The sequence below is a fragment of the Lathyrus oleraceus genome, chromosome 5, assembly GCF_024323335.1.
Source record: "Lathyrus oleraceus cultivar Zhongwan6 chromosome 5, CAAS_Psat_ZW6_1.0, whole genome shotgun sequence".
Taxonomy (NCBI): domain Eukaryota; kingdom Viridiplantae; phylum Streptophyta; class Magnoliopsida; order Fabales; family Fabaceae; genus Lathyrus; species Lathyrus oleraceus.
In genome coordinates, this window is record NC_066583.1 from 20,007,631 (window position 1) to 20,079,719 (window position 72,089).

Consider the following 72,089-nt stretch of genomic DNA (forward strand, 5'->3'; position numbering starts at 1 on the left):
AACCAGCCAGTAATGAATAATGAATATGAAATGCAAACATCAATGCACACAATCAATGCAAACAATAAATGTACATATATACAATGAAAGCAATAAAATACAACAAGCAGAAAGCAACCAAAACCCTAATCCTAGAGAGCGCTAGGAGAGACTCGCTCAGGGAAGATGGACCAGCACAGGTCAACTTCTCCGTATCCCCAGTGGAGTCGCCAGCTGTCGCATCGCGCGAAAAACCGGCGGGAAAAGAAAGAAACAACAGAGCCGCCACCGTGCGTTATTTATCCCAAAAGAGGGAAAGGAAACGCTCGAAGTAAACCTAGGAAAGAACATGGTCTCGCGACCAAAGAGGATGGGTTCGGGAGTCGGTTATGCGAAGGGAAGGTGTTAGGCACCCTACGCATCCGTAGTACTCTACGGGATCCACGCACAAAAGGAAGGAATATGGTTGCTAAAACACTGCTCAAACACACACACACTGGCTGAAGGAGACAAAAGAAACTGACTGAAACTGACTCGGCAGGATGTCGCATCCTGGGCCTACTTAGTCTATCAGGCATAGACATCAGAGTCGAAGTAGTTCGGACTGGGGAAACGACACATGCTCGCTAGGATGTCGCATCCTATGCATACGTATCTTCTCGGACGAGAGAAGAATCAGAGCATTCGTAGCTCGGCTGACACGCACACAAACAAACACAAACACAGGAAAACGTGGAGCCCGAATGCCAATCGCTGGACTTACATCAGCATCCGAACCAAAACACACGCACACTGGAACCCAAATGCCACTCGATGGACTTACATCGGCTTCCAAGCACACAACAACACAACAAGTTAATAGGGAGTCGGGGACTCGAGCCTATAACTGTCAAGCACACACAAAAAGAAAAGAAAAGGCGCCCGGAGAGATCAGCTCAATCTCCTGCCTACATACTTCATCTGGTCTGAAGATCAGGGCGATGTAGTTCCCCTACGCAGGGACAAGGATCTAGCCTAACCAGATAACAGAGGGAGACACAACTCTAGGGAGACTACGACTCGAGCCTAGATGTTGTCATGCAAAGTCAACCCTAAGTTAAGGTTTCTAGCTAGATGGCACAAGGGCCAACCTATCCTAGACAAGGCTTGCACAGGAAGCAAGGGTCTCGATTGCAACTAGGGCAAGAGAAAGGGGAGGTCTCGATCGCAACGAGGGCGAGAGAAATGAGAGATCTCAATCACACAGGGGTGAGAGAAAAGAGTTAGTGTTAGTGGTTAGTCAAACTCGGCAAGACATCGCGTCTCGTGCCTACGTATCTCATCTGAACATGAGAATCAGAGTTGTCGTAGTTCGGCCGGCTGGGAAAAAGGACTCGATCGCAACGAGGGCGAGAGAAAGGGAAAGGCTCGATCGCAACGAGGGCGAGAGAAAGGATCGCAACGAGGGCGAAAACAAGCACGGATTAGTTGTTAGTCAAACTCGACAAGACATCGCATCTCGTGCCTACGTATCTCATCTGAACATGAGAATCAGAGTTGCCGTAGTTCGGCCGAACAACCCTAAGTATGGCTCACATAGGAAGCAAGCCACACAGACTTGACTTGCACAGGAAGCAAGTCAAGCGCAACCTACCTTGCACAAGGGCAAGTCTAAGCTAAACCTAAAGAGGCAAAGCAAACAGGAAATCACACAAAGCACACTCTATATGCATACAAGAGGCTCAAGCAAAAGGTTAGGCACTAGGGCCAACTGTAATAGGGTAAGTGTTGCTCTTAACCTTGCCATTGAGAGGCTAAGGTGAAGCAGATGAATAGGAGATGAGGGGTGTGCCTCATTGCTTCTATCCCTAATCAGGGAGAGCATCAAATAGACAAATGAGCATGGGTCCAGAAAGTGGGAACCCTTCTATACTCGAAGACTCTGACACTGTACACTTTGTACAAGATCTTGGGTTTGTATCCCAATGCGTCAACACACAGCAGTGTGAGCAGAGGGATGACACAACAAGAGTAGTGGGGGATAGATTGCATATCCCTACCTTCCACCAATTGCCTTACTTGAAGGACTTTTCCTGCTTGGGACAATTTTAAACATACACAAGCATGGCCTCTTAAGGAGGACTTCAGACAGTTTGCCCGGTCAAATAACAGACCGGGTCTCCAGACTACATGAAGAAAAAGAGATTATACCTCAAGCAAGTTGCTAAAAAGCAAAGCAAAGCAAGTTCAGAGAACTTAAGCAACTAAAGTACCTGAAAAAGTCAAAACAATCAGCAAACAGTTCAAAAGTTTAAATCAAAAGGAATTGGTAAACAGTCAACACATATGGTCAACTGTGCAAGGCATAAGACTCAAACACATGAGTCAAACCATCTACAAAACAAAGGTTAGTTCACATGTAAACAAAATCCAATCACATTTGCATGATCTCAATGGCAATGGTGCTTAACCTGAAACAGAAACTCAATAGTAAGCACAAAAGACCACTAGGACTAGCCTAGGGTCAAGGATGAAAGAAAAAAGTCAAGGCAGCAAGGAAAAGTCAACCAAAACCAAAGTCAAACATTTGAGAAGCAAACACAATTGGTCCCACATCCAAATCATGCATTATTATCATTTCATGAACATTTGAAGTCAAAGTAAGGCAAATGAAAGCACAAAGAAGTCAACAGAATGACTTGCATCAAAAGTCAACTTAAACAATTTCAAAAATCATCAAATAAATCACACTCAATCCTAACATCTAGCATGGCAAGCATGTCAAATTTCATGGCATTTGGATGAGAGGAAGGCAGTTAATGAAAATCAAGAAGTCAACATAATTTCAAGTAAGCACAATGAAAGTCAACAAACATGGGTCAACTTCAAAAAATCATATCAAATTGAAAACAGATGAGAAATGAATGAGATTAACACCAATGCAAAACTCAAGGGGTCTAGTTATCACATATGAAATTTCATGATCATACAATATGGTATGAGAATTTCCCAAATGATTTGGCAACATGTAGCACAAAAAGTCAACCATTGACTAGGAAGGGAATAAAATTCTCAAATAAATGGAAAACAGCACAATTAATTCCAAGAAAATTCACTCATGAACTAGACATGTAAAGGATCATTCATGCAAAATTTCAAGTTATTTGAAGGCCAGGAGACATGTGAACAAAAATCAAGAAGTGGCATAACAATGGTGTGACACAAATTGTCACACCCTAGTTCAAAAATTCATATCTAGCAAACCACAAATGATAAATGCACAATCTTTACATGGAAATGAAGATGAATGAGTCTAGTTTCACCACAAAAAGTTTCAGGAGCAATGGATACATCATGAGTATTTCACAATTGAAATGGCAAAGGGTGTCAATTTTTGGTCACATGACAAGAAGCCTAAGGCCATTTAAAAACCAATGATCAAAAAAAAATATTAAAAATAATGATAAAAAACTAGACAACCTCACGATTATAATGCAAAAAACCCCACTGGATTTGAAATTGAAATGAACAAATTGTGATTTTTCAAAGATGTGATAATCAAATGGAATATTCATTGAAATAAAATGAAATTGTTTTGAAATAATAGGCTGAAAAATGGCACATGTCGCACAGTGGGTTGTTATCAATCCAAACATATGGGATTTCAATATCCCAGCCGGTGGGACCCGCAGCCACCTGCATAATTGCCTGGCCAACTGTCACGTCTGAAAATGTTGTCTCTTTTGGAAACACACGCAGGGCACAAAAAGAGAAAAAAAGAAAGGCAATTAAGGCCAAAAGCAGCAATGACAGCCTGCGCCTGTCATTCAAACCTGCTGGGATTTTCGGGATTGTAGCCGCTGAGCCCACTATCGCCGTCCCAAATAATGCACCGCTCAGACAATGCCAATCATAAGTGCGCATGAAGACGAGGAATTAAAACCAAAAAGTAAAAAAACAAAAAGCAATTATTCCCTAAAAAAAAACTACAGTACCGCGGCATAAACAGCATGGCTACAGTAAAGAAAATCCAAATTTCTTGGAATAAAAACCCAGTACTCGCATACAGCAACAAAAACTTCAATAACACATGCTCATTACAGTAAATTCTAGCAACACCATTTTTGCACCAAAAATGACAACCAACATATCAAAATGCTCATCTAAGCAAGCCCAAACCTAATCCAAACTCCATTTATCCCAAATCACACTAAAATGGACAAATCATGCAAAAATATAAATGAACATCAATCTTAAATTTCAAATTTCTCACAGCATAATTAATCATTTTCGATGGTTTAAGTGGCATTGGCTTCAGCATAACAAGATCTTTCATAAACACAACATGATTTTGAAAAATGGGTGAGTCAAAATCTTACTTGGATTTGAAGTGAATGGAGCAGCAGTGATTATTTGAAGGTTGCAAGCTTAAACAGATGCTTCAGATGCTTTGGAATGATGAGTGATGAAGCTCTTTCAGCTCAAGAACGCTTGAAGATACACAAATCACAATCTGCCATTGTTGGTGGTTTGAAAATGCAGAGCTCAAGAGGGAGTTCCAGTCATGGTTTAAGGATTCAAAATGCTTCACAAGGTTGGTTAAATGATGAAAGAACCAAGAATGCTCCAAGGTCTTTGAAGATTCGAGCAGAAAATTCAATGGTGTGAAAAATGGAAAAAATGAGAGAGTGAGTGTTTCTGTCCAAATGAGGCTGTCTAGGGTTAGAAAGTCCAGAAAATTCACTTTATATTGTCTGTTTAAGGTCCACTAATGAAATGCTAAACTTGTTTTGTCTTAATGAAGTGATTTGCCTTTTTACTAATGTGCACACAAGTGGATATGGAGGGTGTAGCATTGCACGAAAATGGGCCTTGGCCAGCTGCAAAATGACCTATAATTCACCTGTTTTTGGTCTGCCCAAAGAATGGTTAACTTGTGTTGCTTATGTGAAGCCATTTGCCAAAATTTCATGTTATGCATCTTGGTCCAAAATGATGGTATGATGATGGAATGAACATGATTTTAAGCTCTAGACAAATCACAAATGATGTTTCCAAGCATTTCCAATTGGCCAAAGTGTAAAAAAATCAAAGAATCAAAAAGTCAACTTTGGGTCAAACTTTGATTTTTAATGGAATAGGTCAAAAAATGCCATTTTGATTGGCAAGGTTTTGGAGGGTGAAATTTATATTTTTGGAAAGAGGAGGAGAAATGTGGTTTGTAGGAAAAAAACCCCACCAAATTTGGCCTTATGGTTTGAGAGATATGCCTCTTTGAAGTTCACAAATTTATGAAAATGAATTGATCATATCTTGACAACCACACATGGGATTTGAGAGTTCTTGGACTTTTTGAAAATGGGAGAACAAGACCTTCAACTTTCATGTTGGGCAAAAATTCATTTGAAGCTTGTATCATGATGCAAGTTGAGGATCAAGAAGTTTCCATTTTTGGCAGTTAAAATTACAGGTCCACTTTCTATTTTGGGAAATTTTCTGATTGGCTTCAAATTTTTCCATGATATTGATTGCCATGACACATGAGGCCTATTAGGACATGGATAAACTCTCTCAAATCATTTCCATCCATCAAATCCACAAAATCAACCACAGTTGACCAAGTTTGACTTGTCTAGGGTTTTTGACTGTCTGTACATGAACTGATGGCTTCTGAACATCCACCCCTTGACTTAAACACTTCAAATGGGCCTCCAAGTCATGTGACCTTGTTGGACAAACCTTAGGGCCTTTGCTCCTTGAGAAATACCTTTGCTTGATTGGTTGACTGACCTCCTGATCAGTTTGACCTAATTCTTGCTTGCTTGCTCTTGAGGCAACTGAAGACAATGCAAATGTTATGCAATAGACTATGATATGCTATGACCTAAAATGAAATGGTATGTATAATGATAGGTGCAAATTTGAGGTGCTACAGCTGCCCCTATTCAATCATCTGGGAACCCGAACGGATGATAGCAGTGGCTGTCAGACTTTCAGGGTAAACAGGGATTGAATACAAAAGAACCGTAGAAATTTGCACCGACTGGATATAATACAAGAATGCCTGTCAGGATCGGCAAAGAAACAGTCTTGAAAGGACAATCCGTCTGGAACGGAAAAGAAATCGGCCTGAATACCGAAACAGAAACGTCGACCTGGATACCAAAATAAATGGCAACACAGGGATAACCAATGCCTGAGTGTCGCAAGTCAGTTTGAGTACTAAGCATCGGTGTGTGAGAGATTTGATGTCAATCTGAAACGTCGGAGATTGGCCTGATCGCCACCTCGGTATGAATACCGGAAAATTGGCCTGAGTGCCAAAGCGTGAATTGATTGGTGTTCCAAAACACTCAACATCCTGAAGAGGGCTAGAAAAGCAGTCTTGTTAAAGGATGGACATTCGATTTCACCAGAAATACGAATCTTACTCGGCTGGGGAGGACGACTTCGACCCAAGAGCGCATGAGACATATTATCTATAGCCGTCAGAACGTAGATAATGCAAATGTTACGAATCTTACTCGGCTGGGGAGGACGACTTTGACCTAATTCTTGCTTGCTTGCTCTTGAGGCAACTGAAGACAATGCAAATGTTATGCAATAGACTATGATATGCTATGACCTAAAATGAAATGGTATGTATAATGATAGGTGCAAATTTGAGGTGCTACAAAGGGAAAAGAAAATAAAACCACATTAGGAGTTCCCCTCTTGAGATCATATTGATGATCCAAGTAGCTCCCATCCTTTGGAATAAGCAGTCACAAACAAATATCTCAAGCCATTAAGCACAGGTAATCGGAATAAACCTCCAGGGGGTATCCCACAAATAAAGTGGAACACCAGGCCATCTCTGCAAGAGTCATGTGAGCCCTCACAAAAAAACTCAACAAACAGGTTAGAGAAACAAGATAGGGTAATCAAGAGTTGCCCCCAAATCAAAATGTAACCACATGAATCATGCCATTAAAATTCACAAAAAAAGCTCACAAAAAAGCAACCAAGGGCAGGAGGCCTAAACCTCTTTTCAAACACATACATTAAAAGGGTATCAAAAAATTTCAGGTTGAAAGTATAAAGTAGTGGAAATAGGGCATACCTGATTGGGGAGGATCGATTGAAATTGAGTTGCACCCGTGAGGTTTGCAGAGCAATCTGAGGGTTTATACGAGAGGGAATTGGTTCTTTGCCGATGAGTTCCCTTCAGTGTAACACCCCGATAATAATAAAATAATTATTTAAATTGAGTTAATAATTTATTTATTAATTTAATTAAATAATTGGAAATTTTATTATTATTATTTTTGGATTATTATTATTATTTGGAAAATATATATATGTTGGAAATAAGAGAAAGAATCCCATTTGGTAAAAAGAAAGTTTCACGTGAAAACAGAGAAAGGATCGTGAAAAAGGAAAAGGGCAGAGAAGAGGAGAAAGGAGCTGAAGAGCAAAGGTTGAAGAACGGAAAGGCTTGAAGCTCAAAGATTCGCCGGATTGTTAAGGTAAGGGGGGTTTATCGTCGATTAATGGGTATTATGGGATAATATGTAATGGGTAGTGAGAAACCGTTGAATCGACCCTAATTGGGATTTGGAATGCTGAAAATTTGTGATGAATAGGTTGAGTGAAAACCGTAATCAAATTGATAATTGTGTGTGTAATCAAACCGATAGATTGGTGATGAATGGCGACGAGTAAGTTTGAGTGGGAAGGGTCTGGAATGGGCACATGAGATCCCTGCCCAAAGAAAACGCGTCTGGTGAACTGTCATGTTCGCCTAGCGAACATAACCTTCGCCTAGCGAAGGAACGCGCCTCAACCTCGCCCCAGCGAGATTGAGAGGTTTTGCTACTGTAATGTTCGCTGTGGACTCGCTGGAGCTTCGCCTAGCGAGTGAGTGCTAGCTGTGTTTTTCACCAAAACAGAATGAGTTCGCTATTACCTTCGCTTTGAGCTCGCCTAGCGAATTAATTTACCAATTTCCTGGAGTTGTTCGCCTTGAGCTCGCCTAGCGAACCAGAGCTTCGCCACTGCCTCGCCTAGCGAGCAAGGCAGAAGAAGTGTTTATACATGTGTTGCTGAGGTGTTTCATACATGTGTTGAGGAAGTGTTTTATACATGTGTTGATGATGTGTTGATACATGTATTGATGATGTATGATGATATGCAAAATGTTGTGAATGTATATATTATGCATGTATTTGTGAATGGACTGTTGTATGGCTTAGAGTGTGAGCATATGTCCATTGTGAGTTGTTGTTGATGCTGCATTGCTAGATGATTAGTGTGCATGGCATAGCCTGTGGGGCTGTAGCTAATTCCCATTGTGAGGAATTGGTGAGTGAATCGTTGTGAATTGTTGTTGATGTTTGCATGCTAGATGATTAGCTTGCATAGTCTAGCCTTTGGGGCTGTAGCTAATTCCCATGGTGAGGAATTAGTGAGTGAGTCATTAGGTCTCAATGAGTGGGACTAGTGAGCTTAGTAGCCGTATCCGGAGGGATCGGTGAGCTTGAACTATATGTTCAAGGATAGTCGGTACCGCATGTGTAGAGTCTCATGGCATAAAAATATGTAAGGCGTATAATATGAATGGATGTGTTCCAATATTATACGTGTGTTGTGTTGTTGTTAAGTATGATTTGAGATTATACTGGTATTGTATATTGATGTTGAGTATGATGTTTAAGCCAATGAGCTATTACTGAATGTGTATTGCAATTAGGGTGATTGATGTGTTAATTACTTGGCATTACATGTTGTTTTATAATGCTTATTATATTGATTGAGGAACTCACCCTTACAACTATTTTTCAGGTAACGAGAAATGAGTTGAGTAGAAGCAAATGCTTGGAGTCTAGTGTAGTCTCCCTAGTGGGTCATGCTCTGATAGATGTAACATCGGGCGGGAACACTTTGATTATTATTATTATTGTTATTGAACTAAATTACATGTGATGTTACATGTTTTGCATGATTGAGTTGATCTCTATCCGCTGCGTAATTGTGCAAATACTTTATATTTAAATTAAATAAAAGAGCATGATTGTTATATTGTTTAAATGGTGTGGAATGTTTGTGTGACACCCTTGGTGCACTATTACTCTGATTATATGTTTATTATTTTAATAAATTTTTGGGGTATTTTAGAAGGGTGTTACCCTTCAGCCTCTGGAGGTTGCTCTGAACTCTGTTAGCTCTTCTCTCACTTTCTTTTTCCTGCCAGGGTAATAGGAATGGCCTCTTTGTTTCACTGAAACTCTGAATTTATAACCTGGTTTTTGTGGACCTGTGGGCTCAAATGAGAGAGACCCAAGTCCAAAAAAAATTTGTTATATTTTATTTATTTATTTATTTATTTATTATTTATTATTATTATTATTATTTTTCGTTTTTATTTTATATTTTTTTAATTTGAATTTTTTTTTTTAATTTTTTTTTTAGTAAACAAAAGTAAGAGAAACAATGATGTATAATTCAAGCATGCTTGGCGATCTCAAACCAATCACAAGGAGTCCCATCCAAAGGCAAAATGAACCAAGATGCTCATGATCCTTGAGGTTATGCAAATGCAATGTTATGATGCCATGAGGGATCTTAAGGTCAAAATTGGGGTCTTACAGATGCCCCTATTTAAGGTCATTCTAGCCGGAGAAGTGAAGGTTAAAATCTTCGTCTCGACGAGGTAGAATGGGCTTAAATAATAACAAAGAGACAAATTTTGGTCCCTAAGAGACCTCATGATGCAGATGTATGTATGCAAATAGTACGAACTCTGTGGGGATATGTGTCCACAAAGAAGAAAAGACATCCGGAGAAACTGACAATCCATATGAGAAATACACTCAATGGGACAGAGACTCTGGGGACTCTTATGGGGATAGGAGAGGGAATAAAATGCGTGAGCAGGTCACGACTCAACGCTTGGGGAACAGAATTCCAAAGGGAAAATATCCAATGGAAAGACCCGAGCCGACTCAAAGGTGCATGTATTGGGGAATATGCCAATACAGCAAAAACTATCCACAACGGATACTTCGGATAAAAATCCGGATGAAAACAATCCACTAAGGGACTTCGCTGGGGATGCCTAAAAGGACACTCCTGGGGAAGCAGCGGGACGAGGTATTATCGGTTACTGGGTAGTAAGCTCAAAGAGACATGTGATCTGATCGCTGGTATGAGGGTGAGATACAACATGCTCGGGAAGGATGAATATCTAAGACCGGTATAAGGGTGAGAGATATCAATCAACCGAACCATCTGAGGAAGACCTAAAAAAGTATATCTCAACTCAGGAAAATCTGACTCCACAGAGGATAAAAAGTCATAATAGGGAGCAGAGAGGAGGGAACATCAGGGATACCGGTTACTGGGCATATAATAGGTGACCAACCAAGGCGTGAATTGGGGAATATTCCCAAAACACTCATCATCCAAAAGAGGGCTAAAAGCAAACTCGATGATAGGATGGATATTCGACTCCGTAAAGGGGGTACGAATCTTACTCGACTGGGGAAGAACAAAAGCTTCGACCAAAGAGTGCATGAGATATACTATCTATTACCGTCAGAACGTAGATAATATACTCGCATGGACGATTATCCACAACCGGTTACTGGGTTAATAAAGGATAAATCGACCGAAAAGGAAAGGCATCGGGATACCAAAACTAGGTATATAATGATGACCAATCAAGGCGTGAATTGGGGAATATTCCCAAAACACTCATCATCCAAAAAGAGGGCAAAAAGCCAACTCGATTATGGGATGGACATTCGACTCCGAAAAGGGGGTGCGAATCTTACTCAACTGGGGAAGAACAAAAGGCTTCGACCAAAGAGTGCATGAGATATACTATTTATTACCGTCAAAACGTAGATAATATACTCGCATGGACGATTATCTACAACCGGTTACTGGGTTAATAAAGGATAAATCGACCGAAAAGAAAAGGCATCGGGATACCGAAACTAGACATATAATGATGACCAATTCAGGGGAGGAACAATCGTTACTAACAACAACAAGATAGACGAGAGATGACCCGCTGGGGATAAATTGCGTAATTAGAGCAATTATCCAAGAGATATATCACCGGTTACTGGGTGGTATACTAAAAAATTAAGGAATGTCAATATCGAATTTTGTATAAAGATAACCAACAAGGAGGGAATTACATCTACCGGTATGAGGGTAGAGAACCACAAAAGAGAGTACCCGTCATCGGTTAGGATGAACAACAATCAAGGTTTAACTCTGCACGGGGACAAAATGGGGTTTACAACTACCATTACTGGGTAGTAGACCACAGAAATATGACTTACAACTACCGGTATGAGGGTAGAGAACCACAGAGTCCGCCAGGATAATAATTACTAATTATTGAGCGATTATTCATTTACCACGGGGAAACAGGAAAAAAGTCTCAAGAGACCGATCTAGGATCAAACTAGATAGGCACACCAAATCAAGACTTGTCCCGGTGAGGATATAACTTAATGGGGAAAACCATCCCAGTATATGTGTTGGGAAGGAACAAAAACAATCAACATCCACGAGGATATAACCCGTGGGGAATATGGAAGAAAGGATAGACGTTTTCTGCTTATGGAGCGGACTCTATATGGAGAGATCAGACACACACGTCTGCTTGGGGAAGTATATCACCAAATAGCAGGAGACAACAAACAACGATATATGGCAAAGAATGCAATATGAATACCTGAATGTTATAATTATGCATGAATATGCATGGTTTATGTATGATGTATGCTGACAGACAGACATATCTAACACAACCAGGTCCAGGAATTAACCACCCGGTACTACATCTCAAGAGAGAAAGCCAAGTTCACCGGAGAGTATCCAATCTGCTGGGGATCAGAGATACCAGGAAGCAAAGAACTCTGCAAGGGATGAATCATCAATAATCCAGCCGGGGACGAGAGTTATCACAGACAAAGTCCACCATACCAACAACTCCACTAGGGAATCTATCCGAGGAGATAAAGGATTTATCGGGATCAACCACCAAATACCGCTCTTGCCCAAAGAGATCCAAGCTGCTGAGGAAGAAAGATTGCTACTCTGCTGAAGGGAAGAGAGGTGACTCTCAACAAGCAATCCACTTGGTAGGATAAACCACAAGGGGTTCCGGAGGGAGGAGATACAGTCATGCCAGGAATATGGACAAAAATCTTACCCTGTTGGGGATCGTATCACCCTTGGGAGAGCACTGAGGATCTCCTAAGTATCCTTTCGTCATTGTGAATGTTCACTTTGTTTAAAAACAAATTATAAAAAATTTGATCGTTTAAAACAATGATATTTTCTTAATCAAAACATGCAAAACATTTGTTGAATAGAAACAGATAAGAGTGCCAATAATTGGATAAAAGGCTCAAATTTATTTGATAGAATGGTAGTCTGCGAATGGCAAGACTCCATAGATCTTTACAAATTTGAAATTGGTGATATATATTGGAAAAGGGCTACATTGAACATAATGACCATTTCTCCACCAATTCTGAATCCGATGTATTTGAAGCTTTGGCTGATAATGAGCAAGGATCTCTGACGGACGACAGTTGTAGAACAAAGTCTTGTCAGGATGCAGTTACTTGCCTAATCCCTAATTTTTGCCTAGATTTCCCCAGGATGAGGTACTCAATCTAGCGGGATACATATATCATTATTATATATTTTTTGTGTCTCTAACTTTTGCCTGGACCGCCCTTTCGGGTTTTCAATCCACCGAGATGCTCATTTTTGCCTAAGCCGCCCTTTCGGGTTTTCAACTTAGCGAGCTATTCAATTTTTTTTATTGTTTTTTTTAGGCGAAGTATTTCTTGACTGCATCTGAATTCACAGGACGAGTGAAATCTTCCCCATCCATAGTTGTAAGTATCAAAGCACCGCCTGAAAAGGCTCTCTTAACAACATATGGACCTTCATAGTTTGGAGTCCACTTGCCCCTGGAATCGGGCGCGAAAGACAAAACTTTCTTGAGCACAAAGTCACCTTCTCGGAACACACGAGGCTTGACCTTCTTATCAAAAGCTTTCTTCATCCTCTGCTGATATAACTGACCGTGGCACATGGCAGTCAATCTCTTTTCTTCTATCAAGTTCAGCTGGTCATAACGACTCTGAACCCATTCAACATCAGTCAACTTGGCTTCCATCAAGACCCTCATTGACGGGATCTCCACCTCTACAGGGAGTACAGTCTCCGATCTTGATTTAGCGATCATATCGTCGACATATACCTCAATCTCCTTGTGCATCATATCATGAAACAAGGTGGTCATAGCTCGTTGATACGTGGCTCCGGCGTTCTTCAAACTGAAGGGCATCACTCGATAACAGAATGTTCCCCAAGGTGTGATGAATGTTGTCTTCTCCATATCCTTGGGTGCCATCTTAATCTGATTATATCCGGAAAATCCGTCCATAAACGAGAAGACATTGAAGTTAGCTGTATTGTCTACCAACATATCAATGTGTGGTAGAGGGAAATCATCTTTCGGACTAGCCTTATTCAAGTCTCTATAGTCCACACACATCCGGACTTTTCCATCTTTCTTAGGCACGGGCACAATATTGGCCACCCATTGAGGATATATAGAAGTCACCAGGAACCCCGCATCAATTTGCTTCTGAACTTCCTCTTTGATCTTCACTGCCATATCAGGATGAGTTCTTCTGAGCTTCTACTTTACAGGCATGGACTCAGGCTTTAGAGGTAGGAAATGTTGCACAATATCAGTATCTAGACCAGGCATGTCTTCATATGACCAGGCAAAGACGTCAACATATTCTCGTAGCAACTTAATCAACCCCTTCTTAACAGATTCTTCCAGAAGTGCCCCAATCTTTACCTCTCGCACACAATCTTCAGACCCCAAGTTGACTGTTTCCAGATTCTCAAGATGCGGCTGAATGATCTTCTCTTCATGCTCAAGTAGACGGGTAATCTCGTCAGGAATCTCTTCAACATCATCTTCCTCTGCCTCAAATACAGGGAATTCAAAATTGGGAGATGATGTTGGGTCATTATGTTCAATGGGTTTAAAGATCAACCTGCATAATGATTTTGGATATGAAAAGATTTAGAATTCAAACAAGGCAAATCATTATGCAGATGAAAAAATTGATTTTATTCTTATTTAGGGTTTTATGTGATCACCAATTTCATGCAAAAAGCGAAAAGGGAAAATACATGGAAAAACAAACATTTAACATGAATTTATTGAATGAAAATATCATTGTCTTTATGCGCCAACAATGTCATCACCCCTCCTTTTGGCATGGGAGAAGGGTTTTTGAACAAAGTGATCATTACGTTGACTTATGGACAACTGTTGGAATATCCACAGCGACCCAATTTTTGCAGACCCCTCCAGGGATGATGAAATTGCCAGAATCCTTTGTATCTTCTTCTAAGACGGCAGCAACCTCCTCATCTAGACCAGTGTGGATGAAACCTCCACTCTTGAATAACCCTTGCTTGTTGAAAGTACCAGAAGAAAAACCTATGCCAGCCCGGGATTCGTTGTCTTTTAACTCAATCATTTTTCCTAAACCAGTGGTTGCACCACGCTCAATGGCCAACTTTGCATCTTTGTAGGAAGCAAATGAAGGAGTTCTCTTCTCAATAGGCTCAGCTATAGATAAAGCTTGGAAAGGAGTTCCAATTTTAACCTCAACATCTATATAAGAGAAGGAAGACAAATGGCTAACCAGGAGAGCCCTTTCTCCCCCTACCACCACCAGCTTCTTGTTCTTCACAAATTTCAGTTTCTGGTGTAGGGTGGACGTCACGGCGCCTGCCTCGTGAATCCATGGTCTGCCTAAGAGACAACTATACGATGGGTGAATGTCCATAACCTGGAAGGTAATCTGGAAATCACTTGGTCCAATCTTGATTGGGAGATCAACTTACCCAATCACGGTCTTACGAGACCCATCGAAAGCCTTCACAACTACTCCACTCTGCCTCATGGGAGGCCCTTGATATGATAGCTTTGAGAGAGTGGACTTTGGCAATACGTTCAATGATGACCCAGTGTCCACCAGTACATTGGACATGGTGTCGTCTCTACAATTCATAGATATGTGTAAAGCCAAGTTGTGGTCTCTTCCCTCCTCAGGGAGATCAGAGTCACAAAAGCTCAGGTTGTTACAAGCAGTAATATTTGAAACAATGCTATCGAATTGCTCCAAAGTGACATCGTGATCCACATATGCCACATCCAACACCTTCTGTAGAGCCTCTCGGTGTGGTTCTGAATTTAAGAGTAAGGATAACACAGATATTTTGGATGGCGTTTGTAGAAGTTGGTCTACGACATTGTACTCGCTTTTCTTGATGAGCCTCAGCATCTCATCACAGTCTTCTTTCATATTGCCACTCAGGCCAACAGAAGTATGAGTTTTCAGTACGGAGGAGGGCTTAATAGCAAGTTCCGGATTCGGAGAATTCACAGCGTTCCCAATCGGGCGTTCAACAAAATCAACATTAATTTGAGGCTTCAGCGGCGCTGAAAACACACGGCCACTACGGGTCAAACCGCTAACATCGGCAATATTCACAACAGAAGAAGAGGTCAAGGACACCTCTTTCCCATTCTCTACTGCTACGGTGTTGTAGCGATAGGGAACTGCTTTTTCAGAAGAGTAAGGCATAGGACCAGCAGACTTAATGATCAGAGCAGGAGAAGCCTTCTGCTTGCTACCATTGTACTTGATGATAACAGGCTCGGGTATCCGGAACACTGGGGAGATCACATTGACCTCAGGCTCATTTTCATCAACACTCCTGTTTTGAAGGATCTCAATGACTCCTTCGTCCAGCATTTCCTGAACATCCTCGCGCACCTGGCAACAACCCAATCGGTTAACAGAGCAGACTCGGCATCTATCATGGCCATGCTCGTAATGGCTGTAGTCACATAGCAAACGATGCATCTGGACCAGAGATTGTCGGATATGACTGACATACTTGACTTTGTATTTGCCAGGGCACCCCTGGACCATGTTAGCAAATTTCCCATGCTCGGGCAATGGGTTCTTCTTCACATTAGGACCTACGTCCTCAAAACACAGAATTCCACACCTCATAAGGTCCTGAACCTTGGTCTTCAAAGGGTAACAATTCTCCACGTCGTGGCCGGGAGCAAACATGATTGAAGGGATGAGAAAAGAATATACAAATTTATTTACATTTTGTGTTTGAATGGATGAACCCATTGCCTATGTACCATCTTAAAAAAAGATTTGGATGAGAAAAGAATATACAAATTTATTTACATTTTGTGTTTGAATGGATGAACCCATTGCCTACGTACCATCTTAAAAAAAGATTAGGATCAAAACCTCGTAGTTCGGGGTAAAAAAATTCAAAAAAAAGTTGGTGAATTGATTGGTCCAAAAACCTTAAGGTCTTTTGTTATCAAAGAGAGAAAACTCAACCTAAAACCACAAATCCACCATGTGAGGATAGCTTCAACATGCTAGTGAGGGGTTAACCCTATAATAAGCATGGAAGACTCATTGTCCATCACTAAGGATAAAGGTGAGTATTATATCTACCTCAAGGATAATTCAAACCTAATAGCTAATGGTTATAAAAAAAAGGGTGTGATTAAGAAGGTGGCCATTGAAACCACAAAAAGTATTTGAATGGGTTATATTTACCAATTAAAAGTATTTACAGAAAATATGGTTAAAGTGGATTAAAAGGTTCAATTCAAAATAAGTGTTATGAAAAATAAGTTTGAAAATCAAAAGCATAAGGCTTAGGTTTCTAATGTTGAAAACGAAAGTTATTGTTTGCACAAAAAGTTTTAGCTTGGGTTAGAATGGGGAGAAAAAAAAAGAAGGATTAAATTCCTAAACATACAAGAGATAAGGGAAAAGAAAATAAAACCACATTAGGAGTTCCCCTCTTGAGATCATATTGATGATCCAAGTAGCTCCCATCCTTTGGAATAAGCAGTCACAAACAAATATCTCAAGCCATTAAGCACAGGTAATCGGAATAAACCTCCAGGTGGTATCCCACAAATAAAGTGGAACACCAGGCCATCTCTGCAAGAGTCATGTGAGCCCTCACAAAAAAAAAACTCAACAAACAGGTTAGAGAAACAAGATAGGGTAATCAAGAGTTGCCCCCAAATCAAAATGTAACCACATGAATCATGCCATTAAAATTCACAAAAAAAAGCTCACAAAAAGCAACCAAGGGTAGGAGGCCTAAACCTCCTGTCAAACACATGCATCAAAAGGGTATCAAAGTCACCCATAATACCTCATACCCTCAGATGATTCAAATTAAGAGCATAAAATTATGGGAATAAGGCAAACCTGATTGGAGAGCTTGATTGAAATTGAGTTTCACCCGTGAGGTTTACAAAACAATCTTTAGGGTTTATGTGAGGCAAAGGTGATTCTGTGCAGTTGAGTTCCCTTCAGGATTTGGAGGCTGCTCTGGGTTCTCTGTTAGCTCTTCTCTCACTTTCTTTTTCCTGCCAGGGTAATAGGAATGACCTCCTTTTGTTTCATTGAAACTCTGAATTTATAACCTGGTTTTTGTGGACCTATGGGCTCAAATGAGAGAGGCCCAAGTCCAATTTTTTTTTTGTTATATTTTATTTATTTATTTATTTGTTTTTTTTGTTTTTTTTTTTTTTTTTGTTTTTTTTTTTGTTTTTTTTTTCATTTTTTTTTTGTTTTTTTTTATTGTTATTAGTTTTTTTTTTTAGTAAACAAAAGTAAGAGAAACAATGATGTATAATTCAAGCATGCTTGGTGATCTCAAACCAATCACAAGGAGTCCCACCCAAAGGCAAAGTGAACCAAGATACTCATGATCCTTGAGGCTATGCAAATGCAATGTTATGATGCCATGAGGGATCTTAGGGTCAAAATTGGGGTCTTACACATATATATTATAAGGGTCAACTTCAATATAAACAAATTTTATAGGGACTATGACAAAAGAACAACGACTATAGACAAAATGATATATATTTTTATTTATTAAAATCAAATAAATGAAATAAAATTAAAATGTGGCATATTTGCAAGTATTTAAATAAAATAAAAACAAAAAATTCATGATGTTAACAATTTATATATTCAATAAACAAATCTAATAAGGGGTAAATTGAAATTCTCAAAAAGAGTAAATATATGTAATGCATTAAGATAAATGGTGATGGTGGTTTATGGGTTAAGTGAATGAAACCGCGGGCGGGTGGTGTAAAAATATAAAAGGTAACGCAAGTGCTTTGTTTTTGGTCAATGTAATTTATTGAGATGTTCTTTTTCATTCCAAATATCTTAAATAATTATTTTTAAAAAAAAAGTAATATTAAATATCAATAAAATAATATTTTTTTGGTCCTTCACCACTAGTATTAAAAGGTGGTAATGCAGGGAGAAATAAAACGAATAGGTAAAGAAGAGTGTGAAAGAATACATGTCGAGTGCAATGAGGTCTATCATATTTGAGATCGATGATGGAACGAACATATCAAGAGGTCTCTTTGAGTTTACTCGCCGTAGAGGAGTGGGAATATGTGTTCTTGGTGGATACGGAGTGGTATCACAAGTCACACTTCGTCAATCCGATGAAAGAACTTTAATCCTCAATGGAAGGTTCACCATTCTTTCGATATCTGGAACAATTCTCCCTCCACCAACACCAGAGAGTGCAGAAAGCTTAACAGTTTATGTATCGGATACTACAGGGCAGGTGATAAGTGGGATTGTGGTCCCCCCTCTTGTGGCTTCGGGTCTAGTTGTGTTAGCAGCTGCTTCCTTTTCAAATGTTGCTTGATTTAAAAAAAAAATGTTTTTATTGTAATGAATAATTTGATGTGGGTTGAATAAAATTTGTATACTTGTATTTGCCTTGTTGTTTTGTTCTTGTATTTTTCATTCATTTATTTATAGTTCATAATACATATAATAATATTATATCTAAACAAGGCCTTCTCTATCATGGTAAGTTAAGTATAATTATAGCTAGTGTCTTGTTTAGTACACAAATAATGTCCATGTATAATATACAACTTCCTCGAAATGTATTCTACGGTGTGGGAGACTTTAGAAAAGAGAATTGGTATATTGACACATTTTGTTATACCTACACCTAATGCACTATACATAAATATTGGTTTTTTATGCATTTTATAAAGCATTGATTAAATTCAAAGTAGTATAATCTGAATCAAGCTTGGATGAATTGATTCATGAACAATTTGAATTAATTCATGGCCAATTTTAATTGATTCATGGGCGATTTAAATTTATTCATGAGCAATTTGAATCGATTCATTAAAGTGCCTCAAAAGTAAATTTTTGATCTGTTTGTTAGAATCGAGTCAATAGATGCCTTAACCAGGTTCAAAAAGATAAAATGAATCGATTAAAAAAGGCTTGATCTGATTCATTAAAGTGCCTCAAACCTATATTTCCATTTTATTCGCTGGAATCGATTCATGAAAATTTGATGCGATTCAAAGAGCTGAAATGAATATATTCATGAGAATCTTGATCTGACTCAAAGAGCTGGAATGAATTGATTCAATCTTACTTTGATATGTATCATTTTTCAACTAACTTCAAACATTTGAATTGATTTTTTTTTTTAATAGGATCATCCAAGGTTATTTTCTCATTTTTGTGAATCATATCATGCACTTTTAAATAAGATTTTCATTTAAAAAATCCATTAGAGCTTTTATCAAGAGAATAAGATCAAATAATTTTCAGTTAGAAAATCTAGAGAAACTACAACTTCAATACTCTCTGAAACCTTCATCTTCATCATTTTCATGGAGACGTATCATATTTTGTGTGTGTATGATAAGGGATTGTGAGAAGTCATTAGTGTTCTAATTATGCATTTTGGAGTGTGTCTAGATTTCAAAGCAGGTGTTTGATCTTGAAGAAATTCAAGAGGTGAATTTCATTGAAAAAAAGAGAAGGAAGATTTTACCATAGGTGTGGAGTTTTTCTTTGTACATCAATCAAACTGTTGAAAAAGAATTCCTTAATGTTTGAAATTTGGGATCGAGTGAAGATCAACAAGTTGTCAAGGTTGAAGGAAAGAACTCAAGGTTTGAAGCTTGGGAGTGAGTGAAGATTAGTAAGCATTTAAATTTGAAGTTTGTCAAAGGTTGGAGGTGGTGATTGAGTGAAGATCATAAGTGGGTGAGGTGCTTGTTAGATATAGGATCAATGAAGAAGCAAGGAGAAGATCATTTGGATTGGTAAAGCTTATCTTTGTTTCAATTGAATTGTTGTAACTAAAAACTAATTCAAAGAACTTAGTGGAAGAATGAATTTTCGATGGTTTACCATTGAAGACTAAATTAGGTGTGTGTGAGGACAATATCACTAAACTAGTATAAATCTTGGTGCACTCTCTCTCTCTCTCTCCCCTTTAGATTTCTTGTATGATTGTGTCATCTGTTAGATTTATTGCTTAATCGAGAATTGCATGTTTGCTAGGTTTATTGTGTTCATAGTCTAAATTTCCATAAGGTTATGCTTAATTAGAATTGTAGTTCTAAATAATTTTATCATTGAATAACTCAGTAAGAATTGCAATTAAAATTGTTCTAATCGATTAATTTTTAAGTGCATCAAACACCTTGTTTGAAGCTTTAACCATTATCCATTGCATTGTTTATCTCTTCACTTCAAAGTGTTGATGTGTTTATTGAAACAATCTTCTTCCAATAACTTACAACCTTTAAAACAATTTTTTAACCATTTTTCTTCCATGCACTTAATCTGATTTTAAAAGTAGAAAATAAGGGATTTTTAATTGCCTTTTCGTCATCCTTGTAGACAAGTTAACCCATATTCAAACCAACAATTGGCATCAAGAGTGGTTCTTTTCACAAGGCTTAACAACCCCAAAGGTTATTGAATATGGCACGAATTAACCCGAAAAGAGCGTACAATAGAGCCCCAATTTTTACTGGAGAAAACTACGCCTATTGAAAGATTTACATGTATGTACACCTTATGTTCATAGACGTACAATTATGGGTAACCATCGAAGAAGGACCTTTTACTCCTCAAAAAACCGTTGATGGCTTATCTATTAGGAAATCACCAAAGGAATGGAATAAAGGTGAAATTAGGAAAGCCTCTTATGATTTGAAGGCGAGAAATATTTTCATATCTTTATTGATTGTGAATTGTGAAAAAGACATTCATCATCCATCTTAGTTTAGTTTTTATGAAGACTAAAGCTTATCAAAGAAGAAAAAATTTAAAGTCTAGCTCAATCAAAATTGAGGTGATCATAAACGTTGGAAAACAAAGGAAAGGTTTTAGATAATTGTTCATGATTAAAGTATGCATTATAATTCATAATATATCTCTTAATATCATCAAGAAAATAATACCAATCTTCATCTATAAAAGCCATGAACGTCATGCATGAAAACCTTTGTAATTAAGCCATCAAAACCTAATTTATGCCCTTTTTGAATTAGGTAATTGATTACCTAATTTAAGTAACCGGTTACATATTGATTATGTTTAAAAAAATTTAAATGTTACAAGAGTGGTAACCGGTTACGCTATGTTGGTAATCAGTTACACATTGTGAAAATGGGAATTTTCATTAATCAAATTCAATCCAAACCATGGAAAAGCTTCATGGAATTGATTCTAGCATCTGATTATTCTCTTAAGGTATCTTAGGATGTATATAAGGTTATACATTATATTTTCAAATAAACCCTTTCACATATCATTTTTAATCAATTCAAATGAGTTTTTCAAGTGTTCATACAACTTTAATAATGAAAATGTGTGCATAACTTTCATATCATTCAAAAGAGTTTCATTTAAACATTTTAAGCACTTAAGTATATATATGTTTGGATTATGATCAATACAAAGAGAAGAAAAAATCATTCATCATGGAAATAATTCCAAGAACAATTGTATCTTAAATCATTTAAAGTTTATTGTGATTTAATCATCAAGTTTATGGTGATGTGTTGTTGAAAATGGTCCTTTGAATTGGGTTGATTCAAAGTCAACCATAGTTTTTGGTGTTTGTAAAAAGCTCATTTGAATTGGGTTGATTTAAAGTCCACCATAATGTTTGTTATTTGTGAAAAGGTTCTTTGAGTTAGGGTGATTCAAATTCCACCATAGGTTTGGTGTTTGTGTATGTTTTAGAAGGTTGCGAATAAGTCTTGGTGTGAGACTTGTATAAGGATCTAAATGTAGTGGAAAACCCTCTAAGGTGTGAAGAGACTAGATGTACCCTTGGTTATAAGGGAAACTAGTATAATTGCTTTGTGTTGTTTACTTTTATGCATTTTAAAGTCATCCTAAGAATGTGTCATATTCATAAGTTCCAAAAAAATAACAAGTTAAGAATTGTTATGCAAAATCGAGAAAAATAGGCCAACCTTAATTCACCCCCCCCCCCCCCCAACACATACACACACACATTTTAGGTTGCATATCATAGTTGCAATTGTCAAAAGAGCAAGAGTTAGGTAACTTGCTCCTAGATTCGGGTAAAAATATCTTTCGCAAAGGTGTTCTTCGGATAAGGTGCCAGTGTCAATAGACCATCATGCTTCATTGGTGAACACTAAATTTTTTATAAAATTAGGATGGAAATTTTTATTGAATCAAGGAAAAGAAGTATGGAAATCTATTAAAAAATGGTCCCGACATTCCAACCACGCTTATAAATGTCTTAATTCAACCAAAACCTAAAGATATGTGAAATGATGATGATAACAAGAAAATTATTCATAATAAGAAATCCAAAAACATATTAGTGTCATCATTAGGAATGGATGAATTCTTTAGAGTGTCAAATAGTCAAACCGCTAAAGAAATATACGATACCTTGGAAGTCACACACGAAGGAATGAATGAAGTGAAAAGATCTAGACTAAACTCTCTCTCTCTCTCTCTCTCACTCACACACACACACACACACACAATAATATGAGATGTTTAGAATGCTTCTAGGAGAAAAGATATTGATTTGTAAAAGAGGTTCACTCATTTGACAAACCATTTGTCTGTGCTTTGAAAAATATTCACCATTGATGAAATGAATCTAAAAGTTCTTAGATCCTTAACAAGAGCATGTAAACAAAGTTTAAAGGCTATTTCTAAAAATAAAAGTTTATCTAAGATGACATTAGTGATATTGTTCGAAAAGTGGCAAGAACATGAATTAGAACTTGAACGATCAGATAAGCATGAAGGACGTGAACATAAAGTGAGATCTCTTGCCTTAAAACCTAATGTGAAAGATTATGATAGTGATCAAGAAGAAGAATCTCAATCCAATAGTGATGAAGATGATGTACTAGTCAAGAAATTTGAAAAAATCTTAAAAAGAGAAAAGACAATGACAATTTGTCAAAAGAAGTTAAATGAAACATCAACTTCAAGAAAGAAAATTACTTGTTTTGAATGTGGAAAGATCAGGACATGTCAAAAGTGATTGTTCTACACTTCAAAAGAAGAATAAATTCAACAACAAGAAGGATAAAAAGTCAAGAAGAACATACATCAATTAGGAAGAAACTGCGTGAGTACAAGTTCAGATAAAGAACAAGCACCTCTATCTTTCATGTTTTTATATCACTTTGATGTTAATGATGAGGTTGGTAATGATAAACCTTTTTACGATGAATTACATGATTCTTTCAGTAACTTGAATGATGAATGTTTGAAGCTTTCTAGATTATGTGCTAAGCAAAAGAAAATAATTTTATCTTTAGAAAGTAAGTCTAAAAGCACGAAGAATGAGTTAGTCAAAGATAAATCCATATTAAATACTCAAATTGATTATCTAACATGTGATAAATGTATATCTCTTGAATCTAAATTGTTGATCTTAATCAAGTTATATGCAATTATAAGAAAGGAAAAAATATATTGGATAATTTTCTAAGTAGTCAAAGATATGTTAATGATAAAAGTGGTATAGGATTTTATAAAGTTATAACTTCTTGTCAAAAATTAAAAAGACTATCTTTGTCAAAACTAGCAATACTAGTAACAATGTTTAATTTGGAAAAGTATGTCATAATCTGCATCATAGAAAGGTTTATAACAAGAATTATTTCTATAATCATAAAAAGATGCCTAACATGATACATACTTGTCTCTATTGAAATTACAAATATCATACCTCTAATGTTGTTTATATTCAAAATTTTGGTATACCTAATTGTAATACCCCAAAATTTACCCTTCATTTTTCCTGAAAAAAAAAAAAAAAAAAAAAAAAAAAATAATTTAATTAATTAATTAAATAAATAAATAAAATATAACAAATTATTTTGGACTTGGGTCTCCCTCATTTGAGCCCATTACCCACGAAAATCAGTCTATAAATACTGAAGTTTCAGTAGAGGAAAACACACTTGGAGTTACACTTGGAGTTACACTGGGAGATTCACTGGAGAAAGAAGGAAGAGAAGCAAAACCCTGAGGAAAAGATAGTGAGAGAAAAGCCAACAGAGTTCAGAGCAACCTCCAAACCCTGAAAGGAACTCAACTTGTAAACCTCACGGACGCAACTCAATCAAGCTCTCCAATCAGGTTTGCCCTATATCCATCATCTTTATGCCTTTTATTTGAATGCTCTAAATGTATGAGGTATTATGGGTGAATTTGATACCTTTTTGTGAGCCTTTTGTGAATTTTGATGGAATTATTCATGTGGTTACATTTTGATTTAGGGGCAACTCTGGGTTACCCTATTTTGTTTATTCTAACATGTCTTGTGTTTCCATGGCATTGTTTTCTCTTGATTTCATCCTACTGCTCTAACCCTTTGTCGAGTTTTGTGAGGGCTCACATGGCTTTCGCAGAGACACTCGCGTGGTTTCCCACTTTATTTGTGGGATACCCCCTGGAGTTTTATTCTGATTATTCGTGTTGACTGATTTCCTTTGACGGTCCAGCTGGAGACATTTCAGGGTTTCTTGCCCCTTTAACTGCTATAGCTTCGGATCTTTATCCGTGTGGTAATTTTTTCCCTTTCTCATACTTTATCGCTTTCTTAGCTGGAAGACCTCGATAGGAGGCAATGTTTGAGCCCCTTGGTGGCATTTTACTTTGAGATACATGTTTTGTGTTTTGTATTCATATCCCTGCAGGTAGCGCGGTTCCTTCGTCAAGGACTGCCTTTTTGCCCTCGAGCATCCCAAACCCTAAAACCCAAAGCAACACGTTTACTCCTTCTACTACAGGCGAGTAAGTCTCCAAAGGTCGAGCATCCGGTAGATTGCGTAGTAACGTTGTTCGTCCAAAACCCAATCCATAACCCCGTAGTTAGCCGAACTACGGCTTGCTCTGATTCTCATTCCAGATGAGATACGTAGGCATAAGACGCGATGTCTTAGCGAGCACACATCCCCCCAACTCATAGGTCAGCCGAGCTACGAAGACTCTGATTCTCATATTCAGATGAGATACGTATGCAGTGGATGCGACATCCGCGCGAGTCATTTCTCTTAACCTTTTTAGTAAATAAACACGTTAGGTAAACCCACACCCTTTAGACAAAAGCTACAAAAGTGGATCCCGTAGAGTACTATGGATGCGTAGGGGTGCTAATACCTTCCCTTCGCATAACCGACTCCCGAACCCAAGATTTGGTTGCGAGACCCCGTCTTTTCCTTTCCTTTTTCAGGTTTACTTCGAGTGTTTCCTTTCCCTCCTTTGGGATGAATAACGCACGGTGGCGACTCTTCTGTCATTCTCTTTCGCCGGTTGTTTTTTTCGCACACTGTATTTTTCAGGTTGCGACACTAATGGTAATAATGCGTGGGTTGAGAAAGAAACTAACCCAAATGAACCAAAAGAATATTGGGAACCTGAAAAGAACTATTGATTTTATTTTGTAGGTGTACTTGGAAATCATATTCTAAAATTGTAATATAAAGACTGGTTGTTCAAGATACAAGGAAACCTTATGATATGTTAATTTTACCAATTTTATTTGGATGAAGATGAATTAAAAATATTGTCACTCTTAATCAACATTATTAAGAAGATAAGTGCATTAATATATGTTATCATATTCATCTATCAAGTATATCTTACCTATATTAATTTACTTTAGAAAGTACTCTTTTTTTTATAATATCAAAAAGGAGGATAAGATGTATGATTATTTTTATTTACTTTATTTTCAGCACACCAAAACATAAATTATAAAACAAAGGGGGAGATATACAATATAGGGGGATCATAAAGTGTCAAACAAAAACTTTCCATCAATATATTTTGTCATCATCAAAATGGGGGAGATTGTAAAGAAGATATTTATCATGTATCTTAGTTTTGTTTTGATGAAGACAAAAACTTATCAAAGAAAAGGTTTGAAGTCTAGCTCAATCAAAATTCAAATGATCAAAAGCTTTGGAAATCAAAAGAAAGATTTGAGATAATTAGTCATGATTAAGTTATGCCTTACAATTCATAATATATCTCTTAATATGTCCAAGAAATTTATATCATTGTTCATCTATGAAAGTCATGAACATCATGCATGAGAACCATTGAAACTAAGCCATCAAAAGCTAATTTATGCACTTTTAAATCAAATGTCCAGTTACCTGATCAAAGTAACCAGTTACATGTTGATTTTGTTTGAAATTTTTAAACTTTAAAAGAGTGGTAACCGGTTACGCTCTGTTTGTAACAGGTTACACATTGTGAAAAATGCAAATTTTCATAAATCAACTTCGTTCCAAACCATGACAAAGCTTCATGGAATTGATTCTAACATATGCATATTCTCTTAAAGGTGTCTTAGGGTTTATATAAGGATATATACATCACATTTTAAAATAACCTCTTTCACATATCATTTTTAATCAGATTCAAACAAGTTTTTCAAGTGTTCATACAACTTTAACAATGAAACTTTGTGCATAACTTTCATATCATTCAAAAGAATTTCATTCAAACATTATGACCACTTAAGAATATATATGTTTGGAATGTGATAAAGAGTAAGAGAAGAGGAGATCCTTTATCTTGGAAATCATTTCAAGAACAATTGTATCTTAAATTATTTAAAATGTACTATGACTTAATCATCAAGTTTGTGGTGATAAGTTATTGAAAAATGTCCTTTGAATTGAATTAATTCAAAGTCCACCATAGTGTTTGGTATTTGTAAAAAGATCTTTTTAATTATGTTAAATCAAAGTCCACCATAGTGTTTGTTGTTTGTGAAGAAGCTCTTTGAATTCATGTCATTCAAAGTCCACCATAGGTTTGATGTTTGTGTATGTTTTAGAAGGTTGTGAAGAAGTCTTGGTGTGAAACTTGTACAAGGATCTAAACATAGTGGAAAATCTTTCACGGTGTGAAGGGATTAAATATACCCTTAGTTATAAGAGAACTAGTATAATTGCTTTGTGATAATTTTATGCATTTTATTTTATACTTTTAAAATTCATCCTAAGAACATATCATATTCATAACTTCAGGATAAATAACAAGTTAAAAATTATTGTGCAAAGTCGAGAAAAATTTGGCAACTTTAACTTGTAAGACCCCAATTTTGACCCTAAGATCCCTCATGGAATCATAACATTGCATTTCCATTGCCTCAAGGATCTTTAGCATCTTGGTTCCCTTTGCCTTTGGGTGGGACTCCTTGTGATTGGTTTGAGATCACCAAGCATGCTTGAATTATACATCATTGTTTCTCTTACTTTTGTTTACTAACCAAAAGCACAAAAATGTGTCACTAACATCTTTTGTTTGAAGCTTGAGTATCATCCAAGACACTTTGTGGGTTCTATTTAGATGATCAGTCAAAACAAGGGAATGACTTGAGATACTTCCAACAGGTTCAAATGGGGTCTATTCGTCAGTCAAAACGTTAATCATGAAGGAGCAAAAGTTTGTTCATGAGCTGTCATGCTCGCTAGGCGAGCAGAATGGGTCGCCTAGCGAGTCTCAAGAAAAGTCACCAGAATCACCTACGCTCAGAGGAATTTCTTGAACTGTCATGCTCGCTAGGCGAAGCCCACGTGTTTAAAAAAAAACAAAAAACGTAAAAAAAAAACGAAAAAAAAAACGAAAAAATAAATAAAATAATAATAATAAATAAATAAAATATAACAGAAAATTTTTGGACTTGGGTCTCTCTCATTTGAGCCCACAGGTCCAAAAAAATCAGGTTATAAATTCAGAGTTTCAGTGAAACAAAAGCATTATATTCCTATTACCCTGGCTGGGAAAAAGATAGTGAGAGAAGAGCTAACAGAGTTCAGAGCAACCTCCAGAGACTGAAAGGAACTCATCTGCAAAGAGCCAATTCCATCTCATATAAATTCTCAAATTGCTTTGCAAATCCAACCGGGCAATTCAATTTCATTTGATCTCTCCAATCAGGTTTGCCCTATTTCCATTACTCTATGCTTTCAATTTGAATGCTCTGAATGTATGAGGTATTATCGTTAGGTTTTGCATGTGGGCACATGTTTTAGTATGTATGTCATGTCTTGATGTGTGGATCCTTGCCCCTGACTTTGAATTTTGATACCCTTTTGATGCATGTGTTTGACAAGAGGTTTAGGCCTCCTACCCTTGGTTGCTTTTTGTGAGCTTTTTGTGAATTTTAATGGCATGATTCATGTGGTTACATTTTGATTTGGGGGCAACTCCTGATTACCCTATCTTGTTTCTCTAACCTGTTTGTTGAGTTTTATTTTGTGAGGGCTCATATGACTCGTGCAGAGATGGCTTGCCTAGTGTTCCACTTTATTTGTGGGATACCACCTGGAGGTTTATTCCGATTACCTGTACTGACTCACTTTCTTTGATGGTGCTAGCTTGAGAGATCTTTGGGTTTCTTATCTCTTTAATTGCTGTTACTTCGGATCTTTATCCGTACGGTAGATCTCTCGATCCCTTTACTTTTCCCGCATGTTACCGATTTCTTAGGTTTCGTATAGCCTCGTGGCATGTCATTTAAGGTAACGTGGTTCCTTCATCTAGGACTGCCTTTTTGCATGAGCATCCCTAAACACCCCAAACTCATTAATTTTTCTTCTCCTAAGAACACGTTATCTCCTTCTACTACAGGCGAGTAAGTCTCCAAAGGTCGGGCATCCGGTAGATTGCGTAGTAAAGTCGTTCACCCCAAAACACAACCCTTACCCCATAGGTGGTCGAACTACGTTTTGCTCTGATTTTCATCCCAGATGAGATACGTAGGCATAAGACGCGATGTCTTAGCGAGCACACTCCTCTTTAACCCATAGGTAGCCGAGCTACGAAGACTCTGATTCTCAGATTCAGATGAGATACGTATGTAGTGGATGCGACGTCCGTGCGAGTCATTTTCTTTTGACCCTTCTTTTAGTAAGTAGTACATTAGATAAACATACACGCTTTTCTCAATCCTTCAATCATGTTTGCACAAATAAATTTTCAAAAAAAAAACAACAACCTTTGCAACAAATGTGATAAGGGCTCCCTAGGAGTACCTAGGATGTTTTGGGTGCCTTACAGCTTCCCATTGCATAACCAACCCCCTTACCCAGATCTTTGACATTTTTACTAGTTTTTGATTTGATAAAACTTTTAGGTTTTTGTTCGCTTTCTAACCATTCCTTTGGATAAATAGAAATGCGGTGGCGACTCGACTTGTATGATTTACCTTGGATTTAGTCAATATCTCTAATGGTAACGAATACCCCGCTACAGAAAAATGGCGACTCTGCTGGGGACTCGAAACATCCTAGTGGGTTTTGCCTACTTTTCATATTTGTTGTATTGTATTGTATATTTTTTTTGTGACATATTTTTGTGCAATTTGGGATTCTGTATTGTATGTAATGATTGAATTGTTTGAATATTAATTCCTTGTATGCTTGGTGATCTTTGTGAGATGAGTTCTATACCCGGACTCGAGTGCACTTAGGATAGGAGAATGGCGTAGTCTTGTTGACTTGTGTGGAGTTATTCCTTAGCAAGTTGACTTGCAAGCCCATTCACTTGGTGGAGGTCATGTTGGGATCAATAATGTCACACAAGTAAGTTGTGGTTAGACATTACTCTTTCCAATATAGACCTTAGAAGCCAAGGACCTTAGTTTACCAAGCCCATCTTGGCCTATTCTTAGGATGTAGTGCGAAAGTCGTTCAAGTGTAAGATTTGATACGATTGTTACGCGATACTACATTCATAAGAGTCTCTCTTAAGAATATTTTCGGAATACGAGTAGTCGTTTCTCCAATAATATCCGAAAGATGGGATGATGACTATGGGAACCTCTTGTAGAACATGTTTGGCAGGTTTAAACCCTAGTACACTCCCTTTTGGGTGTTCTTAACCTAACTCCATGCTCGTGACTTACAACAAACCCTTGATTCATGGTTGACCCGTTCATGAATCCTTAATATCAATAGAACTTGGGTGTTGATAAGGTGTAAACCATAATCCACCAAAATGGATGATTGATATTAAGGATAACATGATCCATCCCATGACCTTTGTTTGGTGTGTTTTGCTTGATCCTTGAGTGTGATTGTTGCATTCATGCATTCATGCACCTATTTGCATCCATATCATCAATAAATAAGAAAATTTTCAAGGAACTTAAGGGGTTTATTTGCAAAATTTTCAGTCATGGAAAGACAAAGAAGGAATACAAAGAAGTACAGCTTCAGGCAACCAGATTTGAAAGAGTTAAGGAATCTGACATCCTATGTATTAGATCCTTTGGGTTTCAAGGCTCGTTTTGGGAAGCTTCTTCCTCTTCTGACTACTCAGGTGGATGAAGGATTGGTGAGTGTATTGGTGCAGTTTTATGATCCCTTGTGCCGTTGCTTCACGTTTCCGGATTTCCAGCTTTTGCCTACCCTTGAGGAGTATGCTTACCTTGTGGGTATACCTATTCTAGATCAGTTGTCGTTCAGTGGCTTGGAGAGAGTTCCCTCTTCTCAAGAGATAGCAGACATGTTACACATAGATGAATCTCTGGTTGGTGCTCATATGACTACCAAAGGAGGAATTCAAGGTCTCCCTTCTGAGTTCCTCATTGCTCAAGCTACTATGTATGGGAAGGCCATGAGTGAGGATGCATTTGAAACCATACTTGTACTTCTCATCTATGGACTGGTATTGTTCCCCAACATCGACAAGTTTGTGGATGTGAACGCTATTAGGATCTTCTCTACTCTTAATCCTGTTCCGACTCTGTTGGGCGATACCTACTTCTCTTTGCATATGAGGAATGCAAAGGGTGGTGGCGCCATTGTGTGTTGTTTGCCTCTGTTGTATAAGTGGTTTATTTCTTACTTACCTCAGACAGTCGCTTTCAAGGAGAACAAGGAATGTCTACGGTGGTCCACAAGACTTATGTCTCTCACTAATGATGATATCTCTTGGTACAATCGTGTGTATGATGGTGTGCAGATTATTGACTCTTGTGGCGAATTCTCCAATGTACCTCTTCTTGGTACATGTGGTGGGATTAACTACAATCCTGTTTTGGCACGTCGGCAGCTTGGGTTCCCCTTAAAGGATAAACCCAATAAAATTCTGTTAGAGGGTGTATTCTTTCAGGATGGTAAAGATCCCCAAGGCTTGAAAGCTAGGATGGTCCGCGCTTGGCGCAAGATTCATAGGAAAGGAAGGAAAGAGTTGGGTCCTAAGAATTGCATCGCTTTGGAGCCTTACACTGTTTGGGTTAGGAAGAGGGCGTCTTAGTATCTCATGCCTTACGAGTATCCGAGACCTACACCTATGATTATGGCTGGGCCTTCAACCCTCCCTAATCAAGGAGTAGAGGAGTTGAGAGACGAAGACCGTTCACGTGCCTGGATCCGTGAACGTGAAGAGTTGCTTCAGCAGATTAAGGAGAAGGATGCGTTGATTGAGTTTCTTGAGCATCAGGTTATCGATGATCCTGATGATGTATGGACTTCTCTACTTCCTCAGTCTTCTAAGTTCTGGAAGAGGAGGTATGATCGACTCGCCAAAGAGAAGGCCGATATGGAGGCAGCCTACGAGAGGGAGGTGAAGAGGCTTCGCGCATCTTATCTTCCCGTGTCCCGAGCTTTAGGATGATTATTTTCCTTTTCTCTTGTACATGATTGACGATGCTGCACTTCTTTCCCTGATATTATTTGATGAGATATTTCCATATGTGATAAAATGCTTAATATTTCCAGAATTTGCAAATAAAACTCTAAAGTTCCTTCGAAATAAAAAACAAATCATATGCACAAACATTGCATGCATCATATGCATAAGCAGGTTTTGTTCCCGGTCCCTTGCCCTGTGGTCTAACTCTGTGTCCTTCATTTATTTTGAAGACAAGCTGACTCACCGGTAATACACTAGAGCCAACATTTCAACACTGATGGATCACTTAGAGCAAGAGAACTGCGAGCTGAAAGAGGAAGTGGGTTTCTGGCAACTTCATCATCCCAGGTGGGGTCTGCAACAATTGGGTCGCTGTGGATATTCCAACAGTTGTCCCTAAGTCAACGTAATAATCACTTTGTTTGAAAACCCTTCTCCCATGCCAAAAGGAGGGGTGATGACATTGTTGGCGCATAAATACAATGATATTTTCATTCAATAGATTCATGTTAAATGTTTGTTTTTCCATTTATTTTCCCTTTTCGCTTTTCGCATGAAATTGGTGATCACATAAAACCCTAAAAAATAGAATAAAATCGATCTTTTCATATGCATAATGATTTGCCTTGTTTGAATTTTAAAGCTTTTCATATCCAAAATCATTACGCAGGTTGATTTCTAGACCCATTGAACATAATGATCCAACACCATCTCCCAATTTTGAATTCCCTGTATTTGAAGCAGAGGAAGATGATGTGGAAGAGATTCCTGATGAGATCACCCGGCTACTTGAGCATGAAGAGAAGATCATTCAGCCGCATCTTGAGAATCTGGAAACAGTCAACTTGGGGTCGGAAGATTGTGTGCGAGAGGTAAAGATTGGGGCACTTCTGGAAGAATCTGTTAAGAAGGGGTTGATCAAGTTGCTACGAGAATATGTTGACGTCTTTGCCTGGTCATATGAAGACATGCCTGGCCTAGATACTGATATTGTGCAACATTTCCTACCTTTAAAGCCTGAGTGTGTGCCTGTAAAGCAGAAGCTCAGAAGAACTCATCCTGATATGGCAGTGAGGATCAAGGAAGAAGTTCAGAAGCAAATTGATGCGGGGTTTCTGGTGACTTCTATATATCCTCAATGGGTGGCCAATATTGTGCCCGTGCCTAAGAAAGATGGAAAAGTCCGGATGTGTGTGGACTATAGAGACTTGAATAAAGCTAGTCCGAAAGATGATTTCCCTCTACCACATATTGATATGTTGGTAGACAATACAACTAAATTCAATGTCTTCTCGTTTATGGACGGATTTTCCGGATATAATCAGATTAAGATGGCACCCGAGGATATGGAGAAGACAACATTCATCACACCTTGGGGAACATTCTGTTATCGAGTGATGCCCTTCGGTTTGAAGAACGCCGGAGCCATGTATCAACGAGCTATGACCACCTTGTTTCATGATATGATGCACAAGGAGATTGAGGTATATGTTGACGATATGATTGCTAAGTCAAGAACGAAAGTTGAACATGTAGAGCATTTGTTGAAGCTTTTCCAGCGTTTGAGGAAATACAAGCTTCGTCTGAATCCCAACAAGTGTATATTTGGGGTCCGTTCTGGCAAGTTATTGGGCTTCATTGTTAGTGAAAGAGGTATTGAGGTTGATCCTGTAAAGGTCAAAGCAATACAAGAGATGCCTGCGCCCAAAACTGAGAAGCAAGTCTGAGATTTTCTTGGCCGCTTGAATTATATCTCCAGATTCATATCCCACATGACTGCCACATGTGCGCCTATATTCAAGCTCCTCCGGAAAGATTAGTCCCATGATTGGACCGAGGATTGCCAGAAAGCTTTCGACAGTATTAAAGAATATCTGTCTGAGCCTCCGATTCTGTCTCCGCCTGTAGAGGGAAGACCTTTGATCATGTATCTGACTGTTCTTGAAGACTCAATGGGTTGTGTCCTTGGTCAGCAAGACGAATCAGGGAAGAAGGAGTATGTTATTTACTACCCGAGTAAGAAGTTCACTGATTGTGAGTCTCGATACTTAATGCTTGAAAAGACATGCTGTGCTTTGGCTTGGGCTGCTAAGCGCTTACGCCAGTATATGATAAATCATACGACTTGGTTGATATCCAGAATGGATCCAATCAAGTACATCTTCGAGAAGCCTGCTTTAACAGGGAGAATTGCCCGTTGGCAGATGTTGTTATCTGAGTATGATATTGAGTATCGAGCTCAGAAGGCTATTAAAGGTAGTATCTTGGCTGACCATTTGGCACATCAGCCTATTGAAGATTATCAGTCAGTTCAGTATGACTTCCCGGATGAGGAAATTCTGTATTTGAAAGTGAAAGATTGCGATGAGCCTACACTTGATGAAGGGCCAGAGCCTGGTTCCAGATGGAGTATGGTGTTTGATGGCGCTGTAAATCAGTATGGAAATGGTATTGGGGCCGTGATTATTACTCCTCAGGGCGCGCATATTCCTTTTACAGCAAGGCTAACTTTCAAGTGCACGAATAATATGGCTGAGTATGAGGCCTGTATTATGGGATTGGAGGAATGCATTGATCTTAGAATCAAGCATCTTGATGTATATGGTGATTCGGCCCTCGTTGTTAATCAGATTAAGGGTGAGTGGGAAACGAATCAGCCTGGCCTCATTCCATACAGAGATTATGCAAGGAGGATTTCAACGTTCTTTACTGAGGTTGACTTCCATCATATTTCTCGAGATGAGAATCAGATGGCAGATGCTCTTGCTACACTTGCTTCGATGATTGTGGTTAAATTGTGGAATGAAGTCCCCAATATCACCGTGATGCGCTTGGACAGACCAGCTCATGTATTTGCAGTAGAAGAAGTAAAAGATGATAAGCCATGGTATTATGATATCAAATGTTTCCTTCAGAGCCAGATTTACCCACCTGGGGCATCTGTAAAAGATAGGAAGACTTTGAGGAGATTGTTAGGCAGTTTCTACCTCAATGGCGAAGTACTTTATAAGACAAATTTTGACATGGTTCTTCTCAGATGTGTGGATAGACACGAAGCAGACCTGTTGATGGTTGAGGTTCATGAGGGTTCGTTTGGTACTCATTCCAATGGACATGCCATGGCTAGAAAGATATTGAGAGCAGGCTACTATTGGATGACAATGGAGTCTGACTATTTCAAATATGTGAAGAAATGCCATAAGTGTCATATTTACGCAGACAGGATTCATATTCCCCCGACACTCTTGAACGCGATTTCATCACCATGGCCTTTCTCCATGTGGGGAATTAACATGATTGGCATGATAGAGCCGAAAGCGTCCAATGGACACAGATTTATTCTCGTAGCAATTGATTACTTCACCAAGTGGGTTGAAGCGGCATCGTATGCAAATGTGACCAGGCAGGTGGTGGTGAAGTTTATCAAGAATCAGCTCATATGTCGTTATAGTGTGCCAGATAAGATCATTACTGATAATGGATCTAACCTGAACAACAAGATGATGAAGGAACTATGTAGTGAGTTCAAGATCGTGCACCATAATTCTTCTCCTTACAGACCAAAGATGAATGGGGTTGTTGAAGCTTCTAGTAAGAATATCAAGAAGATTATCCAGAAGATGGTTGTCACGTATAGAGATTGGCATGAGATGTTACCATTCGCTTTGCATGGATATCGTACATCTGTCCGCACTTCAACAGGGGCAACCCCTTTCTCTCTTGTTTATGGCATGGAGGCGGTACTCCCAGTAGAGGTGGAGATCCCATCAATGAGAGTGTTGGTGGAGGCCAAGTTGACTGATGCTGAATGGGTTCAGAGTCGTTATGACCAGCTAAACTTGATTGAAGAGAAGAGATTGACTGCCATGTGCCATGGTCAGTTATATCAGCAGAGAATGAAGAAAGCTTTTGATAATAAGGTCAAGCCTCGTGTGTTCCGAGAAGGTGACCTTGTGCTCAATAAAGTCTTGTCTTTCGCGCCCGATTCCAGGGGCAAGTGGACTCCAAACTATGAAGGTCCATATGTTGTTAAGAGAGCCTTTTCAGGCGGTGCTTTGATACTTACAACTATGGATGGGGAGGATTTCACTCGTCCTGTGAATTCAGATGCAGTCAAGAAATACTTCGCCTAAAAAATAAAAACTAAATCGCTTGCTATGTTGAAAACCCGAAAGGGCGGCTTAGGCAAAAATGAGCGTCTCGGTGGATTGAAAACCCGAAAGGGCGGTTCAGGCAATAGTTAGAGACATGAAAAATGAATATAGGTATCCCGCTAGATTGAGTACCTCATCCTTGGGCAATCTAGGCAAAAATTAGGGATTTGGCAAGTAACTGCATCCTGACAAGACTTTGTTCGACAACTGTCGTCCGTCAGAAATCCTTGCTCGTTATCAGCCAAAGCTTCAAATACATCGGATTCAGAATTGGTGGAGAAATGGTCATTATGTTCAATGTAGCCCTTTTCCAATATATATCACCAATTTCAAATTTGTAAAGATCTATGGAGTCTTGCCATTCGCAGACTACCATTCTATCAAATAAATTCGAGCCTTTTATCCAATTATTGGCACTCTTATCTGTTTCTATTCAACAAATGTTTTGTATGTTTTGATTAAGAAAATATCATTGTTTTAAACGATCAAATTTTTTTATAATTTGTTTTTAAACAAAGTGAACATTCACAATGACGAAAGGATACTTAGGAGATCCTCAGTGCTCTCCCAAGGGTGGTACGATCCCCAACAGGGTAAGATTTTTGTCCATATTCCTGGCATGACTGTATCTCCTCCCTCCGGAACCCCTTGTGGTTTATCCTACCAAGTGGATTGCTTGTTGAGAGTCACCTCTCTTCCCTTCACCAGAGTAGCAATCTTTCTTCCTCAGCAACTTGGATCTCTTTGGGCAAGAGCGATATTTTGTGGTTGATCCCGAAAAATCCTTTATCTCCTCGGATAGATTCCCCAATAGAGTTGTTGGTGTGGTGGACCTTGTCTGTGATAACTCTCGTCCCCAGCTGGAATGATTGATGATTCATCCCCTGCAGAGTTCTTTGCTTCCTGGTATCTCTGATCCCCAGCAGATTGGATACTCTTCGGTGAACTTGGCTTTCTCTCTTGAGATGTAGTACCGGGTGGTTGATTCCTGGACCTGGTTGTGTTAAATATGTCTGTTTGTCAACATACATCATACATAAACCACGCGCATACATGCATAATTATAACATTCAGATATTCATGTTGCATTCTTTGCCATATATCGTTGTTTGCTGTCTCCTGCTATTTGGTGATATACTTCCCCGAGCAGATGTGTGTGTCTGATCTCTCCATATAGAGTCAGCTCCATAAGCAGAAAGCGTCTATCCTTTCTTCCATATTCCCCACGGGGTTATATCCTCGTGAATGTTGATTGTTTTTGTTCCTTCCCAACACATATACTGGGATGGTTTTCCCCATTGAGTTATATCCTCACCGGGACAAGTCTTGATTTGGTGTGCCTATCTAGTTTGATCCTAGATCGGTCTCTTGAGACTCTTTTCCTGTTTCCCCGTGGTAAATGAATAATTGCTCAATAATTAGTAATTATTATCCCCGGCGAAGTATGTGTTTCTCTACCCTCATACCGGTAGTTGTAAACCCTATTTCTTCCCTTTTTGCAGAGTAACTATTTTTGCTCATCTTTAATTGGTGACAGTTATCTTCATCCAATATTCGGTGATGATATCCCCTCATCTGCTTGGATAATTGCCTTGATTATGCAATTTATCCCCAGTGGGTCATCTCTCGTCTACCTTGTTGTTGTTGGTAATGATTGTTTCTCCCCTGAATTGGTCATCATTATATACCTAGTTTCGGTATCCCGATGCCTTTTCTTTTCAGTCGATTTATCCTTTATTAACCCAGTAACCGGTTGTGGATAATCGTCCATGCGAGTATATTATCTACGTTCTGACGGTAATAGATAGTATATATCATGCACTCTCGGGTCTGAAGCCTTTTGTTCTTCCCCAGTTGAGTAAGATTCGTATCCCGTTTATGGAGTCGAATATCCATCCTGTAATCGAGTTTGCTTTTAGCCCTCTTTTGGATGATGAGTGTTTTGGGAATATTCCCCAATTCACGCCTTGGTTGGTCACCTATTATATGCCCAGTAACCGGTATCCCTGGTGTTCCTTCCTCTTTGCTCCCTATTATGACTTTTTGGTCCCCTGTGGAGTCATAATCCCTGAGTTGAAGTATACCTTTTAGGTTTTCCTCAGACGTTTTGAAGTTTTGATATCTCTCACCCTTATACCGGTCTTAGATACTCATCTCTTCCTGAGCATGTTGTATCTCTCACCCTCATACCTGGCGTTCAGATCACATGTCTCCTTGAGCTTATTACCCAGTAACCGGTAATACCTCGTCCCGCTGCTTCCCCAGGAGTGTCCTTGTGGACATCCCCAGCAAAGTCCCTTAGTGGATCGTTTTCATCCGGATTTTATCCGAAGTATCCGCTGTGGATAATTTTTTGTTGTATTGGCATATTCCCCAATGCATGCATCTTCGAGTCAGCTCGAGTCTTTCCATTGGATCTTTTTCCTTTGGAATTCTGTTCCCCACGCTTTGAGTCGTGACCTTCTCGTGCATTTTTATCCCTTTTCTATCCCCAGGAGAGTCCCCAGGGTCTTGGTCCCATGGAGTGAATTGCTCATGTGGATTATCAGTGGCTTCTAATTTCTTTGCTTTTGTGGACACATATCTCCATAGAGTGCTACCATTTTTCATACCTACATTTGCATCATGAGGTCTCTTAGGGATCAAAATTCGTCTCTTTATTATTATTTAAGCCCATTCTACCCCGTCGAGACGAAGATTTTAACCTTCACTTCTCCGGCTAGAATGACCTTAAATAGGGGCATCTGTAAGACCCCAATTTTGACCCTAAGATCCCTCATGGCATCATAACATTGCATTTGCATTGCCTCAAGGATCTTTAGCATCTTGGTTCCCTTTGCCTTTGGGTGGGACTCCTTGTGATTGGTTTGATATCACCAAGCATGCTTGAATTATACATCATTGTTTCTCTTACTTTTGTTTACTAACCAAAAGCACAAAAATGTGTCACTAACATCTTTTGTTTGAAGCTTGAGTATCATCCAAGACACTTTGTGGGTTCTATTTAGATGATCAGTCAAAACAAGGGAATGGCTTGAGATACTTCCAACAGGTTCAAATGGGGTCTATTCGTCAGTCAAAACGTTAATCGTGAGGGAGCAAAAGTTTGTTCATGAGTTGTCATGCTCGCTAGGCGAGCAGAATGGGTCGCCTAGCGAGTCCCAAGAAAAGCCACCAGAATCACCTACGCTCAGAGGAATTTCTTGAATTGTCATGCTCGCTAGGCGAAGCCCACGTGTTTAAAAAAAAAAGAAAAAAAGAAAATAAATAAATAAATAAATAAATAAAATATAACAGAAATTTTTTGGACTTGGGTCTCTCTCATTTGAGCCCACAGGTCCACAAAAATCAGGTTACAAATTCAGAGTTTCAGTGAAACAAAAGCATTCTATTCCTATTACCCTGGCTGGGAAAAAGATAGTGAGAGAAGAGCTAACAGAGTTCAGAGCAACCTCCAGAGACTGAAAGGAACTCATCTGCAAAGAGCCAATTCCATCTCATATAAACTCTCAGATTGCTTTGCAAACCCAACCGGGAAATTCAATTTCATTCGATCTCTCCAATCAGGTTTGCCCTATTTCCATTACTTTATGCTTTCAATTTGAATGCTCTGAATGTATGAGGTATTATCGTTAGGTTTTGCATGTGGGCACATGTTTTAGTATGTATGTCATGTCTTGATGTGTGGATCCTTGCCCCTGACTTTGAATTTTGATACCCTTTTGATGCATGTGTTTGACAAGAGGTTTACGCCTCCTACCCTTGGTTGCTTTTTGTGAGCTTTTTGTGAATTTTAATGGCATGATTCATGTGGTTACATTTTGATTTGGGGGTAACTTCTGATTACCCTATCTTGTTTCTCTAACCTGTTTGTTGAGTTTTGTTTTGTGAGGGCTCATATGACTCTTGCAGAGATGGCTTGCCTGGTGTTCCACTTTATTTGTGGGGTACCACCTGGAGGTTTATTCCGATTACCTGTACTGACTCACTTTCTTTGATGGTGCTAGCTTGAGAGATCTCTGGGTTTCTTATCTCTTTAATTGTTGTTACTTCGGATCTTTATCCGTACGGTAGATCTCTCGATCCCTTTACTTTTCCAGCATGTTACCGATTTCTTAGGTTTCGTATAGCCTCGTGGCATGTCATTTAAGGTAATGTGGTTCCTTCATCTAGGACTGCCTTTTTGCATGAGCATCCCTAAACACCCCAAACTCATTGATTTTTCTTCTCCTAAGAACACGTTATCTCCTTCTACTACAGGCGAGTAAGTCTCCAAAGGTCGAGCATCCGGTAGATTGCGTAGTAACGTCGTTCACCCCAAAACACAACCCTTACCCCATAGGTGGTCGAACTACGTTTTGCTCTGATTTTCATCCCAGATGAGATACGTAGGCATAAGACGCGATGTCTTAGCGAGCACACTCCTCTTTAACCTATAGGTAGCCGAGCTACGAAGACTCTGATTCTCAGATTCAGATGAGATACGTATGCAGTGGATGCGACGTCCGTGCGAGTCATTTTCTTTTGACCCTTCTTTTAGTAAGTAGTACATTAGATAAACATATACACTTTTCCCATCCCTTCAATCATGTTTGCACAAACAAATTTTCACAAAATGTCAACCTTACAACAAGTGTGAAAAGGGCTCCCTAGGAGTACCTAGGATGCTTTGGGAGCCTAATACCTTCCCATTGCATAACCAACCCCCTTACCCAGATCTCTGACATTTTTACTAGTTTTTGATTTGATAAAACTTTTAGGTTTTTGTTCTCTTTCTAACCATTCCTTTGGATAAATAGAAGTGCGGTGGCGACTCGACTTGTATGATTTACCTTGGATTTAGTCAATATCTCTAATGGTAACGAATACGCCGCTACATAACTCACCCCTATTTTTAGGTTGCATATAATAGTTGCAATTGGCATCAGAGAAAGAGTTGGGTAACTTGCTCCTAGATTGAGGTAAAAATGTCTTTCTCTAAAGCGTTCTTACAAGATGGTGGCAGCATCAATAGACCACCATGTTTCGTTGGTGAACACTATGATATGCAAATGTCTATTGAATCACAAGGGGAAGAAGTATATAAATTCATTAAAAATGATCCCGACATTCCAACCACGCTTATAAATGGCTTAATTCAACCAAAACCCAAAGATACATGGAGTGATGATGATAACAAGAAAATTCTTCATAATAGTAAATCCAAAAACATATTAGTGTCATCATTAGGAATGTATGAATTCTTTAGACTGTCATATTGTTAAACCACTAAAGAAATATGGGATACCTTGGAAGTCACACACGAAGGAATGAATGAAGTGAAAATATCAAGACTAAGCACTCTCTCTAAAAAATATGAGATGTTTAGAATGCTTCTGGGAGAAAAGATAACTGATTTGTAAAAGAGCTTCACTCATTTGATAAATTATTTTATCATGCTTAGAAAAACATTCACCAATGATGAAATGAATCTAAAAATTCTTAGATACTTCACAAGAGCGTGTCAACAAAAAGTAACGACTATTGCTGAAAATAAAATTTTATCTAAGATGACATCGATAACATTATTTTGAAAGGTGCAAGAACATGAATTGGAACTTGAACAATTGGAAAAGCATGAAGGGCATGAACATAAAGTGAGACATCTTTCCTTAAAAACTAATGTCAAAGATTATGATAGTGATCAAGAAGAATAATCTCAATACAATAGTGATGAAGATGATGTACTAGTCCAGAAATTTGAAATATTCTTAAAAAGAGAAAAGACAATGATAATTGGTCAAAAGAAGTTAAATCAAGTATCAATTTCAAGAAATAAAATTACGTGTTTGGAATATGAAAGATCAAGACATGTCAAAAGTGACTCCCCTTCACTTCAAAAGAAGAACAAATTCAACAACAAGAAGGATAAAAAGTCAAGAAGAACATACATCGGTTGGGAAGACAATGATGTGAGTACAAGTTCATATAAAGAACAAACATACCTATCTTTCATGGTTTCACATCACTCAAATGATGCTTTCAATGACTCCAGTGATGATTTTTTAAAGCTTTCTAGAATATGTGCTAAGCAACAAAAGATAATTTCATCTTTAGAAAATAAGTATAAAATAATGAAAAATGACTTAGACAAAGATAAATTCAACTTAAATACTTAAATTGATTGTCTAACATGTGATAAATGTATATCTCTTGAATCCAAAAAATTTTATATTAATCAAGTTATATGCAATTATGAAAAATGTAAAAATGAAATGGATAATGTTCTAAGTAGTCAAAGATATGTTAATGATAAAATTGGTGTAGGATTTTCTAAAGTTACAAGTTCTAGTCAAATTAAAAAAAAACTATCTTTTTCAAAACTAGCAATATTAGTAACAATGTTGAATTTAGAAAAGTATGTCATAATGTGCATCCTAGACAAACTTGTAACAAAAAATATTTCTATAATCCTAAAATGATGTCTAACGTGATACATACTTGTCACCTTAAGTTAGCATTATGAAGAAGATAAGTCATTTAATATATGTTATTATGCTCATCTATTATGATGTGTTTTTTCTATATTACTTTTTGTTGGATTTTTCTTTTTCTTTTTCTTTTTGATAATGTCTAAAAGGGAGAGAAGAGGTATGATTGTTTTTGTTATTTTATTTTTAGGATACCATAGCATGAATTGCAAAATAAAGGGGGAGATATACAAGATAGGGGGAGCATGAAGTGTCAAACAAAAACTTCCCATCAATATATTTTGTCATCATAAAAGAGGAGGATATTATGAAGAAGATATTTGTTATCGATATTAGTTTAGTTTTGATAAAGACAATGGCTTATCAAAGAAGAAAAAGTTTGAAGTATAGCTCTATCCAAATTCAAGTGATCATATGTTTTGGAAATCAAAGGAAAATTTTGAGATAATTGATCATGATTTAAGTATGTATTACAAATTAAAATATATCTCTTAAGATGCTCCATGAAATCATATTAATGTTCATCTATAAAAGAAATGAATATCATGCATGAAAACCTTTGAAACCAAGCCATCAAATGCTGATTTATGCACTTTTTAAATTAGGTAATTGGTTACCTAATTTATGTAATCGGTTACGTGTTGATTTTGTTTGAAAAATTTTAAACGTTAAAAGAGTGGTAATGGTTACACTTTGTTGGTAACCTATTACACACTATAAAAATGCAACTTTTCATGAATCAACTTCATTCTAAACCATGGCAAACGTCATGGAATTGCATTTAACATATGAATCTTCTCTTAGAGGTACCTTTGGGTGTACGTAAGGTTATATACATCAAATTTTCAAATAACCTCTTTCACATATTATTTTTAATCAATTTAAACAAGTTTTTTAAGCATTCATACAACTTTAACAATGTATTTGTGCATAACTTTCATATCATTCAAAAGAGTTTTGTACTGTCTAAAAAGTGCAGGGTGTGTATATTTCCTCTGCAAGGGCAGGGAGACTCATATGCCCAGTAGGTAAATTATAGTTTAAGAGGGGTGAGGGATAGATCGCGGTGGAGAGTAGCCTTGTACGGTGGTTTCGAGGCTGTTTGAGGGACCAACTCATGTGACATGAGATATCTTATTGGTGGGCGGTGCTTCTGGGTGCAGGCAGGCGGTTGAATTTAAGGTGTGGGGACTACTCAGAGAGATGTGCTCTCTAAGCAGTAAGGGATTTGTCTGAATTGATCCCTTTTCTCCCCTTAAGGGAGAATGTATTTATATGGATTCCCATGGCCTAGGGTTTTCACCTCTTAGGCGTGGTCTAACCGCTCCCTACTTACTAGGGAGGTTATTGACCACCTATATTCTCGGGGTCACCGAGAAATCTTTCTCACGTGACCCCCACAGACGCGAGCCTTTCTAGTTGAATCCCTTAGATTTCATCTCGAAAGCCCCTCAACTAGGCCAGGGCGTTCTTGTCTAGGACTTCCTAAATATAACACTACAAGTTTTATTAAAATACCATGAGTGATTAAGTATATATATGTTTGTATTATAATCAAGTCAAAGAGAATAGGAAATAAGTCCTCTTGGAAATTATTTCAAGAACAATTGTATCTCAAATCATTTAATGTGTATTAAGAATTAACCATAAAGTTTATGGTGATAAGTTATTGAAACAGATCCTTTGAATTGGGTTGATTCAAAATCCACCATAATGTTTGGTGTTTATAAAAAGATCCTTTGAATTGGATTGATTCAAAGTCCATCACAATATTTGGTGTTTGTGAAAAGATTCTTTGAATTAGGGTGATTGAAAGTCCACCACATGTTTTATTTTTTGTATGTTTTAGAAGGTTGTAAATAAGTATTGGTGTGACACTTGTACAAGGATCTAAAAATAGTGGAAAAGCCGTCAACATGTGAAGGGACTAAATGTACCATTGGCTATAAGAGGAACTAGCATAATTGCTTTATGTTATTTAATTTTATGCATTTTATTTTCTTCATTTTAAATTCATCCTAAGAACATATCATATTCATAACTTTCTGAAAAATAAGAAGTTAAGAATTATTGCATTAAATCCAGAAAAACTGGCAACCTTAATTCACCCCCTAAGTTACATCTCATAGTTACATGAATGTATATTTTTTAATATCACATTGTCAGACAATTAAGGAAATGTGGGAAGTTCTTAAAGATATCAATTAGGGAACTAAAGACGTCAAGCAATATAAGATCAAATCCTTGGGGGAAGAATATGAACTCTTCCACATAGAATCCGGTGAAACTGTGGCCTCCATGCAGACGAGGTTTTCGCATATAATCAACAAACTTGAGAATTTTGAAAAAAAAAACTGATAATTAAGATTTTGATATCTATGAGTAGGGAACGACAAGCTAAAGTAAATTTTATTAAAGTATCACACAATCTAAAGACTCTAAATATGTCAACTTTCTTTGGCATGCTCACCAAATATGAGTATGAATTGAAGAGACTTGAAGAGACTTGAAGCGAGTGAAAGCAATGCAAAGCGCAAAGATAAGGACTAAGATGAGAAGACAAATATTTCCTTAAAGGCCTAAACTTTCAAGGCCAATGTAGAAGAATATGAAAATGACTCGAGTGATGACTCTTTGAAAGACGAAGAGATGAGACTATTTGTTAGGTACTACAATAAATATATGAGGAAGAATGGTATAAAACACTTAGACAAGAATTTGATAATATTCAAAATATCAAATCCTTCAAAGGTATGGGATGATAAGAATAAAGAAGAAAGATATGTCCAATACTTTAAGTCCATAAAAAACAATCATTACAAAATCAATTGTCCAAGATTGACGAAGCGCAAAGGAATGCAATTGTACCCTGTAAGACCCTAATTTTGACCCTAAGATCCCTCATGGCATCATGTTATTGCACAAGTGCATTGCCTCAAGGATCATAACATGTTTGGCTCCTTAACCCTAGGGTTGGGACTTGTTTGAGTGATTTGAGACCACCAAGTATGCATGTATTGTATGTTATTGCTTTTCTTATTTGATTACTAACCAAAAGCATAAAAATATGTCACTAACTCTTTTTGTTTTGAAGCTCAAGTGATCATGTGCTCCACAATGCTCCTAGGAGGCTCCTAAGCCCAATGCAATTACTAGATGAAGATGAGAAAAAGCATGAAAATGGTCCACAAAGTTCCTAATCATCATATATGTCTCCAAAGTATCTCAATTTTCCAATTTTGATCAAGATAACCCAAAGGGCTTGAAGATTGTTTCCCAAGGAAACCCTAATTTCACTGTGCTTTGACTGTGCCTTGCCCGTGAAGAAATCTCAACTTATGATCAAATTTAATCAATGGAGGTTATTTAATTTATCATTTTATGAGTATATGAGCCTATTTGAGGCCCCTAAATCATGTATTCATCAATATTGGATGTTTGGCCTTGAAAAGTTGATTAGTCAAGTCATCTAACTGAATTGAGGATCAATGAGATATAATTTTGGATGTGTCTGTCAAATGAAGATGACCCCAAGAGTAAACCTGTTCCTAAGAACGATATGAACAACTTTTATGTTCATCAAAAATCCATTTGAAGCTTTGAAGGTTATCATTCATTTCAAAACATTATAGGTCATTTTGATTGAAACCCTAATTTTGGGTCAACTTACCAAGGGCATGACTTTCTTAATTTTTATGATTTTGAGGTGAGTCTAAAGGCATTAGAAAGATTGCGATGTCTAATTAACATTTTATGTTGTACAAAATATCATAATCCTAAAATAAATACATGTGATAATGAAAAACATTATAGGTCATCTTGGACCTAATTCATTGAATTTGAAAAAGTACCCAACTTCAAATGCCCATAACTTTGTCATAGAAAATCCAAATGATGCAAACGCTGAGTCTAGATTGACTATCTTGAAAGGATATACAACTTTGATGTTGAAGATATTTTCATTTGAAGCTTGTATCATGAAGAAAAAGGGGTTTTATTAGGCTTGCTTTTGGTGAACTTTTTCAAAGTGACTTGAATATGTTTTGTACTTGAATTTTCCAAGCCAGTTTTCATCAATTTGCACATGCCAAATTATTTTTTTCCCAACATGACTTTTGTTCCTTATTTCAAGAGCTTTCCAACCATTACTCATAATGGTCCTTGGGGTCTACCATTTGGGAGATTCGAAATTCTTTTCATTTATGTGCATTTTGGTATTTTTATGTTATAACTTGTATTGCAAGATGTTTCATTCCAATGTGCACGACCAGTTGCCCTCTACATGATATCAGCAAGCTTCTGCATTCATCCATGGGCCTTCCACACGTCCACACAAGCCCATGCAATCCAAAATTCAAATTCCATGCACATGAAAGAAGTGTGAACTCAGCCACATTCAACTATAAATAAACACTTCATGAGCTGCTGCACTGAAATCCTAACCCTCACCAAAGGAATCACTCATAATTTTTCATACTTTCGAGCTTGAAATTCAGTATCATTAGCTGAGTTTTAAAGTCAGATTCCTTAACCAATCATTTCCACTACACTCAAGGATCAAAGAGGAGCAAAGATCTTGGAGAATTCGTGGCCAGAAGTTCATCAATTTAAAGGTATAATCTCAAACTTTTTGGATATGAATCTCCTAATTCAATGTAGTTTGCTTGTGTTTCTGTGGTTCTCTAAAGTCCTCATACTTGAGGCAAGACTTTGATGCTTTCAATTTTCCATTTCATGAACAATCCGTGTGGACACCATGATTTTCTCCTTCATCTTTCTCTCAATATAGGAAGAGTGAGGGAAATCCATTGGTACAGTGATGATCTACATCACACGAGCTCCATTTCCATGGCCTTGTTTTTAATTTTCATTAAGTTTCATTTTTCTGCAAATATGGCCAGAGTTTGTGTGTCTGGCCGGAGAAGATGGTGGTTTCCACCACCACTACCACGTGTTCTGACCAGGGCCCTTGGATTTCCTTCTCAGGATCTAATCACGTGTGTTCATTTTAATAACTTCATTTAATTTGTTTTGTGGCGCATTTGATTTGAGTGCACCGTGTGTCATCAGATCTGGACCATACACAAGTGCCACGTCAATTAATGAAACGCATCATGTGGCTCAGGCTTTTTTGCTTATTTTCATTTTCTTTTTATTTTCTGTTAATTCATTTCATTTTCAAAAATTCATTAAAAATTCATTTGAAGTCAGAAAAATATGAGACCAATTCCAAAAAAATTCTTGAAAAATCTAGTTTCATATTATGATTTTTAATTATTTTTGTGACTTCATTTGATATTTTTTGTGAATTACTTGGTTTTTAATGATTTTAATTCATTTTAAAATACTTTCTGACTTTTGAAAAATACAAAAATATTTTCATAGCATTAATGGGTCATGATAAGTCAATGAAAAATAGTCTCAACAATTTCTTGTTTGTTTTGAGATTATTTGAGATTTTAATTCATATTATGCTATTTTTGGTTGTTTTTAATTGATTTTAATTACTTTCTAACTTCAAAAATTTGTGAGAAAATTAGTCAAGGTTTGTATGACTATGTTGAACCTATGAGAATTTAATTGGACTCTTTGAAGTTGTTTTGAATTGAATTGGAGGTTCAACTTTATTTGTTTATTTTTTATTTGTATTTTCTTTTAATTCAAAAAATACCAAAAAAATATCATTGAGTTCTTGACTTGTTATTTTCATTTCTCTTCTGTTTGGTGTTGATTGAGGTTGAATTGATTCAACCTTGATCAAATTCATTGGATCTTGTGGTTTGAAATCCTTAAGGATCATCACCTAGAAAGATGAATGAATTTGATCAAGGATGAGTTATCCCTTGATCAATTGAGATTGGTTGACTTCTTACCCCCCACCTTTCACCTTCATCCCTTTCTTTCCCTCAATGGCCAATGAGTTAAAGTCTTGAGGTTGGTCTTGAAAAATAAGAAGTTTAACCTTCTTTGATCCAAACCAAACTCAACTTGATCCATGATCAAGTGAGTTATTTTGTGTCAAAGATAGGTTACTTCTTGGTCAAGCAAATAACCAAAAGTCAATACAAGGCCCTTCCCCTTTTGTTTGGCATGGCAATTTTATGGAGCTTGGCTTACTAGTCATGACCTCTAACTTGTGTTCTTTGCCTATATTCTTATTGACCAGACTCAGATAGGTGTGACTACTACATTAGTCCACTTACGATTGCTTAACATAGCGCTACATTGTCTTATGATAAGCTAACATAACTCTACTAATTACTAACTTTAATTTGAGCTTTTAAATTATTATCATTTACTTTTAATGTCATTTATTTCTTGCTCATTATTCATCTTGATTTTCACTTTGCTCATTTGAACATATATTTTATGTTTATGTCATTTTTCTTTTGCTCATTTGAGCCCATCATTGTATATAAATATATTGCTATTCTATGTTGTTTGTGTTTGTTTTGATGTGAACCAAAATGCAAAGGAGAAAGGACTTAGAATTAGGATTTACCCATGCTTAAAGGAGTTCAAGAGAAACTAGGCCTCATGCCTTTAGAATGCAAAATTTGTTGAAGAGCAACTAGGCCTCATGCCTTTAGAATGCTAAAATTCAAAGTGGACCTCAACGGACTTCTCCTCAAACTTATTCTTTGTCCATTCCCTTTATTGTGTTATGAGCTTTTTGATGTGTGCTTTTTGTGTGATAGGGATCCCATCTTAAGATTGTGAAAAGGGGACCATTGTCGTGAGTAGCCAAGTTAAGAGCCAAGCCAAATGGAGATCCTAGGAGCTTGAATTCAAATTATTGATTGCTTGTTTGTGTGTTAAGTCCAAAGGAAATGAGCATCTTGAGTCATCTCTATGATTCCAAGAAAAGGAACTCCAAGGGTTATCTTTCCCCTCTTATCTTTGTATGCTTTAGGACTAGCCCTTCTCTTCTTCTCCCTACTCTAACCAAGCCAAAAACCATTTTTTTAAGCTTTGACTTTATTTCAAATTAGAAACCTAGGCCTTAAGCCTTTGAATTTTCAAAACCATTTTCATAAATACTCATTGTAAATAAACTTTAATCCAACTTTGATCTCATTTTGTAAATAAATCTAACTTGTAAATATAACTCATTTCAAGTTGTTTTGTGGTTCCAATGGCCACTTGTTAAAACCTTTTCAAAAACATTAGTCATAGGTTTGAGTTATCATAGTGGTTGATGTAAATCTTACCTCATCCTTAGTGTTGGATTATAAGTCTTCCATGCTTATTATAGGGTTCACCCCTCACTAGCATGTTGAAGCCTTCCTCACATGGTGGATTGTTGGCTTAGGTCGAGTCTTCTCCCTTTGATAACAAAAGACCTTAAGGCTTTTGATTAAAATCAATTCACCAATCTTTTGAAATTTTTACCCCGAACTACGAGGTTTTGATCCTCCTTTGGGATGGTACGTAGGCAATGGGTTCATCCATTCAAACACCAAAATTTGTAAATATAATCTATTCTCTTCTCATCCCTCCAATCTTTTGCACAAATCTTTTCACAAATACCAACCTACAACATATTTTTGCAAAAAGGGTTCCCTTTGAGTACTAAGGATGTTTTGGGTGCGTAAAACCTTCCCATTTCATAACCAACCCCCTTACCTAGATCTCTGACATTTTTATTAGTTTTTGATTTGAAAAACTTCTTACTTGGCTTTTGTTCGCTTTTTAGCATTTCCTTTGGACAAATAAAAGTGCGGTGGCGACTCGAATTATATGTTGACTTTTGGTTTAATCAATAAGCCTAAAAGTAACGAAAACCCCGCTACATACCCCAAATCCAAAAGCCAAGGGAAAGGAAATATGACATATATTATTTCGGAAGAGGATGAAGATTCATCATCATCTACTTTGAGTTCATATGAAGAAATAGATAATATTTGTTTGACAATGTGACATAAGCAAAAATATTTAGATGTAAGTGACTCTCAATTTCACTTTTTACCTTCTTATAATGATTTATCTGAGGTGTTTCATGAAATGTATGTTTATGCATTAAAAGATTTTAAGAAAATATCCACTCAAAAAAAATATTTTGAAATTGAGGGAGAAGTCTTATAACTTCAAAATGTTCTTGAGTCCTTGAAAGAGGATCATGCATCTTTAGTAAACGACCAATTGTGCATTTCTCTTACTTTAGATGAAAATTTAAAACTAGTTGATTGTGTTACTTTCCCTAGTTTTAAAATTGAAATAAATAATTTAAAGGGACAAATAACACAATTCACTAAAACATATATTTTTACCTCTATTAGTTTAAGTGACAATGAGAAAAAATTTTAAAAACAAAATAAGAAATATGCTCATGTTACTATAAAGAATAGAAAGAACATTTCTCCTAGAGTTGTGTGCCATTATTGTGGTGAAAAAAGAACACATTTAAAATATAAAAAATCCAAATGATCTCATGGCATGGGAAACTAAGAGTCCTAACACTAACCCTGAAAGACCCAACATTAGTCGGGGATCTAAATTTCAATGTTTACTTTTTTGTAGGAATATCTTTTAGATGCAAATAAGATATGGTTTCTAGATCGTGGATGTTCAAGGAATATGACAAGAGACGCGACGTTGTTCATTGACTTCATCAAGAAAGAAAGCGAGGTTCGTTACGTATGGAGACAATAGCAAAGATAAAATATTAGGAGAATGAGTTGTGAGAAATCCTTCCACAATTACCATATATGGTGTTCTGGACCGACCAGAGGCCAAATACATCTCAAATCCATTCCACTTGACCCAAGGTATAAAGTGAGTTCACACAAAATGCAAGGTACATTCTCTGATCTTTATTTTTTACTACACACATCTTGAACCTTGAACTAACTTAGGAGTTTGACTGCTAACCATGCAAGTCTACCCCGCGCCGCCATGATACAGATCAGTACCACTATTTCAAGATCATCAGTTCTTCAACTACATCCATTTTTATTCTTCAATGGAATAGTGGCACCGTCTGTGGGAATAAACTTATGATTCCTATGATTTCCAAGATTTTTGAATCAATATTCAATTCCCATGTTAGTAACCTCCTCATATCATCTAATCGAGAGCATTCATAACCGAATATGGAGATCCATCACATTCGATCCATATGGTTATGGTTTCAGCGATGATTCACCAGATCGCCAAAAATTTGATTTCTCTAAGGAACTCTAAGAAAAAGAAGAAAGGATCTTAGATCCAGATCTAGATTCATGATGGAAGCACCGGAAAATGAAGGCGAGTTCCTCGAAGATAATGCCAAAATATTCACAGTCCATCTCCCGATCTAACATTATCGATGTCTTATGCCGTGGACGTGATACTTAATATGGCAACATTAAAGATACGAAGAGTTCATAGTTAACATCGATTGCAGATCCATAACCAAAATACCTTCTATAGGTACCAAAGGATTTCCACCCGATGAAAGGAAGTTTCCGCTGGAAGAATACAATAGGTCAGGGCGAAGCTCACTACAACCTTTCTTTATCGCTTGGGCTAGCCAAGTAAAATAGGCTCGCGGAACACGCTCAAGGGAAAGACACCCCATACTTTGGTTACAAGGAGACCGGTCAACAGTAATCTCAGATTCTCTCCCAACATCCTTGTTCCAAAGAAAAGACTAGACATGAAGAACAATCCAAGTCCTAACAACATAGGTCGGACATGCGAGTCTCTTAAGGAATTTCATCCACATCTGACCAACTTCCTAGGTCCAGGAATAGTCGACCACCTGGCCAGATCGCTTTAAGAAGATAATCAACCATATGTTGACCCCTTGAGATAAATATCCACTCCGGAGTAAGGCGGGGGCCGAGACGGTGACCAGAAAGCGCCTCGTCGGAGCGTTCGACAAAGGAAATTCTATGGTCATAAGGTTTTGATGGCTGTCCTCAAGTTGTATCCTTAACAAATCCGGCCTTCCAATTATATGCTAGCGCACATAGATAGGGTAGGATACTTCGACGTCTTATCCGACCGAAAGAGATACTGTAAAGAAACAAGAATACATTTTTCAGAGCCCCAGAGGAGGACATGTACCAAATATTTGAGACAATGTTCGTCTATAATGACATTTCTTATTTTGTTTATGTTCTTGTTTAGTGTTGGATATATAGGCATTTCCCATCCATTTATGAGAGGCAGGTTATTCCTACAATTGTTGTCTCCACACGGATAAAGAGATAGAAGTCTAGGCATGCACATCCAAACGGTGTTTAGGAGTACATGAATATGATTGATGCACTGGCTATAGACAATGTCATCTGAACACCATACGTAGACCATAGAATGCATCAGGAGTTTGATGAAACTTCGTTTTTTTCTAGTTATCTGCTACGGGAGACCTTAGTGGATAGACACTTACTTGAGAGGCGCCTATTCCAGTTTAGGTATGTCTAGTACATCCCATGATCAATCCTTGTTGTTCCATCTGATGACATTGATAGATGGTTTGTGGGTAACATTCTCAGCTCTGTCCGTGCCATTAGAGATCACACAATGGAGTTTCAGTTTCCTGCGCATTGCGTGGATGGTTACTTAGAGTGGTACCTTATTGTATCACACCCTCACATTATCCCATATATTGAGCATGAAAATGATGTTGGGCCTTTTGATGACATGCCACTGTTTCCACATGGTTTGGATGACCAATAGTGTCTGCAGATGATAAGAGTCATCATGGGTAACCTCACGGGTTTGATAAATTCCGATGATGAATTTTATACTTTAGCATCGCAAGCAGCACACATAACCCATGGAGGATCTATGTAGACGTTATTATTATTATTATTATTATTATTATTATTATTATTATTATTATTATTATTATTATTATTATTACATTTGGACGGTGCAATTTATTAGATACAGTTTCGTCAATTTCATTATTGCAAGATAAACATAACTTAACGCATTACAATTAACTTAACTTTAACATACAAAAATTACATAACTTAAAAATTATAGATACATGCATCCCTAGACACTACTAGATGATTCTAGGCGTTTCAACATTTTGATTATGCCGTCGATAGATCTAAAAATTGTCGCATCAAACTCGATCGTTCACTTTCTTAGCCTACGGTGATATGTTGTCCACATAACCTTTAAACCTTCATCTGTTTTCATCTCAATATGATCGTATTTCACCCTTCCATCAGTATCAATCCACGGTACACGAAACTAGATCATACTCACCTTTCTGTTCTCCGTGTCAGGCAATATATTATTCAATTTGGACCTCTGAAGAGCGAGACACGCGGTGTCCTTCGGGAGCCCAAAACCAACAAAAAGTGAGGCATTATAATATGTTATTTTTAACAACATATGATCCCTATTTATACAAATTTGGATTCATTCTGAACTATACATAACGCAATCACAGCCGTACAAAACAGTCGACAAAATCTCAACTATTAAAATTACACTACCGGATTTTTCGCAGTGCCTCTAAAAGTCTGGAAAGTTCTCTAAAAAAACTTAGAACACAACACATGATTAGTAGGAGCTTCCCACAAGATTATTAAAGATTTTACTGTATATTCATACAAATTAGAACACAATTTTAATTGTGATCACTGATTGAGAATTGACACAACTATTAAATATAACTAACTACTATAACTAATTACTTTTACATCTAAAAAAAGCCACACAAGTTAGTCAAATTATGCCATTGTTACTTGTTAAGGCTTATCAAAGGAAAAATCAATATTATGATTTGACTGATTATTCACTGGATGGTGTAAGGGTGGTGCCATGATTTGATTAAGATTCAAATTCATTTGGTGTGTAGATCCCTCTGTGTCTGAAAAATCAGTTTGATCAGATTGGTATGATCTTGGAGAATATAAAACACTATCTGTGTCTGTTTGGTTACTACTAGGTTTGAACTTATGAAGCAAATGCATAGGTGATGTTCCTTGACTTGGTGTTGTTTCTCCACTCATTGAAGGAATCTCTATTGAACCTGCATTTCTTAACTTCCTCTTTTCTCTTGCTGATTTTTGCCATTTTTTAAGTGCTTTTGTTGTTTGTTCCTCAAATATTCCTTTCTTCATGTGAGACCCCATCTGCAAATTTAATTTACAATTGAGTAAGTTTAAAGGTCAGGTTAATTTGAAAAGACCGTCTTTGAGGATGTGCAAGAACGGTCATTGCACAAGACTCAAAATTTGTGACGATTAATCTGTGGTTGATAGTTTTACCTGTGTGACAAGTGCATAGAGAGGAAATGTTATGTAACTACATAGGACTTGTAGGGCTACTCCAAGGACAACTCTTATCACTATTAGTGGCAAGTTTTCATGGAAGCAAGATGTGATCTTAAACTCATACTGCATTTTTTAAATAAATCAAAAATGTAAAAAAAAACATCCTTAGAAAAATCAAAATCTCTAAAGAAAAAAATAATAAAAAATATTGGATATCATATAAGATAGGTTCTTTTCTTACCCATGTCCATAAGAAATAGGCTATTTGAAAAGCATTCTGCAAAATCATAAAAAATAAACATTATGTTCACTGATACATGTGATTATGTTCAACTCGATATAGCGATCATCACCTGGAATAAAGTAAAATGAATCAAGAAGATGATCCATTGAGGGCGATTAAACCAGAAAAACTTGTTGTTAGGCTCGACCACGGGCACGCCTCTTACTATAGTTGTCCGATCTTGGATTTCTTGGGCCATTTCCAAGATTATCAGTTCCAGTTTCGTGCCAACTAATAAAAGTATCTGAAAAAAACTCGTAAACACATGAATTATATGCTTATCGCGAGCCTAATTAAAGTTTATTCGATTATTATATACGAAACTTGTTAATAAATTACCACTAGCGGCGCTAATGATAGCCAGGTGAGCGTGTACCAGTCTGAAAAAGATTAATGAAGTTAACAAAAAAAATTGATTACAATTACAATGAAGTTAACTAGTTAACTAGTTTACTAACAACGATTAGTTACTCACTGTAAACATTCATTAGCAGAAAGATGATCGCGAAAGCCCATAACGGAATACTGTAAAATAGAAAAATTTCAGATGATGATGATGATGATTTTAGTATCAGATAAAAGCCATCGAAGATTTCATTATCGATTTTAGCTTCGTTAATTACCTTATACCGACGACAACTTTAAAATCGTCCTCCATTGATCTTTTGATGTATTTATGAAAGTCAAATTTACTATCAGGAGCAAAATGTGCCTGCATGCATTTGATTATCAGTTTTCAAGTTTTCGCATCAGTTTAAAATGTTAGGTTTTGTTTGGTGCTCACGTTAATAAATCCGTGCCGCATAGTCATGTAATCGACCTTACTCACAGAAGCAAAGAATTGTCTGAAGAATGCCACCTAAAAAAAGTGATTATTTCATATAAGTTACTATTAAACCATCCATTTAGTAGTTTTCTTGCTGCACAAGTAAACAAACAATGTATGAAACTCACTATCCATCGTATTCCCGGCTTTCTAGTCCAGCCCGAATGACGCTTCACAAACGATGTTTGATGCGCAAACCTAAACCTTGCAGGATCTACAGCAGCATATGAAATTACATACAAATATTTTCACGCGATTTATTAAAAATGGACGATAAAAAAAGAAGTACCGTGCGTAAATTGGTACTCTACCGAGGACGTTTCTGCTTCCCAAGCCTTCCATTTTTGCATCTGTTGTGTTCATCCAACTCGTTTTTATCGGTCTTAATTAAAACTACCATAAAATCAACAGAAACGTATATTTTTCGAAAAGTTCACTCACTTTTGCTCGAGCTAGTACCATAGTCATGACGCTGTAAAAAATGTGAAAAACCGCGAGTACGAATATGAATATATGCAATTGGTGCACTCCGGATTGAGAAATTAAAGGCACTTGATTCTGCATATTCCATTTACATAGATTAAAATATCAAATAATAACTCAACATTTTTAATATATATAATCTTACTCACTTTCTGTGAACAATAATCATCGCCGCCCGATGCTGCAGATGCCAAACCTCGACGCCATACGATACTATCATCGAAAGATAGTAACCTCCTTCTATCGTCTTTTGAATCTTGTTCCACCTCCTCCTTCTTGCATGGAAGCATGCTGTCGCCTAACGTCGGAGGGATACATATCTTTGCGATATATTTTGTACCGAATGTAAGTAACAATGATATGAATCCTAAGAGCATTAATTCTGCTTTGATTTTCTCCAAGGCTTCACTCATAGCCTTCTTATGTTTTTTGTGAAACCACTGTGATATATGTAAAATTAGAAAAGATTATAATTGAAGTTTATACTTTATAGTATAGTAATTGATCTGAAGGTGCTACCTTTTCGAGTGTATGGATTCCATGTTCGATTAATATCGAGATGATGATGAAGACAGCACAGACAACAGCCACAGCCCAAGTTGGTGTTTCCTTCAATGTTCTTTCTCCTATAGCTGCTCCTCCTGCCATGTTAATGGTGTTTCTTCTAAGCTACTACTCTATAGTTTAGTTTATGTTAATATTAATTAATATTGTGGTTAAGGTAATTAACCTTGGTACTAATTATAGAACTATGATTAGAAAACATGACATAATTTGTGTCAAAAAGAAGAAAAGACAGATGATATAATAATGATGTTTTAGCCGGCCATTTGGAAGATTTTGCATGTATATGGTTTTTATCGTTTTATATTTGTATATGTTTGGATCATTATTATAGATTAATGATTATCGTCATAATCGACCAAGAAAGTTTATATAATTATGAATGAAGTAAGTACTCAATGTGACCAAGAAAGTTTTACATTTGACTCATTCTTAAGAAAAGGATAATAGATGTGTGAAGTTCAAGTGTGTTTGTTGTTTTCCTTAATTTGAAAGATTCAACAAACATATATTAATACTAATACTGGATCAAAAGTATTTCAGTTGAGTACATAAAAGCCGGAGGTTGAGAAAAAAGACAAATTAGAGGTATCTGTTGAGAGCTTTGTCTTGGACTGTTATTTTATTTGGTGCAGGAGAGTAAGGGAGAAACTAGATGGTTATAGTCTTATAGAATAGATGTTTGTTTATACAGCCCTTTTCACTTTGAAGCATTGACCAAAAAGATCCTTCTTGCTGGTCATCATTGGCCTACATTGGTAGAAGGTGTCATGAAATTTGTTAAGAGATGCAATAAATACCAAAAAGACTTTGATGTCCATCTTGCGTAATTCATTGAAGTCGTCTTCTGTTTACCGCTGTTTTTAGTAAACAATCACGAGTTTAGTTTAATTAAAAGATTAACTCGAAAATGTCAATGACGATTTGTGCAAAGACAAATTATAGTGTAAAGTGTGTTTGATTTGGATTTAAATGTTTGGATAGTGACCAATTGAATGCAAAAGATAGACTTTGGATAAAGGCATTAAACGACAAAAAAGTAAATGACATTTAATGTAAATGTTTTGAATACAAAATATTTGCAGAAAATTTAAATGGCGGATGCAGACTCACATGTCTCACAAACTGTTTCATTCTGCAACTTAGGTACTTGGTTCTATAGAGAATTTGTGAGAATCTGCAATCTCGACTATAACGCATGAGCTTGCATTATATACTATTACAAAGGAAACCGTCGACAACAGTTAAACCCTATAAATCTGACATGTATCCCACTACTTAGGTCTTCATGCTCCAACTTCCCTCTACGCGTCTCCAAGGATATAACTGTAGAAAAACCAAACAAACGTGGTGATAACTGGATTGGTAGCCGTTTCTGAACGTGTTACTTGCCTTTGTCGAAGGCGGATACATCTCCAAATCACTTAGTCTTAGAACTTAAAAATATCATAAGTCTTTAACACTTAAAAGTGTCGACTTCGACTTCGTGCCGAAAGGTTGTTACATGATATTTCAAGATTCTGAACATGTTTGACAGATAGAGTGATCTTAATCTTGTGGATATGTTCTTAAGACTCCTCCCGGCCATTCTTGCTCTCGACTCCACTTACAACTTAGTCGAACCAACATGTCAATGCATCCAATATGTCAAAATTGTTGGCTTAACCTTTTAGACACTTAGTAATATCAATGTAGCTTGATCATCAATTTGTTGACTTTTCACTTAGCTAAAAACCTCAAACTAACACCTCCCTAACACTATCTCTAGTAAATGGATTTGAATCTCATTCTATAATTTAGTTCATGAGGTTGTCCAATAAAACTTTAACAATTCCCACCTTTTTTTGGGTGAGGAATGGAGTTTTCGAGTACTTCACAAATGGATTTAAAGAGAATCACCACCAAAAATCACATTGAGCAATTAGTTGAGGTTTTTGAATTTGGTGTGAAGTTGATAGAATGATTAAAAGTACTTTAAAAGAATTATTTAGAGCTCAATCACACTAAAACATTTGATGAGTGGGAATAAATAACAATGACAGCCGGGATAAGTGATATTTATTGGCATAAGTGTCAGAACTAGAAATCACAAGGTTGGTAAAAATTAAGTGATTGAGTGTGGAGAGAGAGAGAGGATAATTGAGGGTGCGAATTTTCATTAACATTGATTGAGATATCCCTTGGGTATTTATACAAATTATAGTTGACTGAGACACAAGTAACAAAACTGAAAAAATGAAATTAACTGACTGTAATCGGTTACACAAAACCAATAAACGACTACAGTTGTTTCAACAACTTAAAAACACAACAGTGATAACCGATTACTACGAATGTGTAACTGGTTACACTAGCAATAACAGTAAAAAATAATACACTCTGTAACCGATTGCGTCCCACAGTAACCGATTACAATACTTGAATTAGTGAATTTTCACAACACACCACCTTAATTCAAATGCTCCAAGTCTTCCATGCCCATGTTCTTATTCAATATCTTGAACAGTCAATTGTGACTCCTTTGGTCAACAAATCAGCCACTTAGTCTTCACTTCTACAATATCACAACCTCAATCTTCCTTTACTAACAAGTTCTCTTAAGTAGTGAAACATTATTTTGATATGCTTTCTCCTTCTATGTGCAATTAGGTTCTTAGCAAGATTTATAGCGGAAAAGTTATCAACCATGAGCGTTACAATGTCACCCTCTTCGCTGCCCATTTCCTTCAACAGATTCATTAACCATATGGTTTGGCACACATACAACGAAACAACAATATACTCGGTCTCACAAGAAGAGATTGTTATTATCGATTCCTTCTCCATACACCATGAGATTGGTGTTTCACTGAACATAAAGATGCATCAAGATGTTCTATTCAATACTTAGGAGCTGACACTTGATTCCTGGAATGTACAACACATCTTTGACCAAGGAAATTCTACCATCCTTTATCATGATCAAAACATCACCAATCCCATCGGTTGTTAAAGTGGTTTCATCCGCGAATTTCACTCTGTTCTTTGTGGCACAATTGATTATAACAAACCAATCATTCCTCCCCGTCATATGAGTAGAACATCTGAGTCCAAATACCATTGATCAATGCATTGCACTGCTTATTTCAAAGTCACCAATGCATTTTCTTTTGCATGCAACCGGTTACAGCTTTTACATAACCAGTTATAACATGGTTCTACAGCGTTCCAAAACTGTTGTTGTTGTTGTTCCACAACCTGTGTGTGCTGCATTACCCCTCTGTAATCATGACTAAGATTGTTTTCTCCTCATCAAACTCTTATCTTCCAAACTTGGCTTCATTCACTTGAGGTTCCTTCTTGTTCGCATTTCACTTTCTTACAAAATGACTGAACTTTTGATAAATAAAACATTGCATCTTGATCTTGTATATCCTTCTCCTTTCGCCTCTAAACTTGCCTTGACCACCATTTTTGTTGCAGCTGCTCTCAACCTTTTGACAAGTCGAATTCTTAAAATTTTGGGATTCTCTTCCACCAAAATTCAGAAAAATTCACTTTACTCTTCATGGACCATTTTCCTTTCGATCTCTTGCCGTTCTCGTTGGACAAGCTTGCAAAGCGATCTACCCTTTGCATTATCACAATTTCTCTCCTCCATTATCTTCTCATGTGCCTCAAGAGAGCTTTGTAGCCCTTTTTTGCTCATCATCGCGAGATCCTTCGATTCATCAATCACTACGACCACGTTATCAAATCTTGGCATTAAAGAGCGCGAGATTTTTGCGACAATATACTACTTTGTGATTGTTTCTCCAAATGATTTTACTTCGTTCACCAATCGAGTAATTCTTGTTGTAAAATCGTTGATGATCTCCTTCTCTTCCATTTGAATCAACTCAAGTTGACGTTTGTGAGTTCATAACCTCATTACCTTTGCCTTGTCAGCCCCTGTGTATGCCTTCTCCAAGATTTCCCACGCTTGCTTCGATGATTCGCAATCACTAACTTTCTAAAAAAAATTGTATCCACACATTGATGGATCAAAAACAGCGCCTTGAAATATTTCTTCTTTTCTTCCTTATGCATTGCTCGTTGTGCATTTGTTGCACTTTCAACAAGAGAATTCACACTGCTCTGGATTACTTCAAGAACATCTTGATAGCCAAATAATATATTCATTTGTTTGCACCATTTGTCGTAGTTCTTTGCATCATGAATGGGTAGGTTTGCAGGAATTCTCTTATTGGAGACTGAATTCATGTTACACACTAGGTGTTTGGTGGATTGAACCAAGCCTTTGATGTTAAATGTTTGAACTTGGAATCACAAGGTTGGTGAAAATGGAGTGATTGAGTATGGAGAGGGAGAGAGGGAAGGAGAGGAATAGAGAAAGTATAATTGAGGGTGAGAATTTTCATTAACATTGATTGAGATATCCCTTGTGTATTAAATTACTGTTGATTGGGACACAAGTAACAAAATTGAAAAACTGAAATTAATTACTTGTTAACCGATTACATAAAACCTTTAATCGGTTAGAGCTGTTTCAATAATTTAAAAACACAACAATGGTAACATGTTACTGCGAATGTTAATCGGTTACACTAGCAATAACAATAAAAAAAACTACAGTCTATAACCGATTACGTCCCCGCAGTAACCTATTGCAACACTTGAATTAGTGAATTTCCACAATAATAAGAAGATAATACCCACAATAATTTATTTATCCAATTCAATCAAACAATCTACTCTGAGAAAGAGAACAATTCTCCGATTCACTATACTTCCAAGAGTTGTTACAAAATATTACAAATGAGTTATAAGAAAATAGTCATCAACGTTTTCAAAAAAAACCTTATTTTCCACCCTCAAGTGTTTTTCAATCTCTCAAACTCTTTATATATTAATCACTCAAGTTAAAAATATGTAGAAGTGTTTCCCAATGCCCTTTATACACGGATTTTCCAATATTCAAACACACAATCTTAAGAATCTTCTTTTGTCTCTTTAAAATTGCCAATATGATTTCCAAACCTCAGTTTTCAACCCTAAAGCTTTCGACAATAAGAGTAGAAGAGATGCATTTTTAAACGGCTTAAACCCAGCAAATCTATAACAAGTCCAAAATTTAACTCATTAACAAACAAATTCACGAACCGAACAAAGAAGCCCAAAACACACAAACCAAGAAAACATCCAGGATGACAAAAAAAACTCAAAACACCGCCGCCGATTTCTATTTTCCATCGTCCACTTTCGTCGAATCGGCTACCTGTGATTTCAATGCCTTCTAGCGACCTCCTGATTACTTTTACGACTTTTTTATTTATACAATTTTAAATTTTATTTTATTTTTTTCCATCACTTAAGATCTTAAGATATACTTCAATACAAAAGAAACATCTTAACAAGGTTTTAGATTCTCCGAGCATTAGTTATCATAGGTGAAATTAAATTTTTCGGAAAAACACTTTAGAAAATTCCTTTAAAAACCACAAATGCAATAACATCTCATTTAAGTGGAACACCATCAAACCAAAGAACAAGCAGGCGAGCTAACATAATGATCCTTAGAAGGCTAAAAAAAAGATTTAATGAGACCAAACGTAATTGGGTCAAAAAGCTTCACAAATATGAGCTTACATCACTATGCCTCATTCCTCCTCACTAAATTGAGTTAAAGACAGTTCATTCTTTAGGTGACTATAACACTTATTTTTGTTGAGAAATATCCTTAGGTGAGTTATTTGTCCGTTTTGAAAATCTATTAAGGATGTTGTTTTTACAGATGTGTCTATTTCGGTGGATGAGATGAAATATAAGAGCATTTTCTTTGCATGGAAATGGATTTTAAGTAGGTTAATGACTATCGGATGCACTCTCTACGATTGGCTTGGTCACTCTATTCTTTCTTTGAGACAATATCGGCTCGAGCAGGGACGGAGTCAGAAATTTTGAGTAGTGGGGTCAATATAAATATAATATTTCATTTTCAAAAATATAAATATAAATTATAATTGTTCTCTACGATTTTTTATATTCTGAAAATGTTGAATGATTTTCTCATTTTCAACATCAACAAAAATATCTCTCTCAATGTAAGTAACTAAGCAATCATTTAACCAAGCATCACCCATGTGATTTCGCATTCGATTCTTGATAATATTCATAGCAGAGAAAACTCTTTCAGCTGTTGTAGTTGCCACCGATAATATCAGAGATAACTTTAAAAGAAAATATACCAACGGGTACACAACATGTTTTTTGGTGTCTACGAACTTGATAGAAAGATCACCAATCCCCTCTAATTCTGAAAATTCACTGTCAGAGCATACATCTAAGAAATAGTTTTCAAGCTGACAATCTAGTGTTAATAATTCAACTTGAGAAAACTCTTAAGGATAAAATTGAGCTAAACGAATCAACCTCTCCTTATCAAATGCAGAAAATGAATCTCTTAGACTTAAACAAGCTACACAAAGGAGCAACTCAGTATTCACTTCTGCAAAACGATTGTTCAACTCTTGAAGTTGTCGATCAATCACTTCATAAAACAATCCAACTTGAAAATAGTGTAAATTAGATACTTTCTCCATTTTTCTCTTTGACTTTTTTTGTGTCGGTTGAAAAGTGTCATCCATATCTGGAATGTCAATATCATTATGCTCATAAAATAATGAAACATCATTCAACAAAGAATCCCAACCATTATCTCTTATAGCTTGTAGCCTTATTTTGGACACTCTTACTAACTTCATAGCATTTACAATATCTTGATCACTTCTTTGTAATGCTTGAGATAAATCATGTGTAATTCCTAAAACTATTTTCCATCTTCCTCAACCATTTCTAGCACATCAATCATAGAAGAGAATAGAGAAACTATACTAAGTAATGTACCATAATGTGAGCTTCCTTTTGTTTCCCCCGCCTTCTTTCATTTCTTGATTCAAGTCACACTCACTAGAGATTTCTCCATGTTCCAATGCTTGTTTCACCTTTGTAGCTTGACTTTCACGAAGAATATATCGGCACTTACATGATGCTCCAACAACATTATACAAAGTAGCAACCAAATTAAAAAATAAAGCAATTTTAGAATGTTTTTTTGCTAATGTCACAAGAGCTAATTGGAGTTGATGGGCAAAACAACGAATAAAAAATGCAGAACAATTCTCTTTAAAAATCAAGCTTTTTAGACCATTGTATTCACCCTGCATATTACTTGCTCCATCATAGCCTTGTCCACGTATCCTTGACAAACTAATCCATATTTTGCAAATAATGACTCCAAACCTGATTTCAATGTTAGAGCACTAGTATTTGAAACATGAACAACACCAAGAAAACGCTCAATAACTTTTCCTTCATTATTTACATAACGTATAACCACAACCATTTGCCCCTTCACTTTTTTTCCAATTTGTAAAGCCTTCTGTTATAAAGGCATCACCGCAACCTTTATGTTCTTCAAGATGTGACCTCATAAGATAACAGCATAAACAATATGCAGCATCCTCACTTTGACTATATTCCAACCAACTACCATATTTTAAATATCAATCCGAATTAAACTTACGAAAGGTATCTCCAAATTTTCTTTGTGGAAAAATAATTTCTTTTGGTTGACAAGGACCCTTTTGCAAATAATATCTTCTAATTTCATCTCTATCACTTGGATGATAATCTGACATTTTTGACCTTAAACCGGGATCGTTAGGAAGTTTTTCCAATTCAAACTGCAAAAACCTTTTTTTCATGGGAGGATCCAGTTTGGGGCTTCGACGTTCATTAGGTGTTTGAGGATTAGGAGTTGATGATTGCTCTGTTGCTTTTCTTTTGAAATATTTTTCCATTGCTTATTACTAAAAACAAAACAAAAAATCACAATTAAAATCATATTCAGAAAATTCATAATAATACTATAAAATTGATACAAACACAATAATTTCAAACAAACACTACAAAACTCTAAAAATAAATTTTCTGCCATTAACACAATCTCAAACTTAATAAAGTAATAATATATTTTTTACTCTTACTACAATAATAAAAATAAATTATAAATTCATAAAGATTAAAATTAAAAATTTTACCTTTTAAAAGATCAACAATGGAGAAGAAATTAGAAACAGAAAGACATTTTATAGTGAGAGAATAAGGAGTGGGAGAAAGAAGAATATGAAAAGTGGTTTGTTTCTACTTGGAAAGAGTAAAAGAGAATTAATAGAAATATGAAGAAAAAAAATAGGAGTTAAATTTTTTAATTTTATTTAAAGAATTTAATTTATTTTAAATGCATATGGATATGTGTCAGTGTGTGATACACCGAATCATTTTATTAAGTGGGGGCATTATTAACTTTTCTTCCTAATTTTTAGGATATTAAATTATTAATATATTATTAAATATTAATCAAAGAAGAATGTGGTGGGGGCATGGGCCCACTCTTTCTTCTTAATACCTCCGTCCCTGGGCTCGAGTGTCTTCGCCAACTTGTTTAACAAAATGTGCTTTCTAAGGTTCCTAGTTTTTTGTTGACGGTGGTTCTGAGCGGATGATATCTAACCTTCTTTCTGCACTGACTAGTGTTACCTTTCATTCCTTCTTCCTCTCTTTTTTAAGTTGTTCTTCATCTCTTTGTTGTTTTCTCTGTTAGGTTTGTTTGCTTTTTTTACTAATGTATATAGTTCCCCTTCTTTCTGGTGGTTGCTTAACGTGGTATTTCTTGTACCCTAGCATCATCGCTATATGTGTTTCGGGAGTTTTTTTTCTTTTACATTTTTCAATATATTCATATTATTTGCCATTAAAAAAAATAGTTTGGTCTAACTCATCCTTATAAAAATGACTTGTAAGGTGAGTGGTGTAACTCTATAAAAAATCTTTTAAGGTTTTATCCGTAATTAATGTGAGACTTGAGATTTTTCCAATATATCCCCTTATGTCCAGTTTCATTAGGCTTGATGTGTGGATATAAACGGTTGGTGGTTGTTTCTTGATTAATATGATTTGATACCATATTAGAATGTGTGGATTGAGTCTAACTCAAACATACAAAATTACCTTGTAAAGGAAATGGTATAACTCAATATAAACTCTTTTTAGGCTATATGTCTAGATAATGTGGGACTTAAGATTTTCTCAATGCACCTCCTTCATGCCCAACACTTTGGGCTTGTTACGCATATGTAAATGGTGGGTGAACTGAATCGATAGACTCGTGATGCCGTATTAGAACTAGAGTTTGACCTAACTCATCCTTACAAAATTGTCTTTATAAACTCTATTTGTAACTAATGTGGGCCTTAAGATTTTCCTAATACACCATTTCTCGCTGATTACTATTAGGCTTGGTGCGTGAATATAAACGGTTGGTGGCTCGTGACCCTATCCATAAGCTCTTATACCATATTAGAATTAGAGTTTTGACTAAGTCATCCCTACAAAACTGGATTGTAAGATGACGGGGCCATTGTAAATAAACATTTTACAGATTTATCCTTCACCAATGTGGGACATGAGATTTTCTCAATACTGACTCATGATGGTCGAATACATCAAGAAAATTATTTGAAGATATAACAAAAGGAAAAAGAATGGTGACATCCATCTCGCATATCCTATTGAACTCACCTTTTTAACTTTACCTTAGACTTTTGGCTGGAAGGGAATGGATCTCCTCGAACATTTCCTAACTCTTCAAGGTTATCTCAAATGCCTAGTTGTGGTTATCCATTATTTCACTAAATGGATTGAACCTGAAGCCCGGATCAAAATTACAAGGAACAACATCTTTAGGTTCTTTAAAAGAAACACTCTAATAAGGTTTGGGATTCCCTAAGAATTGGTTGTCGATAATGAAACTAGATTCACAGATAAACACTTGAGGAAAAAATCATAAGTTCTTCAAGTTCAAGAACATCTCACCTCAGTGAAACACCTTAAGATCAATGGACAAGAAGAGGTGGTCAACAAAGGAGCTTTAGAGGATTTAGAAGAAAGTTTGTTGAAGCTAAACTAAAGAGTGTTAAACAGATCCACAATATCACATGAGCATACATGTTGTCTCGTTATTCTTCAACAAAAGAATCAACATTCCTCCTCACTTACGACATTGAAGTAGTGATTGTAGTTGATGTCAGCAAAATCAGTTGGAGAATGCCACGCCTTAAGTATTTCAACAAAAATAATTCACTTTTAAGAAAAGTGCACAACCTAATTGCTATATTTGATGCCATGTATGTTGAAAAAGTGACTCCAAATACAAGAGGTGGTGAACTGTGTTATTTAGAACAATATTATTTTTAAAATTTCTATCTTAAAAAATGTTTATATTAGTCCAATAGAGATAAAGCGGCGGGGAAGAATAATAATAAGGAATTAGAGAGAAAATAATAGTAAATGACATAGATAAAGAGATAAAGTTAGAGAGAGTGTACTAGAGATTTATACAGGTTCGATCTATGATAGAAAATTAGCGAGTGTACTAAAAATTATTGCAAGTAATAAAAATGATTCGGCTCCACAAGTATTATAGTATTTTTAACAAAGAATTTGTAAGTGTTTTAAAAGGTAACAGTTAGGGGTGCGCGAAAGGCTTGATTTAATAGGAAAAGATAAATAAGTATTAGAAAATATCAAATTAAAAGCAATTAGGTTTTATTTGAATCCCCTAAGTCTCACTATTGATGATTGTTTTTATTTTCTTTCGATTAGTCTTGCATGAATACAATGAACTAACACAAACTTTATACTCAATACCTTTGTGTATAAATCACTAACTTATAGGACAACGCCCTAATTCCTTATGCCAGTTCAAATATAGATGAGGCAAAATTAGATCATTAATTAAAGATCACGACTTAGATTTTTTTTATCCTTAGATCAATTACTAAGGCTAACAATTACTCTAAACCAGAATTATAAGGTTAGGGTCAGTAACCCCTACAGTCCTAGGTTCAATCTATATGCTGATTTAAATATACAAGAGAATGCATAAAATGATAACTAAATAAACATGCAATATAAATTTAAGCAAATAATATATAAATATATTATATGTCTCAACAGATCAATCAAAGGTTTATCTCCTAAAACTTTATCAAAAGAGAAATTAGTTATTCATGGTAGCAGAATTATAGAGATATAGAAACCATACATGAATTTATGGTAAGAAATTAGTCTTCGAACGGTGAAAATCCTTTTTTCTGGAGCTTCAATGTGTTCTTCCTCTGTCAAAACTACTTCGAAAATCATACGAGAATGTCCCCCTGTAAAAGTTGTGTTTTTGCCTTTTAAACGCGTCATAAAAATACATAAATCGTGCCACGATGCCTTTCCATCATGCCACAATATGAGTAATTAATGCAAGATCATGCCACAATCCTTTTCTATTGTGGCACAATTTGTTGAATGCTACGGCATCGTGCCGCAATTTAGGGCACAATTTTTCTAGTAACAATTACTCTTCTTATTCAATTTTCTTACTTTCTCTTCTTTATTCACTTTTATTAATTTTCTTCTCATTTGTTCATAAAACTCAAAATAAACTACTAAAAATCATCAAAAACATATGCAAAAGTTTAATAAAATTACATGATGATATGGTGTTGTCATAACCCCAAACTTACACTGATTCTTTTCCTCAAGGAACTCATTCATAAATGAGATTTTCAGTAGAACCTTGTACTTATCAAAACAATGGTAGACGCTGATATAAGCAGAATTATCACTTTCATTCTTTGTTTCAAACCAGTATAACCCAAAGAGTTTTTCTTCAAAGTTCTATGTACTTAACCTTTCTTTCAATCTCACCAGTTTACTCTTAGATGAATAGATAATGGTAAACACTCATTCACATACAATTGATATGAGACAATAGATTTTCAAGATTTCTAAAAAGTACGTCAGTTTCCATTTGAGTAGACGCTTTTAAGGTCTTTATTAGGTTGTAATGTGGCTTATGTCATGGTAGGATATTTTTATGTCAGTATGCTTAATTTCTGGGATGGTCCCAAGGTGTTCGGGACGATGCGGTATGGGGTAACTCAAGATATCAAATGGCCGACTGGGTATCAAACCTGGTGGAGCAAGTGAAGGCCACATGGTTATCCATCGACATTTGAAGTCCCTAGAATCCCGACACAATTTCGATGGACAGATATAAGCACGACCAGGGTGCAAATCAAGAAGAGGAAAGATAGTCTGTTTACCACGGGCGATCCGGGCATAACTGTATGGGAGATTCTTCATTCTACAAAGCCATAAGAGCATCGAAGGTTCTTCGGCTAACACGAATTCAACACCTGGATTCCTTTGATCCCCAATCAATCAACCAGAAATCTCGAACATCCCGGAGAGAGCTCGAAGCCCAAATTGTCGGGCCACCTCAACCACGAGAAGTAGAACCCGAACACATCCATCAAAGGTCAATCCTATCAAAAGTTTAAGACCTCATCCTCCAGATCAGTTGGCGGTCAAGCCACCCGGATAATATTGAGCCTGGACAGAATATACTCGAACGCGTCGCACAATCGAACATACTACAGAGTCGCCACCAAACTTTATTTATCCCAAAAGAGGGAAGCGAAAATATCGATAAAACCCAATGAGAAAAGAGAAACGGGTAAGGAAGTCAGTTATGTAAGGGGAAGGTATTGGCACCCCTCACATCCATGGTATTCCATGGGAACCATTTTGATTTCTCTTACTTGGATAAGTGTTGCTATTTTCATTACCTGCAAAAAAAAGAAAATACGTTAGAGAGGGAGAGAGAGAGAGAGTGCTCAAGGAGGATTAGGACCCTCATGCCTATGTATTCTCATAGTACAATGAGAAAGTCAAAGCCTCGTAGTTCGTGGAATCAGAGAGAGAAAGGGGAAAAAGAAAGAAAAATGCTCGTGAAGGATTTGCATCCTCATGCCTATGTATCCTCATAGTGAATTAAGGAAGTCATAGCTCCTTAGTTTGGAGGACTAAGACTGAAAGAAAGATAGATCGGGAGTGTTGTTTGAACTAGAAAAAACTAGGAACTAAAGTGGTGTTTAAACTAAAGGAAAAAGATTGTGGTCTTTAAACCAAGAAAGAAAGATAAATGTGGTGTCAAAATCAATAAAGGGGTGTATAACCATGAAGGTATCAACCCAAAATTGTGGTGTTTAAACCAAAGAGAAAAGAAAGTGGTGTCAAAACCAAGAAAGGGATGTATAATCATGAAGGTGTTGACCCAAAGTTTTGGTGTTTAAACCAAAGAGAAAAGAGAGTGGTATCAAAACCTAGAAAAGGGTTTTTAACCATGAAGGTGTCGACCCAAATTTATGGTGTCATAACCAATAATAGAAAGGTAGAAGTGGTGTCAAAACCAAGAAAGGGGTGTATAACCATGAAGGTGTCAACCGAAATTTGTGGATGGTCTTAATTGAGAAATAGTGATTAACCAAGGAAAGGGGAATTAACCATAGAGGTCATTAACCCAAAAGAGAAAGACAATATGGTGTTTAAACCAAGAGGAAATTGAGATGGTGATCCACAGGGCCAGATGCAGACTTGACATTGAATTGACTCGAATTGCACTAAAGTCTATGAATAGAGATGAATACTCTAAGAAACTGGGTCATTCGTCCTGTATCTAAAATATTTAGAATGGGGGTAGGAATGCTCCCTCTCACCCCTTATATATTTCTTAAGTCTCATGACATGTAATCCTTGTCAATGTCTGACAAGTTGTTGAAACAGGTTCTCAGATATACTCGGTGGGGATGAGGCAGATGGTTGATGCCTTAACTTGAGTTTGAGATCTTATACTTATCGGGAAGCTTGAGCTTTAAAGTAATAGTGACAAGTCTCATCAAGGTACCAATAGACTTATGGTCACTTGACAAAGACAGAGGGGAATGCGTGCAAAGTCAAAGGATTAGTTGATCAAATGGGATTTGATCAAGCTAAATCAAAGGGAATGAGATGGATAAAACATAAAATGCATGATCATACAAAGACTAACCTAGGGTATCATTGTTAGGTAGCCCAAAAGAAAGCCATGTGTGTGCTAAAGTGTACTAAACATATGTATAATTTTTAGGTAGTCTAAGAGAAATCCATGTGTGTGCTAATGTGTGCTAACCTAAGCAGATGAATATGATAAGCAGAGGTAATGAATAATAAACAAGATGGCAAGATCATAAGTTCAAAAGCTCAACAATAGGACAAAGTCAAAAGGGCCAAGGTTAAAGAGTCCTAGGTCATTCAAGATCAAGCATAGATTTAAGTCCTAAGTCCAAAAGTCCAAAGTCCCAAGTCCAACTCCAAGTCAAGTATGGGTCTTAAAGATCAAGTCTATCCATTTTATCATGTTTTTATTCATTGAGATTGTCAAGCAATCCAAACACAAGATAAGAAGCATAAGATGAATAAGACAAGATGAATAATGTATGAAGTGAGATGATGAATAATGAGACATAAAAGTAAATTGCATAAAGTAAAGGCATAAGAGTAAATTGCATAAAGTAAACATTGGGAGGTTAGTTGTAACAAGTGAGTGATCATAAGGCAAACAATTTATGTGGCAAACATGTTACAGCATTGATATCAAATCAAACCCTTAAGGCATGAAGCACAATGTTCAAAATTCAAAGAAGAAAGAAAAGAACATAAGGCAAAATTAAATCAAGCTCAAGTGTTTGACTTAGCATCGAGTATCAAGCAAGTCAAGGCACCCTGACATATGGCACAACTTAGGGATGACCTATCACTAACCCAAAGTGTCAAAAATATGATAAAACGACCATCTATCAACATATTAAATTAGAGAAGATTGAATCAACCTAAGAGACCATCTATGGATAACTTGAAATGTAGAAGCAATAATCAACCAAGTCAAAAGCTCAAGCAAAGTCAAAGGCATGACAAAATTGAATTAAAAAAAGATTTAACATGATTTAATATGGGAAATTAAAGAGAAAATTCTAAACCATCATCAAAACACTGAATAAAT

At 36.7% G+C, this 72,089-nt stretch overlaps 2 protein-coding genes across 2 annotated transcripts; one reads left to right on the plus strand and one right to left on the minus strand.

Annotated features, from left to right (window-relative positions):
- Nucleotides 1-18,450: 18,450 nt before the first annotated feature.
- Nucleotides 18,451-18,810, plus strand: LOC127078498 (AT-hook motif nuclear-localized protein 22). Its single transcript, XM_051018948.1, has one exon. It carries the CDS (start codon nt 18,451-18,453, stop codon nt 18,808-18,810), a length of 360 nt encoding a protein of 119 aa, XP_050874905.1.
- A 35,531-nt stretch (nt 18,811-54,341) lies between these two features.
- Nucleotides 54,342-57,326, minus strand: LOC127087678 (MLO protein homolog 1). The gene is made up of 13 exons (XM_051028612.1): nt 57,068-57,326; nt 56,698-56,988; nt 56,507-56,623; nt 56,355-56,415; nt 56,194-56,279; nt 56,024-56,098; nt 55,863-55,951; nt 55,715-55,764; nt 55,579-55,619; nt 55,310-55,483; nt 55,198-55,233; nt 54,951-55,079; nt 54,342-54,815 (listed from the first exon to the last, which is right to left on the minus strand). Exons 1-13 carry the CDS (start codon nt 57,194-57,196, stop codon nt 54,429-54,431), a joined length of 1,665 nt encoding a protein of 554 aa, XP_050884569.1. The 5' UTR covers nt 57,197-57,326; the 3' UTR covers nt 54,342-54,428.
- Nucleotides 57,327-72,089: the final 14,763 nt, after the last annotated feature.

Coding starts and splice junctions, on each gene's coding strand:
- LOC127087678 (XM_051028612.1), bottom strand. CDS start 57,196: ATGGCAGGAGGAGCAGCTATAGGAGAAAGAACATTGAAGGAAACACCA. Junction 55,484..55,578: donor TATCATTAGCGCCGCTAGTG/GTAATTTATTAA, acceptor AGTTTTTTTCAG/ATACTTTTATTAGTTGGCAC. Junction 54,816..54,950: donor TCTATGCACTTGTCACACAG/GTAAAACTATCA, acceptor TTAAATTTGCAG/ATGGGGTCTCACATGAAGAA.
- LOC127078498 (XM_051018948.1), top strand. CDS start 18,451: ATGTCGAGTGCAATGAGGTCTATCATATTTGAGATCGATGATGGAACG.